Below are 72,089 nucleotides of genomic sequence, written 5' to 3'. Positions count from 1 at the left end.
AGCATGTACTTCAAACGTCACAGATCATGGTTTCCGAATAGGGTTTCGATTTTAAGCACTCTTTTACTGTTTTTTACCCTCCGTCTCTTCGACATTCTATTCTAAATCACCAAGCCTGATCATTCGCAACGAAAGTTTCAAAAAACCTCGACCGCGACTCAGTTTTTTGAGCACGTACTTCCGACGTCCCAGATTAGGGTTCGACTTCAATCACTCTTTTACTGTTTGATGCACTCCGTTTCTTCGAAATTGTAATCTAAATCCTTGTCCCTGATCATTCCCCACAAAAGTTTGTAAAAACGTCGACCGTGAGTCGGTTTTGTGAGCACGTACTTCGAACTTCACATATTAGGGTTAAGCACTCTTTTACTGTTTTTTACGCTCCGTCTCTTCGACATTCTATTCTAAATCACCAAGCCTGATCATTCGCAACCAAAGTTTCAAAAAACCTCGACCGCGACTCAGTTTTTTGAGCACGTACTTCAGACGTCCCAGATTAGGGTTCGACTTCAATCACTCTTTTACTGTTTGATGCACTCCGTTTCTTCGAAATTGTAATCTAAATCCTTGTCCCTGATCATTCCCCACAAAAGTTTGTAAAAACGTCGACGGTGAGTCGGTTTTGTGAGCACGTACTTCGAACTTCACATATTAGGGTTTCCCGAATTGGAATTCGATTTTAAGCACACTTTTACCGTTTTATGCACTCCGCTTCTACGAAATTCTATTCTAGTTCATTATGCCTGATCATTACCCATAGAAATTTCGAAAAACGTTGACCGTGTCTCGGTTTTTTAGCATGTACTTCAACTGTCACAGATTATGGTTTCCGAATAGGGGTTTCGATTTTAAGCACTCTTTTACTGTTTTTTACCCTCCGTCTCTTCGACATTCTATTCTAAATCACCAAGCCAGATCATTCGCAACGAAAGTTTCAAAAAACCTCGACCGCGACTCAGTTTTTTGAGCACGTACTTCAGACGTCCCAGATTAGGGTTCGACTTCAATCACTCTTTTACTGTTTGATGCACTCCATTTCTTCGAAATTGTAATCTAAATCCTTGTCCCTGATCATTCCCCACAAAAGTTTGTAAAAACGTCGACCGTGAGTCGGTTTTGTGAGCACGTACTTCGAACTTCACATATTAGGGTTTCCCGAATTGGAGTTCGATTTTAAGCAGACTTTTACCGTTTTATGCACTCCGCTTCTACGAAATTCTATTCTAGTTCATTATGCCTGATCATTACCCATAGAAATTTCGAAAAACGTTGACCGTGTCTCGGTTTTTTAGCATGTACTTCAAACGTCACAGATTATGGTTTCCGAATAGGGGTTTCGATTTTAAGCACTCTTTTACTGTTTTTTACGCTCCGTCTCTTCGACATTCTATTCTAAATCACCAAGCCTGATCATTCGCAACGAAAGTTTCAAAAAACCTCGACCGCGACTCAGTTTTTTGAGCACGTACTTCAGACGTCCCAGATTAGGGTTCGACTTCAATCACTCTTTTACTGTTTGATGCACTCCGTTTCTTCGAAATTGTAATCTAAATCCTTGTCCATGATCATTCCCCACAAAAGTTTGTAAAAACGTCGACCGTGAGTCGGTTTTGTGAGCACGTACTTCGAACTTCACATATTAGGGTTTCCCGAATTGGAGTTCGATTTTAAGCAGACTTTTACCGTTTTATGCACTCCGCTTCTACGAAATTCTATTCTAGTTCATTATGCCTGATCATTACCCATAGAAATTTCGAAAAACGTTGACCGTGTCTCGGTTTTTTAGCATGTACTTCAAACGTCACAGATTATGGTTTCCGAATAAGGGTTTCGATTTTAAGCACTCTTTTACTGTTTTTTACGCTCCGTCTCTTCGACATTCTATTCTAAATCACCAAGCCTGATCATTCGCAACGAAAGTTTCAAAAAACCTCGACCGCGACTCAGTTTTTTGAGCACGTACTTCAGACGTCCCAGATTAGGGTTCGACTTCAATCACTCTTTTACTGTTTGATGCACTCCGTTTCTTCGAAATTGTAATCTAAATCCTTGTCCCTGATCATTCCCCACAAAAGTTTGTAAAAACGTCGACCGAGAGTCGGTTTTGTGAGCACGTACTTCGAACTTCACATATTAGGGTTTCCCGAATTGGAATTCGATTTTAAGCACACTTTTACCGTTTTATGCACTCCGCTTCTACGAAATTCTATTCTAGTTCATTATGCCTGATCATTACCCATAGAAATTTCGAAAAACGTTGACCGTGTCTCGGTTTTTTAGCATGTACTTCAACTGTCACAGATTATGGTTTCCGAATAGGGGTTTCGATTTTAAGCACTCTTTTACTGTTTTTTACCCTCCGTCTCTTCGACATTCTATTCTAAATCACCAAGCCAGATCATTCGCAACGAAAGTTTCAAAAAACCTCGACCGCGACTCAGTTTTTTGAGCACGTACTTCAGACGTCCCAGATTAGGGTTCGACTTCAATCACTCTTTTACTGTTTGATGCACTCCGTTTCTTCGAAATTGTAATCTAAATCCTTGTCCCTGATCATTCCCCACAAAAGTTTGTAAAAACGTCGACCGTGAGTCGGTTTTGTGAGCACGTACTTCGAACTTCACATATTAGGGTTTCCCGAATTGGAGTTCGATTTTAAGCAGACTTTTACCGTTTTATGCACTCCGCTTCTACGAAATTCTATTCTAGTTCATTATGCCTGATCATTACCCATAGAAATTTCGAAAAACGTTGACCGTGTCTCGGTTTTTTAGCATGTACTTCAAACGTCACAGATTATGGTTTCCGAATAAGGGTTTCTATTTTAAGCACTCTTTTACTGTTTTTTACGCTCCGTCTCTTCGACATTCTATTCTAAATCACCAAGCCAGATCATTCGCAACGAAAGTTTCAAAAAACCTCGACCGCGACTCAGTTTTTTGAGCACGTACTTCAGACGTCCCAGATTAGGGTTCGACTTCAATCACTCTTTTACTGTTTGATGCACTCCGTTTCTTCGAAATTGTAATCTAAATCCTTGTCCCTGATCATTCCCCACAAAAGTTTGTAAAAACGTCGACCGTGAGTCGGTTTTGTGAGCACGTACTTCGAACTTCACATATTAGGGTTTCCCGAATTGGAGTTCGATTTTAAGCAGACTTTTACCGTTTTATGCACTCCGCTTCTACGAAATTCTATTCTAGTTCATTATGCCTGATCATTACCCATAGAAATTTCGAAAAACGTTGACCGTGTCTCGGTTTTTTAGCATGTACTTCAAACGTCACAGATTATGGTTTCCGAATAAGGGTTTCGATTTTAAGCACTCTTTTACTGCTTTTTACGCTCCGTCTCTTCGACATTCTATTCTAAATCACCAAGCCTGATCATTCGCAACCAAAGTTTCAAAAAACCTCGACCGCGACTCAGTTTTTTGAGCACGTACTTCAGACGTCCCAGATTAGGGTTCGACTTCAATCACTCTTTTACTGTTTGATGCACTCCGTTTCTTCGAAATTGTAATCTAAATCCTTGTCCCTGATCATTCCCCACAAAAGTTTGTAAAAACGTCGACGGTGAGTCGGTTTTGTGAGCACGTACTTCGAACTTCACATATTAGGGTTTCCCGAATTGGAATTCGATTTTAAGCACACTTTTACCGTTTTATGCACTCCGCTTCTACGAAATTCTATTCTAGTTCATTATGCCTGATCATTACCCATAGAAATTTCGAAAAACGTTGACCGTGTCTCGGTTTTTTAGCATGTACTTCAACTGTCACAGATTATGGTTTCCGAATAGGGGTTTCGATTTTAAGCACTCTTTTACTGTTTTTTACCCTCCGTCTCTTCGACATTCTATTCTAAATCACCAAGCCAGATCATTCGCAACGAAAGTTTCAAAAAACCTCGACCGCGACTCAGTTTTTTGAGCACGTACTTCAGACGTCCCAGATTAGGGTTCGACTTCAATCACTCTTTTACTGTTTGATGCACTCCGTTTCTTCGAAATTGTAATCTAAATCCTTGTCCCTGATCATTCCCCACAAAAGTTTGTAAAAACGTCGACCGTGAGTCGGTTTTGTGAGCACGTACTTCGAACTTCACATATTAGGGTTTCCCGAATTGGAGTTCGATTTTAAGCACACTTTTACCGTTTTATGCACTCCGCTTCTACGAAATTCTATTCTAGTTCATTATGCCTGATCATTACCCATAGAAATTTCGAAAAACGTTGACCGTGTCTCGGTTTTTTAGCATGTACTTCAAACGTCACAGATTATGGTTTCCGAATAAGGGTTTCTATTTTAAGCACTCTTTTACTGTTTTTTACGCTCCGTCTCTTCGACATTCTATTCTAAATCACCAAGCCAGATCATTCGCAACGAAAGTTTCAAAAAACCTCGACCGCGACTCAGTTTTTTGAGCACGTACTTCAGACGTCCCAGATTAGGGTTCGACTTCAATCACTCTTTTACTGTTTGATGCACTCCGTTTCTTCGAAATTGTAATCTAAATCCTTGTCCCTGATCATTCCCCACAAAAGTTTGTAAAAACGTCGACCGTGAGTCGGTTTTGTGAGCACGTACTTCGAACTTCACATATTAGGGTTTCCCGAATTGGAGTTCGATTTTAAGCAGACTTTTACCGTTTTATGCACTCCGCTTCTACGAAATTCTATTCTAGTTCATTATGCCTGATCATTACCCATAGAAATTTCGAAAAACGTTGACCGTGTCTCGGTTTTTTAGCATGTACTTCAAACGTCACAGATTATGGTTTCCGAATAGGGATTTCGATTTTAAGCACTCTTTTACTGTTTTTTACCCTCCGTCTCTTCGACATTCTATTCTAAATCACCAAGCCTGATCATTCGCAACGAAAGTTTCAAAAAACCTCGACCGCGACTCAGTTTTTTGAGCACGTACTTCAGACGTCCCAGATTAGGGTTCGACTTCAATCACTCTTTTACTGTTTGATGCACTCCGTTTCTTCGAAATTGTAATCTAAATCCTTGTCCCTGATCATTCCCCACAAAAGTTTGTAAAAACGTCGACCGTGAGTCGGTTTTGTGAGCACGTACTTCGAACTTCACATATTAGGGTTTCCCGAATTGGAGTTCGATTTTAAGCACACTTTTACCGTTTTATGCACTCCGCTTCTACGAAATTCTATTCTAGTTCATTATGCCTGATCATTACCCATAGAAATTTCGAAAAACGTTGACCGTGTCTCGGTTTTTTAGCATGTACTTCAAACGTCACAGATTATGGTTTCCGAATAGGGGTTTCGATTTTAAGCACTCTTTTACTGTTTTTTACCCTCCGTCTCTTCGACATTCTATTCTAAATCACCAAGCCTGATCATTCGCAACGAAAGTTTCAAAAAACCTCGACCGCGACTCAGTTGTTTGAGCACGTACTTCAGACGTCCCAGATTAGGGTTCGACTTCAATCACTCTTTTACTGTTTGATGCACTCCGTTTCTTCGAAATTGTAATCTAAATCCTTGTCCCTGATCATTCCCCACAAAAGTTTGTAAAAACGTCGACCGTGAGTCGGTTTTGTGAGCACGTACTTCGAACTTCACATATTAGGGTTTCCCGAATTGGAGTTCGATTTTAAGCAGACTTTTACCGTTTTATGCACTCCGCTTCTACGAAATTCTATTCTAGTTCATTATGCCTGATCATTACCCATAGAAATTTCGAAAAACGTTGACCGTGTCTCAGTTTTTTAGCATGTACTTCAAACGTCACAGATTATGGTTTCCGAATAAGGGTTTCGATTTTAAGCACTCTTTTACTGTTTTTTACGCTCCGTCTCTTCGACATTCTATTCTAAATCACCAAGCCTGATCATTCGCAACGAAAGTTTCAAAAAACCTCGACCGCGACTCAGTTTTTTGAGCACGTACTTCAGACGTCCCAGATTAGGGTTCGACTTCAATCACTCTTTTACTGTTTAATGCACTCCGTTTCTTCGAAATTGTAATCTAAATCCTTGTCCCTGATCATTCCCCACAAAAGTTTGTAAAAACGTCGACCGTGAGTCGGTTTTGTGAGCACGTACTTCGAACTTCACATATTAGGGTTTCCCGAATTGGAGTTCGATTTTAAGCAGACTTTTACCGTTTTATGCACTCCGCTTCTACGAAATTCTATTCTAGTTCATTATGCCTGATCATTACCCATAGAAATTTCGAAAAACGTTGACCGTGTCTCGGTTTTTTAGCATGTACTTCAAACGTCACAGATTATGGTTTCCGAATAGGGGTTTCGATTTTAAACACTCTTTTACTGTTTTTTACGCTCCGTCTCTTCGACATTCTATTCTAAATCACCAAGCCTGATCATTCGCAACGAAAGTTTCAAAAAACCTCGACCGCGACTCAGTTTTTTGAGCACGTACTTCAGACGTCCCAGATTAGGGTTCGACTTCAATCACTCTTTTACTGTTTGATGCACTCCGTTTCTTCGAAATTGTAATCTAAATCCTTGTCCCTGATCATTCCCCACAAAAGTTTGTAAAAACGTCGACCGTGAGTCGGTTTTGTGAGCACGTACTTCGAACTTCACATATTAGGGTTTCCCGAATTGGAGTTCGATTTTAAGCACACTTTTATCGTTTTATGCACTCCGCTTCTACGAAATTCTATTCTAGTTCATTATGCCTGATCATTACCCATAGAAATTTCGAAAAACGTTGACCGTGTCTCGGTTTTTTAGCATGTACTTCAAACGTCACAGATTATGGTTTCCGAATAGGGGTTTCGATTTTAAGCACTCTTTTACTGTTTTTTACCCTCCGTCTCTTCGACATTCTATTCTAAATCACCAAGCCTGATCATTCGCAACGAAAGTTTCAAAAAACCTCGACCGCGACTCAGTTTTTTGAGCACGTACTTCAGACGTCCCAGATTAGGGTTCGACTTCAATCACTCTTTTACTGTTTGATGCACTCCGTTTCTTCGAAATTGTAATCTAAATCCTTGTCCCTGATCATTCCCCACAAAAGTTTGTAAAAACGTCGACCGTGAGTCGGTTTTGTGAGCACGTACTTCGAACTTCACATATTAGGGTTTCCCGAATTGGAGTTCGATTTTAAGCAGACTTTTACCGTTTTATGCACTCCGCTTCTACGAAATTCTATTCTAGTTCATTATGCCTGATCATTACCCATAGAAATTTCGAAAAACGTTGACCGTGTCTCGGTTTTTTAGCATGTACTTCAAACGTCACAGATTATGGTTTCCGAATAGGGGTTTCGATTTTAAACACTCTTTTACTGTTTTTTACGCTCCGTCTCTTCGACATTCTATTCTAAATCACCAAGCCTGATCATTCGCAACGAAAGTTTCAAAAAACCTCGACCGCGACTCAGTTTTTTGAGCACGTACTTCAGACGTCCCAGATTAGGGTTCGACTTCAATCACTCTTTTACTGTTTGATGCACTCCGTTTCTTCGAAATTGTAATCTAAATCCTTGTCCCTGATCATTCCCCACAAAAGTTTGTAAAAACGTCGACCGTGAGTCGGTTTTGTGAGCACGTACTTCGAACTTCACATATTAGGGTTTCCCGAATTGGAGTTCGATTTTAAGCAGACTTTTACCGTTTTATGCACTCCGCTTCTACGAAATTCTATTCTAGTTCATTATGCCTGATCATTACCCATAGAAATTTCGAAAAACGTTGACCGTGTCTCGGTTTTTTAGCATGTACTTCAAACGTCACAGATTATGGTTTCCGAATAGGGATTTCGATTTTAAGCACTCTTTTACTGTTTTTTACCCTCCGTCTCTTCGACATTCTATTCTAAATCACCAAGCCTGATCATTCGCAACGAAAGTTTCAAAAAACCTCGACCGCGACTCAGTTTTTTGAGCACGTACTTCAGACGTCCCAGATTAGGGTTCGACTTCAATCACTCTTTTACTGTTTGATGCACTCCGTTTCTTCGAAATTGTAATCTAAATCCTTGTCCCTGATCATTCCCCACAAAAGTTTGTAAAAACGTCGACCGTGAGTCGGTTTTGTGAGCACGTACTTCGAACTTCACATATTAGGGTTTCCCGAATTGGAGTTCGATTTTAAGCAGACTTTTACCGTTTTATGCACTCCGCTTCTACGAAATTCTATTCTAGTTCATTATGCCTGATCATTACCCATAGAAATTTCGAAAAACGTTGACCGTGTCTCGGTTTTTTAGCATGTACTTCAAACGTCACAGATTATGGTTTCCGAATAGGGGTTTCGATTTTAAGCACTCTTTTACTGTTTTTTACCCTCCGTCTCTTCGACATTCTATTCTAAATCACCAAGCCTGATCATTCGCAACGAAAGTTTCAAAAAACCTCGACCGCGACTCAGTTTTTTGAGCACGTACTTCAGACGTCCCAGATTAGGGTTCGACTTCAATCACTCTTTTACTGTTTGATGCACTCCGTTTCTTCGAAATTGTAATCTAAATCCTTGTCCCTGATCATTCCCCACAAAAGTTTGTAAAAACGTCGACCGTGAGTCGGTTTTGTGAGCACGTACTTCGAACTTCACATATTAGGGTTTCCCGAATTGGAGTTCGATTTTAAGCAGACTTTTACCGTTTTATGCACTCCGCTTCTACGAAATTCTATTCTAGTTCATTATGCCTGATCATTACCCATAGAAATTTCGAAAAACGTTGACCGTGTCTCAGTTTTTTAGCATGTACTTCAAACGTCACAGATTATGGTTTCCGAATAAGGGTTTCGATTTTAAGCACTCTTTTACTGTTTTTTACGCTCCGTCTCTTCGACATTCTATTCTAAATCACCAAGCCTGATCATTCGCAACGAAAGTTTCAAAAAACCTCGACCGCGACTCAGTTTTTTGAGCACGTACTTCAGACGTCCCAGATTAGGGTTCGACTTCAATCACTCTTTTACTGTTTAATGCACTCCGTTTCTTCGAAATTGTAATCTAAATCCTTGTCCCTGATCATTCCCCACAAAAGTTTGTAAAAACGTCGACCGTGAGTCGGTTTTGTGAGCACGTACTTCGAACTTCACATATTAGGGTTTCCCGAATTGGAGTTCGATTTTAAGCAGACTTTTACCGTTTTATGCACTCCGCTTGTACGAAATTCTATTCTAGTTCATTATGCCTGATCATTACCCATAGAAATTTCGAAAAACGTTGACCGTGTCTCGGTTTTTTAGCATGTACTTCAAACGTCACAGATTATGGTTTCCGAATAGGGGTTTCGATTTTAAACACTCTTTTACTGTTTTTTACGCTCCGTCTCTTCGACATTCTATTCTAAATCACCAAGCCTGATCATTCGCAACGAAAGTTTCAAAAAACCTCGACCGCGACTCAGTTTTTTGAGCACGTACTTCAGACGTCCCAGATTAGGGTTCGACTTCAATCACTCTTTTACTGTTTGATGCACTCCGTTTCTTCGAAATTGTAATCTAAATCCTTGTCCCTGATCATTCCCCACAAAAGTTTGTAAAAACGTCGACCGTGAGTCGGTTTTGTGAGCACGTACTTCGAACTTCACATATTAGGGTTTCCCGAATTGGAGTTCGATTTTAAGCAGACTTTTACCGTTTTATGCACTCCGCTTCTACGAAATTCTATTCTAGTTCATTATGCCTGATCATTACCCATAGAAATTTCGAAAAACGTTGACCGTGTCTCGGTTTTTTAGCATGTACTTCAAACGTCACAGATTATGGTTTCCGAATAGGGGTTTCGATTTTAAGCACTCTTTTACTGTTTTTTACCCTCCGTCTCTTCGACATTCTATTCTAAATCACCAAGCCTGATCATTCGCAACGAAAGTTTCAAAAAACCTCGACCGCGACTCAGTTTTTTGAGCACGTACTTCAGACGTCCCAGATTAGGGTTCGACTTCAATCACTCTTTTACTGTTTGATGCACTCCGTTTCTTCGAAATTGTAATCTAAATCCTTGTCCCTGATCATTCCCCACAAAAGTTTGTAAAAACGTCGACCGTGAGTCGGTTTTGTGAGCACGTACTTCGAACTTCACATATTAGGGTTTCCCGAATTGGAGTTCGATTTTAAGCAGACTTTTACCGTTTTATGCACTCCGCTTCTACGAAATTCTATTCTAGTTCATTATGCCTGATCATTACCCATAGAAATTTCGAAAAACGTTGACCGTGTCTCGGTTTTTTAGCATGTACTTCAAACGTCACAGATTATGGTTTCCGAATAAGGGTTTCGATTTTAAGCACTCTTTTACTGTTTTTTACGCTCCGTCTCTTCGACATTCTATTCTAAATCACCAAGCCTGATCATTCGCAACGAAAGTTTCAAAAAACCTCGACCGCGACTCAGTTTTTTGAGCACGTACTTCAGACGTCCCAAATTAGGGTTCGACTTCAATCACTCTTTTACTGTTTGATGCACTCCGTTTCTTCGAAATTGTAATCTAAATCCTTGTCCCTGATCATTCCCCACAAAAGTTTGTAAAAACGTCGACCGTGAGTCGGTTTTGTGAGCACGTACTTCGAACTTCACATATTAGGGTTTCCCGAATTGGAGTTCGATTTTAAGCAGACTTTTACCGTTTTATGCACTCCGCTTCTACGAAATTCTATTCTAGTTCATTATGCCTGATCATTACCCATAGAAATTTCGAAAAACGTTGACCGTGTCTCGGTTTTTTAGCATGTACTTCAAACGTCACAGATTATGGTTTCCGAATAAGGGTTTCGATTTTAAGCACTCTTTTACTGTTTTTTACGCTCCGTCTCTTCGACATTCTATTCTAAATCACCAAGCCTGATCATTCGCAACGAAAGTTTCAAAAAACCTCGACCGCGACTCAGTTTTTTGAGCACGTACTTCAGACGTCCCAGATTAGGGTTCGACTTCAATCACTCTTTTACTGTTTGATGCACTCCGTTTCTTCGAAATTGTAATCTAAATCCTTGTCCCTGATCATTCCCCACAAAAGTTTGTAAAAACGTCGACCGTGAGTCGGTTTTGTGAGCACGTACTTCGAACTTCACATATTAGGGTTTCCCGAATTGGAGTTCGATTTTAAGCACACTTTTACCGTTTTATGCACTCCGCTTCTACGAAATTCTATTCTAGTTCATTATGCCTGATCATTACCCATAGAAATTTCGAAAAACGTTGACCGTGTCTCGGTTTTTTAGCATGTACTTCAAACGTCACAGATTATGGTTTCCGAATAAGGGTTTCGATTTTAAGCACTCTTTTACTGTTTTTTACGCTCCGTCTCTTCGACATTCTATTCTAAATCACCAAGCCTGATCATTCGCAACGAAAGTTTCAAAAAACCTCGACCGCGACTCAGTTTTTTGAGCACGTACTTCAGACGTCCCAGATTAGGGCTTGACTTCAATCACTCTTTTACTGTTTGATGCACTCCGTTTCTTCGAAATTGTAATCTAAATCCTTGTCCCTGATCATTCCCCACAAAAGTTTGTAAAAACGTCGACCGTGAGTCGGTTTTGTGAGCACGTACTTCGAACTTCACATATTAGGGTTTCCCGAATTGGAGTTCGATTTTAAGCACACTTTTACCGTTTTATGCACTCCGTTTCTACGAAATTCTATTCTAGTTCATTATGCCTACCCATAGAAATTTCGAGAAACGTTGACCGTGTCTCGGTTTTTTAGCATGTACTTCAAACGTCACAGATTATGGTTTCCGAATAAGGGTTTCGATTTTATGCACTCTTTTACTGTTTTTTACGCTCCGTCTCTTCGACATTCTATTCTAAATCACCAAGCCTGATCATTCGCAACGAAAGTTTCAAAAAACCTCGACCGCGACTCAGTTTTTTGAGCACGTACTTCAGACGTCCCAGATTAGGGTTCGACTTCAATCACTCTTTTACTGTTTGATGCACTCCGTTTCTTCGAAATTGTAATCTAAATCCTTGTCCCTGATCATTCCCCACAAAAGTTTGTAAAAAGGTCGACCGTGAGTCGGTTTTGTGAGCACGTACTTCGAACTTCACATATTAGGGTTTCCCGAATTGGAGTTCGATTTTAAGCAGACTTTTACCGTTTTATGCACTCCGCTTCTACGAAATTCTATTCTAGTTCATTATGCCTGATCATTACCCATAGAAATTTCGAAAAACGTTGACCGTGTCTCGGTTTTTTAGCATGTACTTCAAACGTCACAGATTATGGTTTCCGAATAAGGGTTTCGATTTTAAGCACTCTTTTACTGTTTTTTACGCTCCGTCTCTTCGACATTCTATTCTAAATCACCAAGCCTGATCATTCGCAACGAAAGTTTCAAAAAACCTCGACCGCGACTCAGTTTTTTGAGCACGTACTTCAGACGTCCCAAATTAGGGTTCGACTTCAATCACTCTTTTACTGTTTGATGCACTCTGTTTCTTCGAAATTGTAATCTAAATCCTTGTCCCTGATCATTCCCCACAAAAGTTTGTAAAAACGTCGACCGTGAGTCGGTTTTGTGAGCACGTACTTCGAACTTCACATATTAGGGTTTCCCGAATTGGAGTTCGATTTTAAGCAGACTTTTACCGTTTTATGCACTCCGCTTCTACGAAATTCTATTCTAGTTCATTATGCCTGATCATTACCCATAGAAATTTCGAAAAACGTTGACCGTGTCTCAGTTTTTTAGCATGTACTTCAAACGTCACAGATTATGGTTTCCGAATAAGGGTTTCGATTTTAAGCACTCTTTTACTGTTTTTTACGCTCCGTCTCTTCGACATTCTATTCTAAATCACCAAGCCTGATCATTCGCAACGAAAGTTTCAAAAAACCTCGACCGCGACTCAGTTTTTTGAGCACGTACTTCAGACATCCCAGATTAGGGTTCGACTTCAATCACTCTTTTACTGTTTGATGCACTCCGTTTCTTCGAAATTGTAATCTAAATCCTTGTCCCTGATCATTCCCCACAAAAGTTTGTAAAAAGGTCGACCGTGAGTCGGTTTTGTGAGCACGTACTTCGAACTTCACATATTAGGGTTTCCCGAATTGGAGTTCGATTTTAAGCACACTTTTACCGTTTTATGCACTCCGCTTCTACGAAATTCTATTCTAGTTCATTATGCCTGATCATTACCCATAGAAATTTCGAAAAACGTTGACCGTGTCTCGGTTTTTTAGCATGTACTTCAAACGTCACAGATTATGGTTTCCGAATAGGGGTTTCGATTTTAAGCACTCTTTTACTGTTTTTTACCCTCCGTCTCTTCGACATTCTATTCTAAATCACCAAGCCTGATCATTCGCAACGAAAGTTTCAAAAAACCTCGACCGCGACTCAGTTTTTTGAGCACGTACTTCAGACGTCCCAGATTAGGGCTTGACTTCAATCACTCTTTTACTGTTTGATGCACTCCGTTTCTTCGAAATTGTAATCTAAATCCTTGTCCCTGATCATTCCCCACAAAAGTTTGTAAAAACGTCGACCGTGAGTCGGTTTTGTGAGCACGTACTTCGAACTTCACATATTAGGGTTTCCCGAATTGGAGTTCGATTTTAAGCACACTTTTACCGTTTTATGCACTCCGCTTCTACGAAATTCTATTCTAGTTCATTATGCCTGATCATTACCCATAGAAATTTCGAAAAACGTTGACCGTGTCTCGGTTTTTTAGCATGTACTTCAAACGTCACAGATTATGGTTTACGAATAAGGGTTTCGATTTTAAGCACTCTTTTACTGTTTTTTATACTCCGTCTCTTCGACATTCTATTCTAAATCACCAAGCCTGATCATTCGCAACGAAAGTTTCAAAAAACCTCGACCGCGACTCAGTTTTTTGAGCACGTACTTCAGACGTCCCAGATTAGGGTTCGACTTCAATCACTCTTTTACTGTTTGATGCACTCCGTTTCTTCGAAATTGTAATCTAAATCCTTGTCCCTGATCATTCCCCACAAAAGTTTGTAAAAACGTCGACCGTGAGTCAGTTTTGTGAGCACGTACTTCGAACTTCACATATTAGGGTTTCCCGAATTGGAGTTCGATTTTAAGCAGACTTTTACCGTTTGATGCACTCCGCTTCTACGAAATTCTATTCTAGTTCATTATGCCTGATCATTACCCATAGAAATTTCGAAAAACGTTGACCGTGTCTCGGTTTTTTAGCATGTACTTCAAACGTCACAGATTATGGTTTCCGAATAAGGGTTTCGATTTTAAGCACTCTTTTACTGTTTTTTACGCTCCGTCTCTTCGACATTCTATTCTAAATCACCAAGCCTGATCATTCGCAACGAAAGTTTCAAAAAACCTCGACCGCGACTCAGTTTTTTGAGCACGTACTTCAGACGTCCCAGATTAGGGTTCGACTTCAATCACTCTTTTACTGTTTGATGCACTCCGTTTCTTCGAAATTGTAATCTAAATCCTTGTCCCTGATCATTCCCCACAAAAGTTTGTAAAAAGGTCGACCGTGAGTCGGTTTTGTGAGCACGTACTTCGAACTTCACATATTAGGGTTTCCCGAATTGGAGTTCGATTTTAAGCACACTTTTACCGTTTTATGCACTCCGCTTCTACGAAATTCTATTCTAGTTCATTATGCCTGATCATTACCCATAGAAATTTCGAAAAACGTTGACCGTGTCTCGGTTTTTTAGCATGTACTTCAAACGTCACAGATTATGGTTTCCGAATAAGGGTTTCGATTTTAAGCACTCTTTTACTGTTTTTTACGCTCCGTCTCTTCGACATTCTATTCTAAATCACCAAGCCTGATCATTCGCAACGAAAGTTTCAAAAAACCTCGACCGCGACTCAGTTTTTTGAGCACGTACTTCAGACGTCCCAAATTAGGGTTCGACTTCAATCACTCTTTTACTGTTTGATGCACTCCGTTTCTTCGAAATTGTAATCTAAATCCTTGTCCCTGATCATTCCCCACAAAAGTTTGTAAAAACGTCGACCGTGAGTCGGTTTTGTGAGCACGTACTTCGAACTTCACATATTAGGGTTTCCCGAATTGGAGTTCGATTTTAAGCAGACTTTTACCGTTTTATGCACTCCGCTTCTACGAAATTCTATTCTAGTTCATTATGCCTGATCATTACCCATAGAAATTTCGAAAAACGTTGACCGTGTCTCAGTTTTTTAGCATGTACTTCAAACGTCACAGATTATGGTTTCCGAATAAGGGTTTCGATTTTAAGCACTCTTTTACTGTTTTTTACGCTCCGTCTCTTCGACATTCTATTCTAAATCACCAAGCCTGATCATTCGCAACGAAAGTTTCAAAAAACCTCGACCGCGACTCAGTTTTTTGAGCACGTACTTCAGACATCCCAGATTAGGGTTCGACTTCAATCACTCTTTTACTGTTTGATGCACTCCGTTTCTTCGAAATTGTAATCTAAATCCTTGTCCCTGATCATTCCCCACAAAAGTTTGTAAAAAGGTCGACCGTGAGTCGGTTTTGTGAGCACGTACTTCGAACTTCACATATTAGGGTTTCCCGAATTGGAGTTCGATTTTAAGCACACTTTTACCGTTTTATGCACTCCGCTTCTACGAAATTCTATTCTAGTTCATTATGCCTGATCATTACCCATAGAAATTTCGAAAAACGTTGACCGTGTCTCGGTTTTTTAGCATGTACTTCAAACGTCACAGATTATGGTTTCCGAATAGGGGTTTCGATTTTAAGCACTCTTTTACTGTTTTTTACCCTCCGTCTCTTCGACATTCTATTCTAAATCACCAAGCCTGATCATTCGCAACGAAAGTTTCAAAAAACCTCGACCGCGACTCAGTTTTTTGAGCACGTACTTCAGACGTCCCAGATTAGGGCTTGACTTCAATCACTCTTTTACTGTTTGATGCACTCCGTTTCTTCGAAATTGTAATCTAAATCCTTGTCCCTGATCATTCCCCACAAAAGTTTGTAAAAACGTCGACCGTGAGTCGGTTTTGTGAGCACGTACTTCGAACTTCACATATTAGGGTTTCCCGAATTGGAGTTCGATTTTAAGCACACTTTTACCGTTTTATGCACTCCGCTTCTACGAAATTGTATTCTAGTTCATTATGCCTGATCATTACCCATAGAAATTTCGAAAAACGTTGACCGTGTCTCGGTTTTTTAGCATGTACTTCAAACGTCACAGATTATGGTTTACGAATAAGGGTTTCGATTTTAAGCACTCTTTTACTGTTTTTTACACTCCGTCTCTTCGACATTCTATTCTAAATCACCAAGCCTGATCATTCGCAACGAAAGTTTCAAAAAACCTCGACCGCGACTCAGTTTTTTGAGCACGTACTTCAGACGTCCCAGATTAGGGTTCGACTTCAATCACTCTTTTACTGTTTGATGCACTCCGTTTCTTCGAAATTGTAATCTAAATCCTTGTCCCTGATCATTCCCCACAAAAGTTTGTAAAAACGTCGACCGTGAGTCGGTTTTGTGAGCACGTACTTCGAACTTCACATATTAGGGTTTCCCGAATTGGAGTTCGATTTTAAGCAGACTTTTACCGTTTTATGCACTCCGCTTCTACGAAATTCTATTCTAGTTCATTATGCCTGATCATTACCCATAGAAATTTCGAAAAACGTTGACCGTGTCTCGGTTTTTTAGCATGTACTTCAAACGTCACAGATTATGGTTTCCGAATAAGGGTTTCGATTTTAAGCACTCTTTTACTGTTTTTTACGCTCCGTCTCTTCGACATTCTATTCTAAATCACCAAGCCTGATCATTCGCAACGAAAGTTTCAAAAAACCTCGACCGCGACTCAGTTTTTTGAGCACGTACTTCAGACGTCCCAGATTAGGGTTCGACTTCAATCACTCTTTTACTGTTTGATGCACTCCGTTTCTTCGAAATTGTAATCTAAATCCTTGTCCCTGATCATTCCCCACAAAAGTTTGTAAAAACGTCGACCGTGAGTCGGTTTTGTGAGCACGTACTTCGAACTTCACATATTAGGGTTTCCCGAATTGGAGTTCGATTTTAAGCACACTTTTACCGTTTTATGCACTCCGCTTCTACGAAATTCTATTCTAGTTCATTATGCCTGATCATTACCCATAGAAATTTCGAAAAACGTTGACCGTGTCTCGGTTTTTTAGCATGTACTTCAAACGTCACAGATTATGGTTTCCGAATAGGGGTTTCGATTTTAAGCACTCTTTTACTGTTTTTTACCCTCCGTCTCTTCGACATTCTATTCTAAATCACCAAGCCTGATCATTCGCAACGAAAGTTTCAAAAAACCTCGACCGCGACTCAGTTTTTTGAGCACGTACTTCAGACGTCCCAAATTAGGGTTCGACTTCAATCACTCTTTTACTGTTTGATGCACTCCGTTTCTTCGAAATTGTAATCTAAATCCTTGTCCCTGATCATTCCCCACAAAAGTTTGTAAAAACGTCGACCGTGAGTCGGTTTTGTGAGCACGTACTTCGAACTTCACATATTAGGGTTTCCCGAATTGGAGTTCGATTTTAAGCAGACTTTTACCGTTTTATGCACTCCGCTTCTACGAAATTCTATTCTAGTTCATTATGCCTGATCATTAACCATAGAAATTTCGAAAAACGTTGACCGTGTCTCAGTTTTTTAGCATGTACTTCAAACGTCACAGATTATGGTTTCCGAATAAGGGTTTCGATTTTAAGCACTCTTTTACTGTTTTTTACGCTCCGTCTCTTCGACATTCTATTCTAAATCACCAAGCCTGATCATTCGCAACGAAAGTTTCAAAAAACCTCGACCGCGACTCAGTTTTTTGAGCACGTACTTCAGACGTCCCAAATTAGGGTTCGACTTCAATCACTCTTTTACTGTTTGATGCACTCCGTTTCTTCGAAATTGTAATCTAAATCCTTGTCCCTGATCATTCCCCACAAAAGTTTGTAAAAACGTCGACCGTGAGTCGGTTTTGTGAGCACGTACTTCGAACTTCACATATTAGGGTTTCCCGAATTGGAGTTCGATTTTAAGCACACTTTTACCGTTTTATGCACTCCGCTTCTACGAAATTCTATTCTAGTTCATTATGCCTGATCATTACCCATAGAAATTTCGAAAAACGTTGACCGTGTCTCGGTTTTTTAGCATGTACTTCAAACGTCACAGATTATGGTTTTCGAATAAGGGTTTCGATTTTAAGCACTCTTTTACTGTTTTTTACACTCCGTCTCTTCGACATTCTATTCTAAATCACCAAGCCTGATCATTCGCAACGAAAGTTTCAAAAAACCTCGACCGCGACTCAGTTTTTTGAGCACGTACTTCAGACGTCCCAGATTAGGGTTCGACTTCAATCACTCTTTTACTGTTTGATGCACTCCGTTTCTTCGAAATTGTAATCTAAATCCTTGTCCCTGATCATTCCCCACAAAAGTTTGTAAAAACGTCGACCGTGAGTCGGTTTTGTGAGCACGTACTTCGAACTTCACATATTAGGGTTTCCCGAATTGGAGTTCGATTTTAAGCACACTTTTACCGTTTTATGCACTCCGCTTCTACGAAATTCTATTCTAGTTCATTATGCCTGATCATTACCCATAGAAATTTCGAAAAACGTTGACCGTGTCTCGGTTTTTTAGCATGTACTTCAAACGTCACAGATTATGGTTTCCGAATAGGGGTTTCGATTTTAAGCACTCTTTTACTGTTTTTTACCCTCCGTCTCTTCGACATTCTATTCTAAATCACCAAGCCTGATCATTCGCAACGAAAGTTTCAAAAAACCTCGACCGCGACTCAGTTTTTTGAGCACGTACTTCAGACGTCCCAGATTAGGGTTCGACTTCAATCACTCTTTTACTGTTTGATGCACTCCGTTTCTTCGAAATTGTAATCTAAATCCTTGTCCCTGATCATTCCATACAAAAGTTTGTAAAAACGTCGACCGTGAGTCGGTTTTGTGAGCACGTACTTCGAACTTCACATATTAGGGTTTCCCGAATTGGAGTTCGATTTTAAGCAGACTTTTACCGTTTTATGCACTCCGCTTCTATGAAATTCTATTCTAGTTCATTATGCCTGATCATTACCCATAGAAATTTCGAAAAACGTTGACCGTGTCTCGGTTTTTTAGCATGTACTTCAAACGTCACAGATTATGGTTTCCGAATAAGGGTTTCGATTTTAAGCACTCTTTTACTGTTTTTTACGCTCCGTCTCTTCGACATTCTATTCTAAATCACCAAGCCTGATCATTCGCAACGAAAGTTTCAAAAAACCTCGACCGCGACTCAGTTTTTTGAGCACGTACTTCAGACGTCCCAGATTAGGGTTCGACTTCAATCACTCTTTTACTGTTTGATGCACTCCGTTTCTTCGAAATTGTAATCTAAATCCTTGTCCCTGATCATTCCCCACAAAAGTTTGTAAAAACGTCGACCGTGAGTCGGTTTTGTGAGCACGTACTTCGAACTTCACATATTAGGGTTTCCCGAATTGGAGTTCGATTTTAAGCAGACTTTTACCGTTTTATGCACTCCGCTTCTACGAAATTCTATTCTAGTTCATTATGCCTGATCATTACCCATAGAAATTTCGAAAAACGTTGACCGTGTCTCGGTTTTTTAGCATGTACTTCAAACGTCACAGATTATGGTTTCCGAATAAGGGTTTCGATTTTAAGCACTCTTTTACTGTTTTTTACGCTCCGTCTCTTCGACATTCTATTCTAAATCACCAAGCCTGATCATTCGCAACGAAAGTTTCAAAAAACCTCGACCGCGACTCAGTTTTTTGAGCACGTACTTCAGACGTCCCAGATTAGGGTTCGACTTCAATCACTCTTTTACTGTTTGATGCACTCCGTTTCTTCGAAATTGTAATCTAAATCCTTGTCCCTGATCATTCCCCACAAAAGTTTGTAAAAACGTCGACCAAGAGTCGGTTTTGTGAGCACGTACTTCGAACTTCACATATTAGGGTTTCCCGAATTGGAGTTCGATTTTAAGCAGACTTTTACCGTTTTATGCACTCCGCTTCTACGAAATTCTATTCTAGTTCATTATGCCTGATCATTACCCATAGAAATTTCGAAAAACGTTGACCGTGTCTCGGTTTTTTAGCATGTACTTCAAACGTCACAGATTATGGTTTCCGAATAGGGGTTTCGATTTTAAGCACTCTTTTACTGTTTTTTACCCTCCGTCTCTTCGACATTCTATTCTAAATCACCAAGCCTGATCATTCGCAACGAAAGTTTCAAAAAACCTCGACCGCGACTCAGTTTTTTGAGCACGTACTTCAGACGTCCCAGATTAGGGTTCGACTTCAATCACTCTTTTACTGTTTGATGCACTCCGTTTCTTCGAAATTGTAATCTAAATCCTTGTCCCTGATCATTCCCCACAAAAGTTTGTAAAAACGTCGACCGTGAGTCGGTTTTGTGAGCACGTACTTCGAACTTCACATATTAGGGTTTCCCGAATTGGAGTTCGATTTTAAGCAGACTTTTACCGTTTTATGCACTCCGCTTCTACGAAATTCTATTCTAGTTCATTATGCCTGATCATTACCCATAGAAATTTCGAAAAACGTTGACCGTGTCTCGGTTTTTTAGCATGTACTTCAAACGTCACAGATTATGGTTTCCGAATAAGGGTTTCGATTTTAAGCACTCTTTTACTGTTTTTTACGCTCCGTCTCTTCGACATTCTATTCTAAATCACCAAGCCTGATCATTCGCAACGAAAGTTTCAAAAAACCTCGACCGCGACTCAGTTTTTTGAGCACGTACTTCAGACGTCCCAGATTAGGGTTCGACTTCAATCACTCTTTTACTGTTTGATGCACTCCGTTTCTTCGAAATTGTAATCTAAATCCTTGTCCCTGATCATTCCCCACAAAAGTTTGTAAAAACGTCGACCGTGAGTCGGTTTTGTGAGCACGTACTTCGAACTTCACATATTAGGGTTTCCCGAATTGGAGTTCGATTTTAAGCACACTTTTACCGTTTTATGCACTCCGCTTCTACGAAATTCTATTCTAGTTCATTATGCCTGATCATTACCCATAGAAATTTCGAAAAACGTTGACCGTGTCTCGGTTTTTTAGCATGTACTTCAAACGTCACAGATTATGGTTTCCGAATAGGGGTTTCGATTTTAAGCACTCTTTTACTGTTTTTTACCCTCCGTCTCTTCGACATTCTATTCTAAATCACCAAGCCTGATCATTCGCAACGAAAGTTTCAAAAAACCTCGACCGCGACTCAGTTTTTTGAGCACGTACTTCAGACGTCCCAAATTAGGGTTCGACTTCAATCACTCTTTTACTGTTTGATGCACTCCGTTTCTTCGAAATTGTAATCTAAATCCTTGTCCCTGATCATTCCCCACAAAAGTTTGTAAAAACGTCGACCGTGAGTCGGTTTTGTGAGCACGTACTTCGAACTTCACATATTAGGGTTTCCCGAATTGGAGTTCGATTTTAAGCAGACTTTTACCGTTTTATGCACTCCGCTTCTACGAAATTCTATTCTAGTTCATTATGCCTGATCATTAACCATAGAAATTTCGAAAAACGTTGACCGTGTCTCAGTTTTTTAGCATGTACTTCAAACGTCACAGATTATGGTTTCCGAATAAGGGTTTCGATTTTAAGCACTCTTTTACTGTTTTTTACGCTCCGTCTCTTCGACATTCTATTCTAAATCACCAAGCCTGATCATTCGCAACGAAAGTTTCAAAAAACCTCGACCGCGACTCAGTTTTTTGAGCACGTACTTCAGACGTCCCAAATTAGGGTTCGACTTCAATCACTCTTTTACTGTTTGATGCACTCCGTTTCTTCGAAATTGTAATCTAAATCCTTGTCCCTGATCATTCCCCACAAAAGTTTGTAAAAACGTCGACCGTGAGTCGGTTTTGTGAGCACGTACTTCGAACTTCACATATTAGGGTTTCCCGAATTGGAGTTCGATTTTAAGCACACTTTTACCGTTTTATGCACTCCGCTTCTACGAAATTCTATTCTAGTTCATTATGCCTGATCATTACCCATAGAAATTTCGAAAAACGTTGACCGTGTCTCGGTTTTTTAGCATGTACTTCAAACGTCACAGATTATGGTTTTCGAATAAGGGTTTCGATTTTAAGCACTCTTTTACTGTTTTTTACACTCCGTCTCTTCGACATTCTATTCTAAATCACCAAGCCTGATCATTCGCAACGAAAGTTTCAAAAAACCTCGACCGCGACTCAGTTTTTTGAGCACGTACTTCAGACGTCCCAGATTAGGGTTCGACTTCAATCACTCTTTTACTGTTTGATGCACTCCGTTTCTTCGAAATTGTAATCTAAATCCTTGTCCCTGATCATTCCCCACAAAAGTTTGTAAAAACGTCGACCGTGAGTCGGTTTTGTGAGCACGTACTTCGAACTTCACATATTAGGGTTTCCCGAATTGGAGTTCGATTTTAAGCACACTTTTACCGTTTTATGCACTCCGCTTCTACGAAATTCTATTCTAGTTCATTATGCCTGATCATTACCCATAGAAATTTCGAAAAACGTTGACCGTGTCTCGGTTTTTTAGCATGTACTTCAAACGTCACAGATTATGGTTTCCGAATAGGGGTTTCGATTTTAAGCACTCTTTTACTGTTTTTTACCCTCCGTCTCTTCGACATTCTATTCTAAATCACCAAGCCTGATCATTCGCAACGAAAGTTTCAAAAAACCTCGACCGCGACTCAGTTTTTTGAGCACGTACTTCAGACGTCCCAGATTAGGGTTCGACTTCAATCACTCTTTTACTGTTTGATGCACTCCGTTTCTTCGAAATTGTAATCTAAATCCTTGTCCCTGATCATTCCATACAAAAGTTTGTAAAAACGTCGACCGTGAGTCGGTTTTGTGAGCACGTACTTCGAACTTCACATATTAGGGTTTCCCGAATTGGAGTTCGATTTTAAGCAGACTTTTACCGTTTTATGCACTCCGCTTCTATGAAATTCTATTCTAGTTCATTATGCCTGATCATTACCCATAGAAATTTCGAAAAACGTTGACCGTGTCTCGGTTTTTTAGCATGTACTTCAAACGTCACAGATTATGGTTTCCGAATAAGGGTTTCGATTTTAAGCACTCTTTTACTGTTTTTTACGCTCCGTCTCTTCGACATTCTATTCTAAATCACCAAGCCTGATCATTCGCAACGAAAGTTTCAAAAAACCTCGACCGCGACTCAGTTTTTTGAGCACGTACTTCAGACGTCCCAGATTAGGGTTCGACTTCAATCACTCTTTTACTGTTTGATGCACTCCGTTTCTTCGAAATTGTAATCTAAATCCTTGTCCCTGATCATTCCCCACAAAAGTTTGTAAAAACGTCGACCGTGAGTCGGTTTTGTGAGCACGTACTTCGAACTTCACATATTAGGGTTTCCCGAATTGGAGTTCGATTTTAAGCAGACTTTTACCGTTTTATGCACTCCGCTTCTACGAAATTCTATTCTAGTTCATTATGCCTGATCATTACCCATAGAAATTTCGAAAAACGTTGACCGTGTCTCGGTTTTTTAGCATGTACTTCAAACGTCACAGATTATGGTTTCCGAATAAGGGTTTCGATTTTAAGCACTCTTTTACTGTTTTTTACGCTCCGTCTCTTCGACATTCTATTCTAAATCACCAAGCCTGATCATTCGCAACGAAAGTTTCAAAAAACCTCGACCGCGACTCAGTTTTTTGAGCACGTACTTCAGACGTCCCAGATTAGGGTTCGACTTCAATCACTCTTTTACTGTTTGATGCACTCCGTTTCTTCGAAATTGTAATCTAAATCCTTGTCCCTGATCATTCCCCACAAAAGTTTGTAAAAACGTCGACCGTGAGTCGGTTTTGTGAGCACGTACTTCGAACTTCACATATTAGGGTTTCCCGAATTGGAGTTCGATTTTAAGCAGACTTTTACCGTTTTATGCACTCCGCTTCTACGAAATTCTATTCTAGTTCATTATGCCTGATCATTACCCATAGAAATTTCGAAAAACGTTGACCGTGTCTCGGTTTTTTAGCATGTACTTCAAACGTCACAGATTATGGTTTCCGAATAGGGGTTTCGATTTTAAGCACTCTTTTACTGTTTTTTACCCTCCGTCTCTTCGACATTCTATTCTAAATCACCAAGCCTGATCATTCGCAACGAAAGTTTCAAAAAACCTCGACCGCGACTCAGTTTTTTGAGCACGTACTTCAGACGTCCCAGATTAGGGTTCGACTTCAATCACTCTTTTACTGTTTGATGCACTCCGTTTCTTCGAAATTGTAATCTAAATCCTTGTCCCTGATCATTCCCCACAAAAGTTTGTAAAAACGTCGACCGTGAGTCGGTTTTGTGAGCACGTACTTCGAACTTCACATATTAGGGTTTCCCGAATTGGAGTTCGATTTTAAGCAGACTTTTACCGTTTTATGCACTCCGCTTCTATGAAATTCTATTCTAGTTCATTATGCCTGATCATTACCCATAGAAATTTCGAAAAACGTTGACCGTGTCTCGGTTTTTTAGCATGTACTTCAAACGTCACAGATTATGGTTTCCGAATAAGGGTTTCGATTTTAAGCACTCTTTTACTGTTTTTTACGCTCCGTCTCTTCGACATTCTATTCTAAATCACCAAGCCTGATCATTCGCAACGAAAGTTTCAAAAAACCTCGACCGCGACTCAGTTTTTTGAGCACGTACTTCAGACGTCCCAGATTAGGGTTCGACTTCAATCACTCTTTTACTGTTTGATGCACTCCGTTTCTTCGAAATTGTAATCTAAATCCTTGTCCCTGATCATTCCCCACAAAAGTTTGTAAAAAGGTCGACCGTGAGTCGGTTTTGTGAGCACGTACTTCGAACTTCACATATTAGGGTTTCCCGAATTGGAGTTCGATTTTAAGCAGACTTTTACCGTTTTATGCACTCCGCTTCTACGAAATTCTATTCTAGTTCATTATGCCTGATCATTACCCATAGAAATTTCGAAAAACGTTGACCGTGTCTCGGTTTTTTAGCATGTACTTCAAACGTCACAGATTATGGTTTCCGAATAAGGGTTTCGATTTTAAGCACTCTTTTACTGTTTTTTACGCTCCGTCTCTTCGACATTCTATTCTAAATCACCAAGCCTGATCATTCGCAACGAAAGTTTCAAAAAACCTCGACCGCGACTCAGTTTTTTGAGCACGTACTTCAGACGTCCCAAATTAGGGTTCGACTTCAATCACTCTTTTACTGTTTGATGCACTCCGTTTCTTCGAAATTGTAATCTAAATCCTTGTCCCTGATCATTCCCCACAAAAGTTTGTAAAAACGTCGACCGTGAGTCGGTTTTGTGAGCACGTACTTCGAACTTCACATATTAGGGTTTCCCGAATTGGAGTTCGATTTTAAGCACACTTTTACCGTTTTATGCACTCCGCTTCTACGAAATTCTATTCTAGTTCATTATGCCTGATCATTACCCATAGAAATTTCGAAAAACGTTGACCGTGTCTCGGTTTTTTAGCATGTACTTCAAACGTCACAGATTATGGTTTCCGAATAGGGGTTTCGATTTTAAGCACTCTTTTACTGTTTTTTACCCTCCGTCTCTTCGACATTCTATTCTAAATCACCAAGCCTGATCATTCGCAACGAAAGTTTCAAAAAACCTCGACCGCGACTCAGTTTTTTGAGCACGTACTTCAGACGTCCCAAATTAGGGTTCGACTTCAATCACTCTTTTACTGTTTGATGCACTCCGTTTCTTCGAAATTGTAATCTAAATCCTTGTCCCTGATCATTCCCCACAAAAGTTTGTAAAAACGTCGACCGTGAGTCGGTTTTGTGAGCACGTACTTCGAACTTCACATATTAGGGTTTCCCGAATTGGAGTTCGATTTTAAGCACACTTTTACCGTTTTATGCACTCCGCTTCTACGAAATTCTATTCTAGTTCATTATGCCTGATCATTACCCATAGAAATTTCGAAAAACGTTGACCGTGTCTCGGTTTTTTAGCATGTACTTCAAACGTCACAGATTATGGTTTCCGAATAGGGGTTTCGATTTTAAGCACTCTTTTACTGTTTTTTACCCTCCGTCTCTTCGACATTCTATTCTAAATCACCAAGCCTGATCATTCGCAACGAAAGTTTCAAAAAACCTCGACCGCGACTCAGTTTTTTGAGCACGTACTTCAGACGTCCCAGATTAGGGCTTGACTTCAATCACTCTTTTACTGTTTGATGCACTCCGTTTCTTCGAAATTGTAATCTAAATCCTTGTCCCTGATCATTCCCCACAAAAGTTTGTAAAAACGTCGACCGTGAGTCGGTTTTGTGAGCACGTACTTCGAACTTCACATATTAGGGTTTCCCGAATTGGAGTTCGATTTTAAGCACACTTTTACCGTTTTATGCACTCCGCTTCTACGAAATTCTATTCTAGTTCATTATGCCTGATCATTACCCATAGAAATTTCGAAAAACGTTGACCGTGTCTCGGTTTTTTAGCATGTACTTCAAACGTCACAGATTATGGTTTCCGAATAAGGGTTTCGATTTTAAGCACTCTTTTACTGTTTTTTACACTCCGTCTCTTCGACATTCTATTCTAAATCACCAAGCCTGATCATTCGCAACGAAAGTTTCAAAAAACCTCGACCGCGACTCAGTTTTTTGAGCACGTACTTCAGACGTCCCAGATTAGGGTTCGACTTCAATCACTCTTTTACTGTTTGATGCACTCCGTTTCTTCGAAATTGTAATCTAAATCCTTGTCCCTGATCATTCCCCACAAAAGTTTGTAAAAACGTCGACCGTGAGTCGGTTTTGTGAGCACGTACTTCGAACTTCACATATTAGGGTTTCCCGAATTGGAGTTCGATTTTAAGCAGACTTTTACCGTTTTATGCACTCCGCTTCTACGAAATTCTATTCTAGTTCATTATGCCTGATCATTACCCATAGAAATTTCGAAAAACGTTGACCGTGTCTCGGTTTTTTAGCATGTACTTCAAACGTCACAGATTATGGTTTCCGAATAAGGGTTTCGATTTTAAGCACTCTTTTACTGTTTTTTACGCTCCGTCTCTTCGACATTCTATTCTAAATCACCAAGCCTGATCATTCGCAACGAAAGTTTCAAAAAACCTCGACCGCGACTCAGTTTTTTGAGCACGTACTTCAGACGTCCCAGATTAGGGTTCGACTTCAATCACTCTTTTACTGTTTGATGCACTCCGTTTCTTCGAAATTGTAATCTAAATCCTTGTCCCTGATCATTCCCCACAAAAGTTTGTAAAAAGGTCGACCGTGAGTCGGTTTTGTGAGCACGTACTTCGAACTTCACATATTAGGGTTTCCCGAATTGGAGTTCGATTTTAAGCACACTTTTACCGTTTTATGCACTCCGCTTCTACGAAATTCTATTCTAGTTCATTATGCCTGATCATTACCCATAGAAATTTCGAAAAACGTTGACCGTGTCTCGGTTTTTTAGCATGTACTTCAAACGTCACAGATTATGGTTTCCGAATAAGGGTTTCGATTTTAAGCACTCTTTTACTGTTTTTTACGCTCCGTCTCTTCGACATTCTATTCTAAATCACCAAGCCTGATCATTCGCAACGAAAGTTTCAAAAAACCTCGACCGCGACTCAGTTTTTTGAGCACGTACTTCAGACGTCCCAAATTAGGGTTCGACTTCAATCACTCTTTTACTGTTTGATGCACTCCGTTTCTTCAAAATTGTAATCTAAATCCTTGTCCCTGATCATTCCCCACAAAAGTTTGTAAAAACGTCGACCGTGAGTCGGTTTTGTGAGCACGTACTTCGAACTTCACATATTAGGGTTTCCCGAATTGGAGTTCGATTTTAAGCAGACTTTTACCGTTTTATGCACTCCGCTTCTACGAAATTCTATTCTAGTTCATTATGCCTGATCATTACCCATAGAAATTTCGAAAAACGTTGACCGTGTCTCAGTTTTTTAGCATGTACTTCAAACGTCACAGATTATGGTTTCCGAATAAGGGTTTCGATTTTAAGCACTCTTTTACTGTTTTTTACGCTCCGTCTCTTCGACATTCTATTCTAAATCACCAAGCCTGATCATTCGCAACGAAAGTTTCAAAAAACCTCGACCGCGACTCAGTTTTTTGAGCACGTACTTCAGACATCCCAGATTAGGGTTCGACTTCAATCACTCTTTTACTGTTTGATGCACTCCGTTTCTTCGAAATTGTAATCTAAATCCTTGTCCCTGATCATTCCCCACAAAAGTTTGTAAAAAGGTCGACCGTGAGTCGGTTTTGTGAGCACGTACTTCGAACTTCACATATTAGGGTTTCCCGAATTGGAGTTCGATTTTAAGCAGACTTTTACCGTTTTATGCACTCCGCTTCTACGAAATTCTATTCTAGTTCATTATGCCTGATCATTACCCATAGAAATTTCGAAAAACGTTGACCGTGTCTCAGTTTTTTAGCATGTACTTCAAACGTCACAGATTATGGTTTCCGAATAAGGGTTTCGATTTTAAGCACTCTTTTACTGTTTTTTACGCTCCGTCTCTTCGACATTCTATTCTAAATCACCAAGCCTGATCATTCGCAACGAAAGTTTCAAAAAACCTCGACCGCGACTCAGTTTTTTGAGCACGTACTTCAGACATCCCAGATTAGGGTTCGACTTCAATCACTCTTTTACTGTTTGATGCACTCCGTTTCTTCGAAATTGTAATCTAAATCCTTGTCCCTGATCATTCCCCACAAAAGTTTGTAAAAAGGTCGACCGTGAGTCGGTTTTGTGAGCACGTACTTCGAACTTCACATATTAGGGTTTCCCGAATTGGAGTTCGATTTTAAGCACACTTTTACCGTTTTATGCACTCCGCTTCTACGAAATTCTATTCTAGTTCATTATGCCTGATCATTACCCATAGAAATTTCGAAAAACGTTGACCGTGTCTCGGTTTTTTAGCATGTACTTCAAACGTCACAGATTATGGTTTCCGAATAGGGGTTTCGATTTTAAGCACTCTTTTACTGTTTTTTACCCTCCGTCTCTTCGCCATTCTATTCTAAATCACCAAGCCTGATCATTCGCAACGAAAGTTTCAAAAAACCTCGACCGCGACTCAGTTTTTTGAGCACGTACTTCAGACGTCCCAGATTAGGGCTTGACTTCAATCACTCTTTTACTGTTTGATGCACTCCGTTTCTTCGAAATTGTAATCTAAATCCTTGTCCCTGATCATTCCCCACAAAAGTTTGTAAAAACGTCGACCGTGAGTCGGTTTTGTGAGCACGTACTTCGAACTTCACATATTAGGGTTTCCCGAATTGGAGTTCGATTTTAAGCAGACTTTTACCGTTTTATGCACTCCGCTTCTACGAAATTCTATTCTAGTTCATTATGCCTGATCATTACCCATAGAAATTTCGAAAAACGTTGACCGTGTCTCAGTTTTTTAGCATGTACTTCAAACGTCACAGATTATGGTTTCCGAATAAGGGTTTCGATTTTAAGCACTCTTTTACTGTTTTTTACGCTCCGTCTCTTCGACATTCTATTCTAAATCACCAAGCCTGATCATTCGCAACGAAAGTTTCAAAAAACCTCGACCGCGACTCAGTTTTTTGAGCACGTACTTCAGACGTCCCAGATTAGGGTTCGACTTCAATCACTCTTTTACTGTTTGATGCACTCCGTTTCTTCGAAATTGTAATCTAAATCCTTGTCCCTGATCATTCCCCACAAAAGTTTGTAAAAAGGTCGACCGTGAGTCGGTTTTGTGAGCACGTACTTCGAACTTCACATATTAGGGTTTCCCGAATTGGAGTTCGATTTTAAGCACACTTTTACCGTTTTATGCACTCCGCTTCTACGAAATTCTATTCTAGTTCATTATGCCTGATCATTACCCATAGAAATTTCGAAAAACGTTGACCGTGTCTCGGTTTTTTAGCATGTACTTCAAACGTCACAGATTATGGTTTCCGAATAAGGGTTTCGATTTTAAGCACTCTTTTACTGTTTTTTACGCTCCGTCTCTTCGACATTCTATTCTAAATCACCAAGCCTGATCATTCGCAACGAAAGTTTCAAAAAACCTCGACCGCGACTCAGTTTTTTGAGCACGTACTTCAGACGTCCCAAATTAGGGTTCGACTTCAATCACTCTTTTACTGTTTGATGCACTCCGTTTCTTCGAAATTGTAATCTAAATCCTTGTCCCTGATCATTCCCCACAAAAGTTTGTAAAAACGTCGACCGTGAGTCGGTTTTGTGAGCACGTACTTCGAACTTCACATATTAGGGTTTCCCGAATTGGAGTTCGATTTTAAGCAGACTTTTACCGTTTTATGCACTCCGCTTCTACGAAATTCTATTCTAGTTCATTATGCCTGATCATTACCCATAGAAATTTCGAAAAACGTTGACCGTGTCTCAGTTTTTTAGCATGTACTTCAAACGTCACAGATTATGGTTTCCGAATAAGGGTTTCGATTTTAAGCACTCTTTTACTGTTTTTTACGCTCCGTCTCTTCGACATTCTATTCTAAATCACCAAGCCTGATCATTCGCAACGAAAGTTTCAAAAAACCTCGACCGCGACTCAGTTTTTTGAGCACGTACTTCAGACATCCCAGATTAGGGTTCGACTTCAATCACTCTTTTACTGTTTGATGCACTCCGTTTCTTCGAAATTGTAATCTAAATCCTTGTCCCTTATCATTCCCCACAAAAGTTTGTAAAAAGGTCGACCGTGAGTCGGTTTTGTGAGCACGTACTTCGAACTTCACATATTAGGGTTTCCCGAATTGGAGTTCGATTTTAAGCAGACTTTTACCGTTTTATGCACTCCGCTTCTACGAAATTCTATTCTAGTTCATTATGCCTGATCATTACCCATAGAAATTTCGAAAAACGTTGACCGTGTCTCGGTTTTTTAGCATGTACTTCAAACGTCACAGATTATGGTTTCCGAATAAGGGTTTCGATTTTAAGCACTCTTTTACTGTTTTTTACGCTCCGTCTCTTCGACATTCTATTCTAAATCACCAAGCCTGATCATTCGCAACGAAAGTTTCAAAAAACCTCGACCGCGACTCAGTTTTTTGAGCACGTACTTCAGACGTCCCAGATTAGGGTTCGACTTCAATCACTCTTTTACTGTTTGATGCACTCCGTTTCTTCGAAATTGTAATCTAAATCCTTGTCCCTGATCATTCCCCACAAAAGTTTGTAAAAAGGTCGACCGTGAGTCGGTTTTGTGAGCACGTACTTCGAACTTCACATATTAGGGTTTCCCGAATTGGAGTTCGATTTTAAGCACACTTTTACCGTTTTATGCACTCCGCTTCTACGAAATTCTATTCTAGTTCATTATGCCTGATCATTACCCATAGAAATTTCGAAAAACGTTGACCGTGTCTCGGTTTTTTAGCATGTACTTCAAACGTCACAGATTATGGTTTCCGAATAAGGGTTTCGATTTTAAGCACTCTTTTACTGTTTTTTACGCTCCGTCTCTTCGACATTCTATTCTAAATCACCAAGCCTGATCATTCGCAACGAAAGTTTCAAAAAACCTCGACCGCGACTCAGTTTTTTGAGCACGTACTTCAGACGTCCCAAATTAGGGTTCGACTTCAATCACTCTTTTACTGTTTGATGCACTCCGTTTCTTCGAAATTGTAATCTAAATCCTTGTCCCTGATCATTCCCCACAAAAGTTTGTAAAAACGTCGACCGTGAGTCGGTTTTGTGAGCACGTACTTCGAACTTCACATATTAGGGTTTCCCGAATTGGAGTTCGATTTTAAGCAGACTTTTACCGTTTTATGCACTCCGCTTCTACGAAATTCTATTCTAGTTCATTATGCCTGATCATTACCCATAGAAATTTCGAAAAACGTTGACCGTGTCTCAGTTTTTTAGCATGTACTTCAAACGTCACAGATTATGGTTTCCGAATAAGGGTTTCGATTTTAAGCACTCTTTTACTGTTTTTTACGCTCCGTCTCTTCGACATTCTATTCTAAATCACCAAGCCTGATCATTCGCAACGAAAGTTTCAAAAAACCTCGACCGCGACTCAGTTTTTTGAGCACGTACTTCAGACATCCCAGATTAGGGTTCGACTTCAATCACTCTTTTACTGTTTGATGCACTCCGTTTCTTCGAAATTGTAATCTAAATCCTTGTCCCTGATCATTCCCCACAAAAGTTTGTAAAAAGGTCGACCGTGAGTCGGTTTTGTGAGCACGTACTTCGAACTTCACATATTAGGGTTTCCCGAATTGGAGTTCGATTTTAAGCACACTTTTACCGTTTTATGCACTCCGCTTCTACGAAATTCTATTCTAGTTCATTATGCCTGATCATTACCCATAGAAATTTCGAAAAACGTTGACCGTGTCTCGGTTTTTTAGCATGTACTTCAAACGTCACAGATTATGGTTTCCGAATAGGGGTTTCGATTTTAAGCACTCTTTTACTGTTTTTTACCCTCCGTCTCTTCGCCATTCTATTCTAAATCACCAAGCCTGATCATTCGCAACGAAAGTTTCAAAAAACCTCGACCGCGACTCAGTTTTTTGAGCACGTACTTCAGACGTCCCAGATTAGGGCTTGACTTCAATCACTCTTTTACTGTTTGATGCACTCCGTTTCTTCGAAATTGTAATCTAAATCCTTGTCCCTGATCATTCCCCACAAAAGTTTGTAAAAACGTCGACCGTGAGTCGGTTTTGTGAGCACGTACTTCGAACTTCACATATTAGGGTTTCCCGAATTGGAGTTCGATTTTAAGCAGACTTTTACCGTTTTATGCACTCCGCTTCTACGAAATTCTATTCTAGTTCATTATGCCTGATCATTACCCATAGAAATTTCGAAAAACGTTGACCGTGTCTCGGTTTTTTAGCATGTACTTCAAACGTCACAGATTATGGTTTCCGAATAAGGGTTTCGATTTTAAGCACTCTTTTACTGTTTTTTACACTCCGTCTCTTCGACATTCTATTCTAAATCACCAAGCCTGATCATTCGCAACGAAAGTTTCAAAAAACCTCGACCGCGACTCAGTTTTTTGAGCACGTACTTCAGACGTCCCAGATTAGGGTTCGACTTCAATCACTCTTTTACTGTTTGATGCACTCCGTTTCTTCGAAATTGTAATCTAAATCCTTGTCCCTGATCATTCCCCACAAAAGTTTGTAAAAACGTCGACCGTGAGTCGGTTTTGTGAGCACGTACTTCGAACTTCACATATTAGGGTTTCCCGAATTGGAGTTCGATTTTAAGCAGACTTTTACCGTTTTATGCACTCCGCTTCTACGAAATTCTATTCTAGTTCATTATGCCTGATCATTACCCATAGAAATTTCGAAAAACGTTGACCGTGTCTCGGTTTTTTAGCATGTACTTCAAACGTCACAGATTATGGTTTCCGAATAAGGGTTTCGATTTTAAGCACTCTTTTACTGTTTTTTACGCTCCGTCTCTTCGACATTCTATTCTAAATCACCAAGCCTGATCATTCGCAACGAAAGTTTCAAAAAACCTCGACCGCGACTCAGTTTTTTGAGCACGTACTTCAGACGTCCCAGATTAGGGTTCGACTTCAATCACTCTTTTACTGTTTGATGCACTCCGTTTCTTCGAAATTGTAATCTAAATCCTTGTCCCTGATCATTCCCCACAAAAGTTTGTAAAAAGGTCGACCGTGAGTCGGTTTTGTGAGCACGTACTTCGAACTTCACATATTAGGGTTTCCCGAATTGGAGTTCGATTTTAAGCACACTTTTACCGTTTTATGCACTCCGCTTCTACGAAATTCTATTCTAGTTCATTATGCCTGATCATTACCCATAGAAATTTCGAAAAACGTTGACCGTGTGATAAGATAAGGAAATCAACTACAAGGGGAATAAGATTCGGATTACCTTGTTGATCGAATATCTCAAGACAAGAACACTTGATTGAGATTCGAATCACTCCACAAGCAAGATCGATCATGTCTAGCTTGAATGACTCTTGTTGATCAAATATCTCAAACACTTGTTTGAGATTCGAATCACTCCACAAGCAAGATTGATCATGTCGAGCTTGAATGATTCTACATGCAATCTAAACTACATAGAATTGCAAAGAAACTTAGCCATTGGCTAAAGAAAAGCACAAATGCTTCTTTTAATATATTTTCCAAGTCTACCTTACAAATACAACATACATGGCTTTATATAGCCTCGAAATGAAACTATTAAAGGCATTCCAAAAGTTGTAACATTCACACTTTATGGCCATAATTAGCCATTATGTAAATGTAACCGAAATGAAATAAAAAGTCTTAAAATACAATAACTCTAAATTACTCCAAATTATAACCCACCCAAAATTTACAACAATCAAACTTTATTCTTCTTCAATGTAGCATGAATTGAAACATATTTTGATAATTTTGACCACCTTTTATTCACATCATCATTGAAGTATATTGTATGATTGATGTCTCTCAGTTCATATCATTCTCCACTTCTTCAAGAGGATTCGTCCTCGAATCTATTTGTGAAACTTTGCTGCAAAAAATAAGTTATGGAAATACGAAGGACCTCACAACACTCTCCTCACGAGTATACACTCAAGGAAATTTTAGGACACTCCTTTTACACTCAGTTACACAAATGAAGCTCTCATTCTCACCTCTCAAAATTTTAAATAGAGCAAAGATTGAATTTTGAACTCTGGGTCGATTAAAAACTAAAAAGATGAAAATAAATAAAAATCAAATTGAAAAAAAAAATGCAAAAGAAACATATATCCGATCTTGAGCCTGAAGCTCTGATACCAAATGATAAGATAAGGAAATCAACTACAAGGGGAATAAGATTCGGATTACCTTGTTGATCGAATATCTCAAGACAAGAACACTTGATTGAGATTCGAATCACTCCACAAGCAAGATCGATCATGTCTAGCTTGAATGACTCTTGTTGATCAAATATCTCAAACACTTGTTTGAGATTCGAATCACTCCACAAGCAAGATTGATCATGTCGAGCTTGAATGATTCTACATGCAATCTAAACTACATAGAATTGCAAAGAAACTTAGCCATTGGCTAAAGAAAAGCACAAATGCTTCTTTTAATATATTTTCCAAGTCTACCTTACAAATACAACATACATGGCTTTATATAGCCTCGAAATGAAACTATTAAAGGCATTCCAAAAGTTGTAACATTCACACTTTATGGCCATAATTAGCCATTATGTAAATGTAACCGAAATGAAATAAAAAGTCTTAAAATACAATAACTCTAAATTACTCCAAATTATAACCCACCCAAAATTTACAACAATCAAACTTTATTCTTCTTCAATGTAGCATGAATTGAAACATATTTTGATAATTTTGACCACCTTTTATTCACATCATCATTGAAGTATATTGTATGATTGATGTCTCTCAGTTCATATCATACGTGCTCAAAAAACTGAGTCGCAGTCGAGGTTTTTTGAAACTTTCGTTGCGAATGATCAGGCTTGGTGATTTAGAATAGAATGTCGAAGAGACGGAGCGTAAAAAACAGTAAAAGAGTGCATAAAATCGAAACCCTTATTCGGAAACCATAATCTGTGACGTTTGAAGTACATGCTAAAAAACCGAGACACGGTCAACGTTTCTCGAAATTTCTATGGGTAGGCATAATGAACTAGAATAGAATTTCGTAGAAACGGAGTGCATAAAACGGTAAAAGTGTGCTTAAAATCGAACTCTAATTCGGGAAACCCTAATATGTGAAGTTTGAAGTACATGCTCAGAAAACCGACTCACGGTCGACGTTTTTACAAACTTTTGTGGGGAATGATCTGGGACAAGGATTTAGATTACGTAAAATTTCGAAGAAACGGAGTGCATCAAACAGTAAAAGAGTGATTGAAGTCGAACCCTAATCTGGGACGTCTGAAGTACGTGCTCAAAAAACTGAGTCGCGGTCGAGGTTTTTTGAAACTTTCGTTGCGAATGATCAGGCTTGGTGATTTAGAATAGAATGTCGAAGAGACGGAGCGTAAAAAACAGTAAAAGAGTGCATAAAATCGAAACCCTTATTCGGAAACCATAATCTGTGACGTTTGAAGTACATGCTAAAAAACCGAGACACGGTCAACGTTTCTCGAAATTTCTATGGGTAGGCATAATGAACTAGAATAGAATTTCGTAGAAACGGAGTGCATAAAACGGTAAAAGTGTGCTTAAAATCGAACTCTAATTCGGGAAACCCTAATATGTGAACTTTGAAGTACGTGCTCACAAAACCGACTCACGGTCGACGTTTTTACAAACTTTTGTGGGGAATGATCAGGGACAAGGATTTAGATTACAGTTTCGAAGAAACGGAGTGCATCAAACAGTAAAAGAGTGATTAAAGTCGAACCCTAATCTGGGACGTCTGAAGTACGTGCTCCAAAAACTGAGTCGCAGTCGAGGTTTTTTCAAACTATCGTTGCGAATGATCAGGCTTGGTGATTTAGAATAGAATGTCGAAGAGACGGAGCGTAAAAAATAGTAAAAGAGTGCTTAAAATCGAAACCCTTATTCGGAAACCATAATCTGTGACGTTTGAAGTACATGCTAAAAAACCGAGACACGGTCAACGTTTCTCGAAATTTCTATGGGTAGGCATAATGAACTAGAATAGAATTTCGTAGAAACGGAGTGCATAAATCGGTAAAAGTGTGCTTAAAATCGAACTCTAATTCGGGAAACCCTAATATGTGAAGTTTGAAGTACGTGCTCACAAAACCGACTCACGGTCGACGTTTTTACAAACTTTTGTGGGGAATGATCAGGGACAAGGATTTAGATTACACTTTCGAAGAAACGGAGTGCATCGAACAGTAAAAGAGTGATTAAAGTCGAACCCTAATCTGGGACGTCTGAAGTACGTGCTAAAAAAACTGAGTCGCAGTCGAGGTTTTTTCAAACTATCGTTGCGAATGATCAGGCTTGGTGATTTAGAATAGAATGTCGAAGAGACAGAGCGTAAAAAACAGTAAAAGAGTGCTTAAAATCGAAACCCTTATTCGGAAACCATAATCTGTGACGTTTGAAGTACATGCTAAAAAACCGAGACACGGTCAACGTTTTTCAAAATTCCTATGGGTAATGATCAGGCATAATGAACTAGAATAGAATTTCGTAGAAGCGGAGTGCATAAAACGGTAAAAGTGTTCTTAAAATCGAACTCTAATTCGGGAAACCCTAATATGTGAAGTTTGAAGTACGTGCTCACAAAACCGACTCACTGTCGACGTTTTTACAAACTTTTGTGGGGAATGATCAGGGACAAGGATTTAGATTACAATTTCGAAGAAACGGAGTGCATCAAACAGTAAAAAAGTGATTAAAAGCGAACCCTAATCTTGGACGTCTGAAGTACGTGCTCAAAAAACTGAGTCGCGGTCGAGGTTTTTTGAAACTTTCGTTGCGAATGATCAGGCTTGGTGATTTAGAATAGTATGTCGAAGAGACGGAGCGTACAAAACAGTAAAAGAGTGCTTAAAATTGAAACCCTTATTCGGAAACCATAATCTGTGACGTTTGAAGTACATGCTAAAAAACCGAGACACGGTCAACGTTTCTCGAAATTTCTATGGGTAATGATCAGTCATAATGAACTAGAATAGAATTTCGTAGAAACGGAGTGCATAAAACGGTAAAAGTGTGCTTAAAATCGAACTCTAATTCGGGAAACCCTAATATGTGAAGTTTGAAGTACATGCTCACAAAACCGACTCACGGTCGACGTTTTTACAAACTTTTGTGGGGAATGATCAGGGACAAGGATTTAGATTACAATTTCGAAGAAACGGAGTGCATCAAACAGTAAAAGAGTGATTAAAGTCTAACCCTAATCTGGGACGTCTGTAGTACGTGCTCAAAAAACTGAGTCGCGGTCGAGGTTTTTTGAAACTTTCGTTGCGAATGATCAGGCTTGGTGATTTAGAATAGAATGTCGAAGAGACGGAGCGTAAAAAACAGTAAAAGAGTGCTTAAAATCGAAACCTTTATTCGGAAACCATAATCTGTGACGTTTAAAGTACATGCTAAAAAACCGAGACGCGGTCAACGTTTCTCGAAATTTCTATGGGTAATGATCAGTCATAATGAACTAGAATAGAATTTCGTAGAAACGGAGTGCATAAAACGGTAAAAGTGTGCTTAAAATCGAACTCTAATTCGGGAAACCCTAATATGTGAACTTTGAAGTACGTGCTCACAAAACCGACTCACGGTCGACGTTTTTACAAACTTTTGTGGGGAATGATCAGGGACAAGGATTTAGATTACGTAAAATTTCGAAGAAACGGAGTGCATCAAACAGTAAAAGAGTGATTAAAGTCGAACCCTAATCTGGGACGTCTGAAGTACGTGCTCAAAAAACTGAGTCGCGGTCGAGGTTTTTTGAAACTTTCGTTGCGAATGATCAGGCTTGGTGATTTAGAATAGAATGTCGAAGAGACGGAGCGTAAAAAACAGTAAAAGAGTGCTGAAAATCGAAACCCTTATTCGGAAACCATGATCTGTGACGTTTGTAGTACATGCTAAAAAACCGAGACACGGTCAACGTTTCTCGAAATTTCTATGGGTAGGCATAATGAACAAGAATAGAATTTCGTAGAAACGGAGTGCATAAAACGGTAAAAGTGTGCTTAAAATCGAACTCTAATTCGGGAAACCCTAATATGTGAAGTTTGAAGTACGTGCTCACAAAACCGACTCACGGTCGACGTTTTTACAAACTTTTGTGGGGAATGATCAGGGACAAGGATTTAGATTACGTAAAATTTCGAAGAAACGGAGTGCATCAAACAGTAAAAGAGTGATTAAAGTCGAACCCTAATCTGGGACGTCTGAAGTACGTGCTCAAAAAACTGAGTTGCGATCGAGGTTTTTTGAAACTTTCGTTGCGAATGATCAGGCTTGGTGATTTAGAATAGAATGTCGAAGAGACGGGGCGTAAAAAACAGTAAAAAAGTGCTAAAAATCGAAACCCTTATTCAGAAACCATAATCTGTGACGTTTGAAGTACATGCTAAAAAACCGAGACACGGTCAACGTTTCTCGAAATTTCTATGGGTAATGATCAGGCATAATGAACTAGAATAGAATTTCGTAGAAACGGAGTGCATAAAACGGTAAAAGTGTGCTTAAAATCGAACTCTAATTCGGGAAACCCTAATATGTGAAGTTTGAAGTACGTGCTCACAAAACCGACTCACGGTCGACGTTTTTACAAACTTTTGTGGGGAATGATCAGGGACAAGGATTTAGATTACGTAAAATTTTGAAGAAACGGAGTGCATCAAACAGTAAAAGAGTGATTAAAGTCGAACCCTAATCTGGGACGTCTGAAGTACGTGCTCAAAAAACTGAGTCGCAGTCGAGGTTTTTTGAAACTTTCGTTGCGAATGATCAGGCTTGGTGATTTAGAATAGAATGTCGAAGAGACGGAGCGTAAAAAACAGTAAAAGAGTGCATAAAATCGAAACCCTTATTCGGAAACCATAATCTGTGACGTTTGAAGTACATGCTAAAAAACCGAGACACGGTCAACGTTTCTCGAAATTTCTATGGGTAGGCATAATGAACTAGAATAGAATTTCGTAGAAACGGAGTGCATAAAACGGTAAAAGTGTGCTTAAAATCGAACTCTAATTCGGGAAACCCTAATATGTGAAGTTTGAAGTACATGCTCAGAAAACCGACTCACGGTCGACGTTTTTACAAACTTTTGTGGGGAATGATCTGGGACAAGGATTTAGATTACGTAAAATTTCGAAGAAACGGAGTGCATCAAACAGTAAAAGAGTGATTGAAGTCGAACCCTAATCTGGGACGTCTGAAGTACGTGCTCAAAAAACTGAGTCGCGGTCGAGGTTTTTTGAAACTTTCGTTGCGAATGATCAGGCTTGGTGATTTAGAATAGAATGTCGAAGAGACGGAGCGTAAAAAACAGTAAAAGAGTGCATAAAATCGAAACCCTTATTCGGAAACCATAATCTGTGACGTTTGAAGTACATGCTAAAAAACCGAGACACGGTCAACGTTTCTCGAAATTTCTATGGGTAGGCATAATGAACTAGAATAGAATTTCGTAGAAACGGAGTGCATAAAACGGTAAAAGTGTGCTTAAAATCGAACTCTAATTCGGGAAACCCTAATATGTGAACTTTGAAGTACGTGCTCACAAAACCGACTCACGGTCGACGTTTTTACAAACTTTTGTGGGGAATGATCAGGGACAAGGATTTAGATTACAGTTTCGAAGAAACGGAGTGCATCAAACAGTAAAAGAGTGATTAAAGTCGAACCCTAATCTGGGACGTCTGAAGTACGTGCTCCAAAAACTGAGTCGCAGTCGAGGTTTTTTCAAACTATCGTTGCGAATGATCAGGCTTGGTGATTTAGAATAGAATGTCGAAGAGACGGAGCGTAAAAAATAGTAAAAGAGTGCTTAAAATCGAAACCCTTATTCGGAAACCATAATCTGTGACGTTTGAAGTACATGCTAAAAAACCGAGACACGGTCAACGTTTCTCAAAATTTCTATGGGTAGGCATAATGAACTAGAATAGAATTTCGTAGAAACGGAGTGCATAAATCGGTAAAAGTGTGCTTAAAATCGAACTCTAATTCGGGAAACCCTAATATGTGAAGTTTGAAGTACGTGCTCACAAAACCGACTCACGGTCGACGTTTTTACAAACTTTTGTGGGGAATGATCAGGGACAAGGATTTAGATTACACTTTCGAAGAAACGGAGTGCATCGAACAGTAAAAGAGTGATTAAAGTCGAACCCTAATCTGGGACGTCTGAAGTACGTGCTAAAAAAACTGAGTCGCAGTCGAGGTTTTTTCAAACTATCGTTGCGAATGATCAGGCTTGGTGATTTAGAATAGAATGTCGAAGAGACAGAGCGTAAAAAACAGTAAAAGAGTGCTTAAAATCGAAACCCTTATTCGGAAACCATAATCTGTGACGTTTGAAGTACATGCTAAAAAACCGAGACACGGTCAACGTTTTTCAAAATTCCTATGGGTAATGATCAGGCATAATGAACTAGAATAGAATTTCGTAGAAGCGGAGTGCATAAAACGGTAAAAGTGTTCTTAAAATCGAACTCTAATTCGGGAAACCCTAATATGTGAAGTTTGAAGTACGTGCTCACAAAACCGACTCACGGTCGACGTTTTTACAAACTTTTGTGGGGAATGATCAGGGACAAGGATTTAGATTACAATTTCGAAGAAACGGAGTGCATCAAACAGTAAAAAAGTGATTAAAAGCGAACCCTAATCTTGGACGTCTGAAGTACGTGCTCAAAAAACTGAGTCGCGGTCGAGGTTTTTTGAAACTTTCGTTGCGAATGATCAGGCTTGGTGATTTAGAATAGTATGTCGAAGAGACGGAGCGTACAAAACAGTAAAAGAGTGCTTAAAATTGAAACCCTTATTCGGAAACCATAATCTGTGACGTTTGAAGTACATGCTAAAAAACCGAGACACGGTCAACGTTTCTCGAAATTTCTATGGGTAATGATCAGTCATAATGAACTAGAATAGAATTTCGTAGAAACGGAGTGCATAAAACGGTAAAAGTGTGCTTAAAATCGAACTCTAATTCGGGAAACCCTAATATGTGAAGTTTGAAGTACATGCTCACAAAACCGACTCACGGTCGACGTTTTTACAAACTTTTGTGGGGAATGATCAGGGACAAGGATTTAGATTAGAATTTCGAAGAAACGGAGTGCATCAAACAGTAAAAGAGTGATTAAAGTCTAACCCTAATCTGGGACGTCTGTAGTACGTGCTCAAAAAACTGAGTCGCGGTCGAGGTTTTTTGAAACTTTCGTTGCGAATGATCAGGCTTGGTGATTTAGAATAGAATGTCGAAGAGACGGAGCGTAAAAAACAGTAAAAGAGTGCTTAAAATCGAAACCTTTATTCGGAAACCATAATCTGTGACGTTTGAAGTACATGCTAAAAAACCGAGACGCGGTCAACGTTTCTCGAAATTTCTATGGGTAATGATCAGTCATAATGAACTAGAATAGAATTTCGTAGAAACGGAGTGCATAAAACGGTAAAAGTGTGCTTAAAATCGAACTCTAATTCGGGAAACCCTAATATGTGAACTTTGAAGTACGTGCTCACAAAACCGACTCACGGTCGACGTTTTTACAAACTTTTGTGGGGAATGATCAGGGACAAGGATTTAGATTACGTAAAATTTCGAAGAAACGGAGTGCATCAAACAGTAAAAGAGTGATTAAAGTCGAACCCTAATCTGGGACGTCTGAAGTACGTGCTCAAAAAACTGAGTCGCGGTCGAGGTTTTTTGAAACTTTCGTTGCGAATGATCAGGCTTGGTGATTTAGAATAGAATGTCGAAGAGACGGAGCGTAAAAAGCAGTAAAATAGTGCTAAAAATCGAAACCCTTATTCGGAAACCATAATCTGTGACGTTTGAAGTACATGCTAAAAAACCGAGACACGGTCAACGTTTCTCGAAATTTCTATGGGTAATGATCAGGCATAATGAACTAGAATAGAATTTCGTAGAAACGGAGAGCATAAAACGGTAAAAGTGTGCTTAAAATCGAACTCTAATTCGGGAAACCCTAATATGTGAAGTTTGAAGTACATGCTCACAAAACCGACTCACGGTCGACGTTTTTACAAACTTTTGTGGGGAATGATCAGGGACAAGGATTTAGATTACGTAAAATTTCGAAGAAACGGAGTGCATCAAACAGTAAAAGAGTGATTAAAGTCGAACCCTAATCTGGGACGTCTGAAGTACGTGCTCAAAAAACTGAGTCGCAGTCGAGGTTTTTTCAAACTATCGTTGCGAATGATCAGGCTTGGTGATTTAGAATAGAATGTCGAAGAGACGGAGCGTAAAAAATAGTAAAAGAGTGCTTAAAATCGAAACCCTTATTCGGAAACCATAATCTGTGACGTTTGAAGTACATGCTAAAAAACCGAGACACGGTCAACGTTTCTCGAAATTTATATGGGTAATGATCAGGCATAATGAACTAGAATAGAATTTCGTAGAAACGGAGTGCATAAAACGGTAAAAGTGTGCTTAAAATCGAACTCTAATTCGGGAAACCCTAATATGTGAAGTTTGAAGTACATGCTCACAAAACCGACTCACGGTCGACGTTTTTACAAACTTTTGTGGGGAATGATCAGGGACAAGGATTTAGATTACGTAAAATTTCGAAGAAACGGAGTGCATCAAACAGTAAAAGAGTGATTAAAGTCGAACCCTAATCTGGGACGTCTGAAGTACGTGCTCAAAAAACTGAGTCGCAGTCGAGGTTTTTTCAAACTATCGTTGCGAATGATCAGGCTTGGTGATTTAGAATAGAATGTTGAAGAGACGGAGCGTAAAAAATAGTAAAAGAGTGCTTAAAATCGAAACCCTTATTCGGAAACCATAATCTGTGACGTTTGAAGTACATGCTAAAAAACCGAGACACGGTCAATGTTTCTCGAAATTTCTATGGGTAATGATCAGGCATAATGAACTATAATAGAATTTCGTAGAAACGGAGTGCATAAAACGGTAAAAGTGTGCTTAAAATCGAACTCTAATTCGGGAAACCCTAATATGTGAAGTTTGAAGTACGTGCTCACAAAACCGACTCACGGTCGACGTTTTTACAAACTTTTGTGGGGAATGATCAGGGACAAGGATTTAGATTACGTAAAATTTCGAAGAAACGGAGTGCATCAAACAGTAAAAGAGTGATTAAAGTCGAACCCTAATCTGGGACGTCTGAAGTACGTGCTCAAAAAACTGAGTCGCGGTCGAGGTTTTTTGAAACTTTCGTTGCGAATGATCAGGCTTGGTGATTTAGAATAGAATGTCGAAGAGACGGAGCGTAAAAAACAGTAAAAGAGTGCTTAAAATCCAAACCCTTATTCGGAAACCATAATCTGTGACGTTTGAAGTACATGCTAAAAAACCGAGACACGGTCAACGTTTCTCGAAATTTCTATGGGTAATGATCAGGCATAATGAACTAGAATAGAATTTCGTAGAAACGGAGTGCATAAAACGGTAAAAGTGTGCTTAAAATCGAACTCTAATTCGGGAAACCCTAATATGTGAAGTTTGAAGTACGTGCTCACAAAACCGACTCACGGTCGACGTTTTTACAAACTTTTGTGGGGAATGATCAGGGACAAGGATTTAGATTACGTAAAATTTCGAAGAAACGGAGTGCATCAAACAGTAAAAGAGTGATTAAAGTCGAACCCTAATCTGGGACGTCTGAAGTACGTGCTCAAAAAACTGAGTCGCGGTCGAGGTTTTTTGAAACTTTCGTTGCGAATGATCAGGCTTGGTGATTTAGAATAGAATGTCGAAGAGACGGAGCGTAAAAAACAGTGAAAGAGTGCTTAAAATCGAAACCCTTATTCGGAAACCATAATCTGTGACGTTTGAAGTACATGCTAAAAAACCGAGACACGGTCAACGTTTCTCGAAATTTCTATGGGTAATGATCAGGCATAATGAACTAGAATAGAATTTCGTAGAAACGGAGTGCATAAAACGGTAAAAGTGTGCTTAAAATCGAACTCTAATTCGGGAAACCCTAATATGTGAAGTTTGAAGTACGTGCTCACAAAACCGACTCACGGTCGACGTTTTTACAAACTTTTGTGGGGAATGATTAGGGACAAGGATTTAGATTACGTAAAATTTCGAAGAAACGGAGTGCATCAAACAGTAAAAGAGTGATTAAAGTCGAACTCTAATCTGGGACGTCTGAAGTACGTGCTCAAAAAACTGAGTCGCGGTCGAGGTTTTTTGAAACTTTCGTTGCGAATGATCAGGCTTGGTGATTTAGAATAGAATGTCGAAGAGACGGAGCGTAAAAAACAGTAAAAGAGTGCTGAAAATCGAAACCCTTATTCGGAAACCATGATCTGTGACGTTTGTAGTACATGCTAAAAAACCGAGACACGGTCAACGTTTCTCGAAATTTCTATGGGTAGGCATAATGAACAAGAATAGAATTTCGTAGAAACGGAGTGCATAAAACGGTAAAAGTGTGCTTAAAATCGAACTCTAATTCGGGAAACCCTAATATGTGAAGTTTGAAGTACGTGCTCACAAAACCGACTCACGGTCGACGTTTTTACAAACTTTTGTGGGGAATGATCAGGGACAAGGATTTAGATTACGTAAAATTAAGAAGAAACGGAGTGCATCAAACAGTAAAAGAGTGATTAAAGTCGAACCCTAATCTGGGACGTCTGAAGTACGTGCTCAAAAAACTGAGTCGCGGTCGAGGTTGTTTTAAACTTTCGTTGCGAATGATCAGGCTTGGTGATTTAGAATAGAATGTCGAAGAGACGGAGCGTAAAAAACAGTAAAAGAGTGCTTAAAATCGAAACCCTTATTCGGAAACCATAATCTGTGACGTTTGAAGTACATGCTAAAAAACCGAGACACGGTCAACGTTTCTCGAAATTTCTATGGGTAGGCATAATGAACTAGAATAGAATTTCATAGAAACGGAGTGCATAAATCGGTAAAAGTGTGCTTAAAATCGAACTCTAATTCGGGAAACCCTAATACGTGAAGTTTGAAGTACGTGCTCACAAAACCGACTCACGGTCGACGTTTTTACAAACTTTTGTGGGGAATGATCAGGGAAAAGGATTTAGATTACGTAAAATTTCGAAGAAACGGAGTGCATCAAACAGTAAAAGAGTGATTAAAGTCGAACCCTAATCTGGGACGTCTGAACTACGTGCTCAAAAAACTGAGTCGCGGTCGAGGTTTTTTGAAACTTTCGTTGCGAATGATCAGGCTTGGTGATTTAGAATAGAATGTCGAAGAGACGGAGCGTAAAAAACAGTAAAAGAGTGCTTAAAATCGAAACCCTTATTCGGAAACCATAATCTGTGACGTTTGAAGTACATGCTAAAAAACCGAGACACGGTCAACGTTTCTCGAAATTTCTATGGGTAGGCATAATGAACTAGAATAGAATTTCGTAGAAACGGAGTGCATAAAACGGTAAAAGTGTGCTTAAAATCGAACTCTAATTCGGGAAACCCTAATATGTGAAGTTTGAAGTACGTGCTCACAAAACCGACTCACGGTCGACGTTTTTACAAACTTTTGTGGGGAATGATCAGGGACAAGGATTTAGATTACGTAAAATTAAGAAGAAACGGAGTGCATCAAACAGTAAAAGAGTGATTAAAGTCGAACCCTAATCTGGGACGTCTGAAGTACGTGCTCAAAAAACTGAGTCGCGGTCGAGATTGTTTTAAACTTTCGTTGCGAATGATCAGGCTTGGTGATTTAGAATAGAATGTCGAAGAGACGGAGCGTAAAAAACAGTAAAAGAGTGCTTAAAATCGAAACCCTTATTCGGAAACCATAATCTGTGACGTTTGAAGTACATGCTAAAAAACCGAGACACGGTCAACGTTTCTCGAAATTTCTATGGGTAGGCATAATGAACTAGAATAGAATTTCGTAGAAACGGAGTGCATAAAACGGTAAAAGTGTGCTTAAAATCGAACTCTAATTCGGGAAACCCTAATATGTGAAGTTTGAAGTACGTGCTCACAAAACCGACTCACGGTCGACGTTTTTACAAACTTTTGTGGGGAATGATCAGGGACAAGGATTTAGATTACAATTTCGAAGAAACGGAGTGCATCAAACAGTAAAAGAGTGATTAAAGTCGAACCCTAATCTGGGACGTCTGAAGTACGTGCTCAAAAAACTGAGTCGCGGTCGAGGTTGTTTTAAACTTTCGTTGCGAATGATCAGGCTTGGTGATTTAGAATAGAATGTCGAAGAGACGGAGCGTAAAAAACAGTAAAAGAGTGCTTAAAATCGAAACCCTTATTCGGAAACCATAATCTGTGACGTTTGAAGTACATGCTAAAAAACCGAGACACGGTCAACGTTTCTCGAAATTTCTATGGGTAGGCATAATGAACTAGAATAGAATTTCGTAGAAACGGAGTGCATAAAACGGTAAAAGTGTGCTTAAAATCGTACTCTAATTCGGGAAACCCTAATATGTGAAGTTTGAAGTACGTGCTCACAAAACCGACTCACGGTCGACGTTTTTACAAACTTTTGTGGGGAATGATCAGGGACAAGGATTTAGATTACAATTTCGAAGAAACGGAGTGCATCAAACAGTAAAAGAGTGATTAAAGTCGAACCCTAATCTGGGACGTCTGAAGTACGTGCTCCAAAAACTGAGTCGCGGTCGAGGTTGTTTGAAACTTTCGTTGCGAATGATCAGGCTTGGTGATTTAGAATAGAATGTCGAAGAGACGGAGCGTAAAAAACAGTAAAAGAGTGCTTAAAATCGAAACCCTTATTCGGAAACCATAATCTGTGACGTTTGAAGTACATGCTAAAAAACCGAGACACGGTCAACGTTTCTCGAAATTTCTATGGGTAGGCATAATGAACTAGAATAGAATTTCGTAGAAACGGAGCGCATAAAACGGTAAAAGTGTGCTTAAAATCGAACTCTAATTCGGGAAACCCTAATATGTGAAGTTTGAAGTACGTGCTCACAAAACCGACTCACGGTCGACGTTTTTACAAACTTTTGTGGGGAATGATCAGGGACAAGGATTTAGATTACAATTTCGAAGAAACGGAGTGCATCAAACAGTAAAAGAGTGATTAAAGTCGAACCCTAATCTGGGACGTCTGAAGTACGTGCTCAAAAAACTGAGTCGCGGTCGAGGTTGTTTTAAACTTTCGTTGCGAATGATCAGGCTTGGTGATTTAGAATAGAATGTCGAAGAGACGGAGCGTAAAAAACAGTAAAAGAGTGCTTAAAATCGAAACCCTTATTCGGAAACCATAATCTGTGACGTTTGAAGTACATGCTAAAAAACCGAGACACGGTCAACGTTTCTCGAAATTTCTATGGGTAGGCATAATGAACTAGAATAGAATTTCGTAGAAACGGAGTGCATAAAACGGTAAAAGTGTGCTTAAAATCGTACTCTAATTCGGGAAACCCTAATATGTGAAGTTTGAAGTACGTGCTCACAAAACCGACTCACGGTCGACGTTTTTACAAACTTTTGTGGGGAATGATCAGGGACAAGGATTTAGATTACAATTTCGAAGAAACGGAGTGCATCAAACAGTAAAAGAGTGATTAAAGTCGAACCCTAATCTGGGACGTCTGAAGTACGTGCTCCAAAAACTGAGTCGCGGTCGAGGTTGTTTGAAACTTTCGTTGCGAATGATCAGGCTTGGTGATTTAGAATAGAATGTCGAAGAGACGGAGCGTAAAAAACAGTAAAAGAGTGCTTAAAATCGAAACCCTTATTCGGAAACCATAATCTGTGACGTTTGAAGTACATGCTAAAAAACCGAGACACGGTCAACGTTTCTCGAAATTTCTATGGGTAGGCATAATGAACTAGAATAGAATTTCGTAGAAACGGAGCGCATAAAACGGTAAAAGTGTGCTTAAAATCGAACTCTAATTCGGGAAACCCTAATATGTGAAGTTTGAAGTACGTGCTCACAAAACCGACTCACGGTCGACGTTTTTACAAACTTTTGTGGGGAATGATCAGGGACAAGGATTTAGATTACAATTTCGAAGAAACGGAGTGCATCAAACAGTAAAAGAGTGATTAAAGTCGAACCCTAATCTGGGACGTCTGAAGTACGTGCTTAAAAAACTGAGTCGCGGTCGAGGTTGTTTTAAACTTTCGTTGCGAATGATCAGGCTTGGTGATTTAGAATAGAATGTCGAAGAGACGGAGCGTAAAAAACAGTAAAAGAGTGCTTAAAATCGAAACCCTTATTCGGAAACCATAGTCTGTGACGTTTGAAGTACATGCTAAAAAACCGAGACACGGTCAACGTTTCTCGAAATTTCTATGGGTAGGCATAATGAACTAGAATAGAATTTCGTAGAAACGGAGCGCATAAAACGGTAAAAGTGTGCTTAAAATCGAACTCTAATTCGGGAAACCCTAATATGTGAAGTTTGAAGTACGTGCTCACAAAACCGACTCACGGTCGACGTTTTTACAAACTTTTGTGGGGAATGATCAGGGACAAGGATTTAGATTACGATTTCGAAGAAACGGAGTGCATCAAACAGTAAAAGAGTGATTAAAGTCGAACCCTAATCTGGGAAGTCTGAAGTACGTGCTCCAAAAACTGAGTCGCGGTCGAGGTTGTTTGAAACTTTCGTTGCGAATGATCAGGCTTGGTGATTTAGAATAGAATGTCGAAGAGACGGAGCGTAAAAAACAGTAAAAGAGTGCTTAAAATCGAAACCCTTATTCGGAAACCATAATCTGTGACGTTTGAAGTACATGCTAAAAAACCGACACACGGTCAACGTTTCTCGAAATTTCTATGGGTAGGCATAATGAACTAGAATAGAATTTCGTAGAAACGGAGCGCATAAAACGGTAAAAGTGTGCTTAAAATCGAACTCTAATTCGGGAAACCCTAATATGTGAAGTTTGAAGTACGTGCTCACAAAACCGACTCACGGTCGACGTTTTTACAAACTTTTGTGGGGAATGATCAGGGACAAGGATTTAGATTACGTAAAATTTCGAAGAAACGGAGTGCATCAAACAGTAAAAGAGTGATTAAAGTCGAACCCTAATCTGGGACGTCTGAAGTACGTGCTCAAAAAACTGAGTCGCGGTCGAGGTTTTTTGAAACTTTCGTTGCGAATGATCAGGCTTGGTGATTTAGAATAGAATGTCGAAGAGACGGAGCGTAAAATACAGTAAAAGAGTGCTTAAAATCGAAACCCTTATTCGGAAACCATAATCTGTGACGTTTGAAGTACATGCTAAAAAACCGAGACACGGTCAACGTTTTTCGAAATTTCTATGGGTAGGCATAATGAACTAGAATAGAATTTCGTAGAAACGGAGTGCATAAAACGGTAAAAGTGTGCTTAAAATCGAACTCTAATTTGGGAAACCCTAATATGTGAAGTTTGAAGTACGTGCTCACAAAACCGACTCACGGTCGACGTTTTTACAAACTTTTGTGGGGAATGATCAGGGACAAGGATTTAGATTACGTAAAATTTCGAAGAAACGGAGTGCATCAAACAGTAAAAGAGTGATTAAAGTCGAACCCTAATCTGGGACGTCTGAAGTATGTGCTAAAAAAAATGAGTCGCGGTCGAGATTTTTTGAAACTTTCGTTGCGAATGATCAGGCTTGGTGATTTAGAATAGAATGTCGAAGAGACGGAGCGTAAAAAACAGTAAAAGAGTGCTTAAAATCGAAACCCTTATTCGGAAACCATAATCTGTGACGTTTGAAGTACATGCTAAAAAACCGAGACACGGTCAACGTTTCTCGAAATTTCTATGGGTAGGCATAATGAACTAGAATAGAATTTCGTAGAAACGGAGCGCATAAAACGGTAAAAGTGTGCTTAAAATCGAACTCTAATTCGGGAAACCCTAATATGTGAAGTTTGAAGTACGTGCTCACAAAACCGACTCACGGTCGACGTTTTTACAAACTTTTGTGGGGAATGATCAGGGACAAGGATTTAGATTACGTAAAATTTCGAAGAAACGGAGTGCATCAAACAGTAAAAGAGTGATTAAAGTCGAACCCTAATCTGGGACGTCTGAAGTACGTGCTCAAAAAACTGAGTCGCGGTCGAGGTTTTTTGAAACTTTCGTTGCGAATGATCAGGCTTGGTGATTTAGAATAGAATGTCGAAGAGACGGAGCGTAAAAAACAGTAAAAGAGTGCTTAAAATCGAAACCCTTATTCGGAAACCATAATCTGTGACGTTTGAAGTACATGCTAAAAAACCGAGACACGGTCAACGTTTTTCGAAATTTCTATGGGTAGGCATAATGAACTAGAATAGAATTTCGTAGAAACGGAGTGCATAAAACGGTAAAAGTGTGCTTAAAATCGAACTCTAATTTGGGAAACCCTAATATGTGAAGTTTGAAGTACGTGCTCACAAAACCGACTCACGGTCGACGTTTTTACAAACTTTTGTGGGGAATGATCAGGGACAAGGATTTAGATTACGTAAAATTTCGAAGAAACGGAGTGCATCAAACAGTAAAAGAGTGATTAAAGTCGAACCCTAATCTGGGACGTCTGAAGTATGTGCTAAAAAAAATGAGTCGCGGTCGAGATTTTTTGAAACTTTCGTTGCGAATGATCAGGCTTGGTGATTTAGAATAGAATGTCGAAGAGACGGAGCGTAAAAAACAGTAAAAGAGTGCTTAAAATCGAAACCCTTATTCGGAAACCATAATCTGTGACGTTTGAAGTACATGCTAAAAAACCGAGACACGGTCAACGTTTCTCGAAATTTCTATGGGTAGGCATAATGAACTAGAATAGAATTTCGTAGAAACGGAGTGCATAAAACGGTAAAAGTGTGCTTAAAATCGAACTCTAATTCGGGAAACCCTAATATGTGAAGTTTGAAGTACGTGCTCACAAAACCGACTCACGGTCGACGTTTTTACAAACTTTTGTGGGGAATGATCAGGGACAAGGATTTAGATTACGTAAAATTAAGAAGAAACGGAGTGCATCAAACAGTAAAAGAGTGATTAAAGTCGAACCCTAATCTGGGACGTCAGAAGTACGTGCTCAAAAAACTGAGTCGCGGTCGAGGTTTTTTAAAACTTTCGTTGCGAATGATCAGGCTTGGTGATTTAGAATAGAATGTCGAAGAGACGGAGCGTAAAAAACAGTAAAAGAGTGCTTAAAATCGAAACCCTTATTCGGAAACCATATTCTGTGACGTTTGAAGTACATGCTAAAAAACCGAGACACGGTCAACGTTTCTCGAAATTTCTATGGGTAGGCATAATGAACTAGAATAGAATTTCGTAGAAACGGAGTTCATAAAACGGTAAAAGTGTGCTTAAAATCAAACTCTAATTCTGGAAACCCTAATATGTGAAGTTTGAAGTACGTGCTCACAAAACCGACTCACGGTCGACGTTTTTACAAACTTTTGTGGGGAATGATCAGGGACAAGGATTTAGATTATAATTTTTAAGAAACGGAGTGCATCAAACAGTAAAACAGTGATTAAAGTCGAACCCTAATCTAGGACGTCTGAAGTACGTGCTCAAAAAACTGAGTCGCGGTCGAGGTTTTTTGAAACTTTCGTTGCGAATGATCAGGCTTGGTGATTTAGAATAGAATGTCGACGAGACGGAGCATAAAAAACAGTAAAAGAGTGCTTAAAATCGAAACCCTTATTCGGAAACCATAATCTGTGACGTTTGAAGTACATGCTAAAAAACCGAGACACGGTCAACGTTTCTCGAAATTTCTATGGGTAATGATCAGGCATAATGAACTAGAATAGAATTTCGTAGAAACGGAGTGCATAAAACGGTAAAAGTGTGCTTAAAATCGAACTCTAATTCGAGAAACCCTAATATGTGAAGTTTGAAGTACGTGCTCACAAAACCGACTCACGGTCGACGTTTTTACAAACTTTTGTGGGGAATGATCAGGGACAAGGATTTAGATTACGTAAAATTTCGAAGAAACGGAGTGCATCAAACAGTAAAAGAGTGATTAAAGTCGAACCCTAATCTGGGACGTCTGAAGTACGTGCTCAAAAAACTGAGTCGCGGTCGAGGTTTTTTGAAACTTTCGTTGCGAATGATCAGGCTTGGTGATTTAGAATAGAATGTCGAAGAGACGGAGCGTAAAAAACAGTAAAAGAGTGCTTAAAATCGAAACCCTTATTCGGAAACCATAATCTGTGACGTTTGAAGTACATGCTAAAAAACCGAGACACGGTCAACGTTTCTCGAAATTTCTATGGGTAGGCATAATGAACTAGAATAGAATTTCGTAGAAACGGAGTGCATAAAACGGTAAAAGTGTGCTTAAAATCGAACTCTAATTTGGGAAACCCTAATATGTGAAGTTTGAAGTACGTGCTCACAAAACCGACTCACGGTCGACGTTTTTACAAACTTTTGTGGGGAATGATCAGGGACAAGGATTTAGATTACGTAAAATTTCGAAGAAACGGAGTGCATCAAACAGTAAAAGAGTGATTAAAGTCGAACCCTAATCTGGGACGTCTGAAGTATGTGCTAAAAAAAATGAGTCGCGGTCGAGATTTTTTGAAACTTTCGTTGCGAATGATCAGGCTTGGTGATTTAGAATAGAATGTCGAAGAGACGGAGCGTAAAAAACAGTAAAAGAGTGCTTAAAATCGAAACCCTTATTCGGAAACCATAATCTGTGACGTTTGAAGTACATGCTAAAAAACCGAGACACGGTCAACGTTTCTCAAAATTTCTATGGGTAGGCATAATGAACTAGAATAGAATTTCGTAGAAACGGAGTGCATAAAACGGTAAAAGTGTGCTTAAAATCGAACTCTAATTTGGGAAACCCTAATATGTGAAGTTTGAAGTACTTGCTCACAAAACCGACTCACGGTCGACGTTTTTACAAACTTTTGTGGGGAATGATCAGGGACAAGGATTTAGATTATAATTTTGAAGAAACGGAGTGCATCAAACAGTAAAAGAGTGATTAAAGTCGAACCCTAATCTGGGACGTCTGAAGTACGTGCTCAAAAAACTGAGTCGTGGTCGAGGTTTTTTGAAACTTTCGTTGCGAATGATCAGGCTTGGTGATTTAGAATAGAATGTCGAAGAGACGGAGCGTAAAAAACAGTAAAAGAGTGCTTAAAATCGAAACCCTTATTCGGAAACCATAATCTGTGACGTTTGAAGTACATGCTAAAAAACCGAGACACGGTCAACGTTTCTCGAAATTTCTATGGGTAGGCATAATGAACTAGAATAGAATTTCGTAGAAACGGAGTGCATAAAACGGTAAAAGTGTGCTTAAAATCGAACTCTAATTCGGGAAACCCTAATATGTGAAGTTTGAAGTACGTGCTCACAAAACCGACTCACGGTCGACGTTTTTACAAACTTTTGTGGGGAATGATCAGGGACAAGGATTTAGATTACGTAAAATTTCGAAGAAACGGAGTGCATCAAACAGTAAAAGAGTGATTAAAATCGAACCCTAATCTGGGACGTCTGAAGTACGTGCTCAAAAAACTGAGTCGCGGTCGAGGTTTTTCGAAACTTTCGTTGCGAATGACCAGGCTTGGTGATTTAGAATAGAATGTCGAAGAGACGGAGCGTAAAAAACAGTAAAAGAGTGCTTAAAATCGAAACCCTTATTCGGAAACCATAATCTGTGACGTTTGTAGTACATGCTAAAAAACCGAGACACGGTCAACGTTTCTCGAAATTTCTATGGGTAGGCATAATGAACTAGAATAGAATTTCGTAGAAACGGAGTGCATAAAACGGTAAAAGTGTGCTTAAAATCGAACTCTAATTCGGGAAACCCTAATATGTGAAGTTTGAAGTACGTGCTCACAAAACCGACTCACGGTCGACGTTTTTACAAACTTTTGTGGGGAATGATCAGGGACAAGGATTTAGATTACGTAAAATTTCGAAGAAACGGAGTGCATCAAACAGTAAAAGAGTGATTAAAATCGAACCTAATCTGGGACGTCTGAAGTACGTGCTCAAAAAACTGAGTCGCGGTCGATGTTGTTTTAAACTTTCGTTGCGAATGATCAGGCTTGGTGATTTAGAATAGAATGTCGAAGAGACGGAGCGTAAAAAACAGTAAAAGAGTGCTTAAAATCGAAACCCTTATTCGGAAACCATAATCTGTGACGTTTGAAGTACATGCTAAAAAACCGAGACACGGTCAACGTTTCTCGAAATTTCTATGGGTAGGCATAATGAACTAGAATAGAATTTCGTAGAAACGGAGCGCATAAAACGGTAAAAGTGTGCTTAAAATCGAACTCTAATTCGGGAAACCCTAATATGTGAAGTTTGAAGTACGTGCTCACAAAACCGACTCACGGTCGACGTTTTTACAAACTTTTGTGGGGAATGATCAGGGACAAGGATTTAGATTACGTAAAATTAAGAAGAAACGGAGTGCATCAAACAGTAAAAGAGTGATTAAAGTCGAACCCTAATCTGGGACGTCTGAAGTACGTGCTCAAAAAACTGAGTCGCGGTCGAGGTTTTTTAAAACTTTCGTTGCGAATGATCAGGCTTGGTGATTTAGAATAGAATGTCGAAGAGACGGAGCGTAAAAAACAGTAAAAGAGTGCTTAAAATCGAAACCCTTATTCGGAAACCATATTCTGTGACGTTTGAAGTACATGCTAAAAAACCGAGACACGGTCAACGTTTCTCGAAATTTCTATGGGTAGGCATAATGAACTAGAATAGAATTTCGTAGAAACGGAGTGCATAAAACGGTAAAAGTGTGCTTAAAATCAAACTCTAATTCTGGAAACCCTAATATGTGAAGTTTGAAGTACGTGCTCACAAAACCGACTCACGGTCGACGTTTTTACAAACTTTTGTGGGGAATGATCAGGGACAAGGATTTAGATTATAATTTTTAAGAAACGGAGTGCATGAAACAGTAAAACAGTGATTAAAGTCGAACCCTAATCTGGGACGTCTGAAGTACGTGCTCAAAAAACTGAGTCGCGGTCGAGGTTTTTTGAAACTTTCGTTGCGAATGATCAGGCTTGGTGATTTAGAATAGAATGTCGACGAGACGGAGCAAAAAAAACAGTAAAAGAGTGCTTAAAATCGAAACCCTTATTCGGAAACCATAATCTGTGACGTTTGAAGTACATGCTAAAAAACCGAGACACGGTCAACGTTTCTCGAAATTTCTATGGGTAATGATCAGGCATAATGAACTAGAATAGAATTTCGTAGAAACGGAGTGCATAAAACGGTAAAAGTGTGCTTAAAATCGAACTCTAATTCGGGAAACCCTAATATGTGAAGTTTGAAGTACGTGCTCACAAAACCGACTCACGGTCGACGTTTTTACAAACTTTTGTAGGGAATGATCAGGGACAAGGATTTAGATTTCAATTTTGAAGAAACGGAGTGCATCAAACAGTAAAAGAGTGATTAAAGTCGAACCCTAATCTGGGACGTCTGAAGTACGTGCTCAAGAAACTGAGTCGCGGTCGAGGTTTTTTGAAACTTTCGTTGCGAATGATCAGGCTTGGTGATTTAGAATAGAATGTCGAAGAGACGGAGCGTAAAAAACAGTAAAAGAGTGCTTAAAATCGAAACCCTTATTCGGAAACCATAATCTGTGACGTTTGAAGTACATGCTAAAAAACCGAGACACGGTCAACGTTTCTCGAAATTTCTATGGGTAGGCATAATTTACTAGAATAGAATTTCGTAGAAACGGAGTGCATAAAACGGTAAAAGTGTGCTTAAAATCGAACTCTAATTCGGGAAACCGTAATATGTGAAGTTTGAAGTACTTGCTCACAAAACCGACTCACGGTCGACGTTTTTACAAACTTTTGTGGGGAATGATCAGGGACAAGGATTTAGATTACAATTTCGAAGATACGGAGTGCATCAAACAGTAAAAGAGTGATTAAAGTCGAACCCTAATCTGGGACGTCTGAAGTACGTGCTCAAAAAACTGAGTCGCGGTCGAGGTTTTTTGAAACTTTCGTTGCGAATGATCAGGCTTGGTGATTTAGAATAGAATGTCGAAGAGACGGAGCGTAAAAAACAGTAAAACAGTGCTTAAAATCGAAACCCTTGTTCGGAAACCATAATCTGTGACGTTTGAAGTATATGCTAAAAAACCGAGACACGGTCAACGTTTCTCAAAATTTCTATGGGTAATGATCAGGCATAATGAACTAGAATAAAATTTCGTAGAAACGGAGTGCATAAAACGATAAAAGTGTGCTTAAAATCGAACTCTAATTCGGGAAACCCTAATATGTGAAGTTTGAAGTACGTGCTCACAAAACCGACTCACGTTCGATATTTTTACAAACTTTTGTGGGGAATGATCAGGGACAAGGATTTAGATTACAATTTTGAAGAAACGGAGTGCATCAAACAGTAAAAGAGTGATTAAAGTCGAACCCTAATCTGGGACGTCTGAAGTACGTGCTCAAAAAACTGAGTCGCGGTCGAGGTTTTTTGAAACTTTCGTTGCGAATGATCAGGCTTGGTGATTTAGAATAGAATGTCGAAGAGACGGAGCGTAAAAAACAGTAAAAGAGTGCTTAAAATCGAAACCCTTATTCGGAAACCATAATCTGTGACGTTTGAAGTACATGCTAAAAAACCGAGACACGGTCAACGTTTCTCGAAATTTCTATGGGTAGGCATAATGAACTAGAATAGAATTTCGTAGAAACGGAGTGCATAAAACGGTAAAAGTGTGCTTAAAATCGAACTCTAATTCGGGAAACCCTAATATGTGAAGTTTGAAGTACGTGCTCACAAAACCGACTCACGGTCGACGTTTTTACAAACTTTTGTGGGGAATGATCAGGGACAAGGATTTAGATTACGTAAAATTTCGAAGAAACGGAGTGCATCAAACAGTAAAAGAGTGATTAAAATCGAACCCTAATCTGGGACGTCTGAAGTACGTGCTCAAAAACCTGAGTCGCGGTCGAGGTTTTTCGAAACTTTCGTTGCGAATGACCAGGCTTGGTGATTTAGAATAGAATGTCGAAGAGACGGAGCGTAAAAAACAGTAAAAGAGTGCTTAAAATCGAAACCCTTATTCGGAAACCATAATCTGTGACGTTTGTAGTACATGCTAAAAAACCGAGACACGGTCAACGTTTCTCGAAATTTCTATGGGTAGGCATAATGAACTAGAATAGAATTTCGTAGAAACGGAGTGCATAAAACGGTAAAAGTGTGCTTAAAATCGAACTCTAATTCGGGAAACCCTAATATGTGAAGTTTGAAGTACGTGCTCACAAAACCGACTCACGGTCGACGTTTTTACAAACTTTTGTGGGGAATGATCAGGGACAAGGATTTAGATTACGTAAAATTTCGAAGAAACGGAGTGCATCAAACAGTAAAAGAGTGATTAAAGTCGAACCCTAATCTGGGACGTCTGAAGTACGTGCTCAAAAAACTGAGTCGCGGTCGAGGTTTTTTGAAACTTTCGTTGCGAATGATCAGGCTTGGTGATTTAGAATAGAATGTCGAAGAGACGGAGCATAAAAAACAGTAAAAGAGTGCTTAAAATCGAAACCCTTATTCGGAAACCATAATCTGTGACGTTTGAAGTACATGCTAAAAAACCGAGACACGGTCAACGTTTCTTAAAATTTCTATGGGTAATGATCAGGCATAATGAACTAGAATAGAATTTCGTAGAAACGGAGTGCATAAAACGGTAAAAGTGTGCTTAAAATCGAACTCTAATTCGAGAAACCCTAATATGTGAAGTTTGAAGTACGTGCTCACAAAACCGACTCACGGTCGACGTTTTTACAAACTTTTGTGGGGAATGATCAGGGACAAGGATTTAGATTACGTAAAATTTCGAAGAAACGGAGTGCATCAAACAGTAAAAGAGTGATTAAAGTCGAACCCTAATCTGGGACGTCTGAAGTACGTGCTCAAAAAACTGAGTCGCGGTCGAGGTTTTTTGAAACTTTCGTTGCGAATGATCAGGCTTGGTGATTTAGAATAGAATGTCGAAGAGACGGAGCGTAAAAAACAGTAAAAGAGTGCTTAAAATCGAAACCCTTATTCGGAAACCATAATCTGTGACGTTTGAAGTACATGCTAAAAAACCGAGACACGGTCAACGTTTCTCGAAATTTCTATGGGTAGGCATAATGAACTAGAATAGAATTTCGTAGAAACGGAGTGCATAAAACGGTAAAAGTGTGCTTAAAATCGAACTCTAATTTGGGAAACCCTAATATGTGAAGTTTGAAGTACGTGCTCACAAAACCGACTCACGGTCGACGTTTTTACAAACTTTTGTGGGGAATGATCAGGGACAAGGATTTAGATTACGTAAAATTTCGAAGAAACGGAGTGCATCAAACAGTAAAAGAGTGATTAAAGTCGAACCCTAATCTGGGACGACTGAAGTATGTGCTAAAAAAAATGAGTCGCGGTCGAGATTTTTTGAAACTTTCGTTGCGAATGATCAGGCTTGGTGATTTAGAATAGAATGTCGAAGAGACGGAGCGTAAAAAACAGTAAAAGAGTGCTTAAAATCGAAACCCTTATTCGGAAACCATAATCTGTGACGTTTGAAGTACATGCTAAAAAACCGAGACACGGTCAACGTTTCTCGAAATTTCTATGGGTAGGCATAATGAACTAGAATAGAATTTTGTAGAAACGGAGTGCATAAAACGGTAAAAGTGTGCTTAAAATCGAACTCTAATTTGGGAAACCCTAATATGTGAAGTTTGAAGTACTTGCTCACAAAACCGACTCACGGTCGACGTTTTTACAAACTTTTGTGGGGAATGATCAGGGACAAGGATTTAGATTATAATTTTGAAGAAACGGAGTGCATCAAACAGTAAAAGAGTGATTAAAGTCGAACCCTAATCTGGGACGTCTGAAGTACGTGCTCAAAAAACTGAGTCGTGGTCGAGGTTTTTTGAAACTTTCGTTGCGAATGATCAGGCTTGGTGATTTAGAATAGAATGTCGAAGAGACGGAGCGTAAAAAACAGTAAAAGAGTGCTTAAAATCGAAACCCTTATTCGGAAACCATAATCTGTGACGTTTGAAGTACATGCTAAAAAACCGAGACACGGTCAACGTTTCTCGAAATTTCTATGGGTAGGCATAATGAACTAGAATAGAATTTCGTAGAAACGGAGTGCATAAAACGGTAAAAGTGTGCTTAAAATCGAACTCTAATTCGGGAAACCCTAATATGTGAAGTTTGAAGTACGTGCTCACAAAACCGACTCACGGTCGACGTTTTTACAAACTTTTGTGGGGAATGATCAGGGACAAGGATTTAGATTACGTAAAATTTCGAAGAAACGGAGTGCATCAAACAGTAAAAGAGTGATTAAAATCGAACCCTAATCTGGGACGTCTGAAGTACGTGCTCAAAAAACTGAGTCGCGGTCGAGGTTTTTCGAAACTTTCGTTGCGAATGACCAGGCTTGGTGATTTAGAATAGAATGTCGAAGAGACGGAGCGTAAAAAACAGTAAAAGAGTGCTTAAAATTGAAACCCTTATTCGGAAACCATAATCTGTGACGTTTGTAGTACATGCTAAAAAACCGAGACACGGTCAACGTTTCTCGAAATTTCTATGGGTAGGCATAATGAACTAGAATAGAATTTCGTAGAAACGGAGTGCATAAAACGGTAAAAGTGTGCTTAAAATCGAACTCTAATTCGGGAAACCCTAATATGTGAAGTTTGAAGTACGTGCTCACAAAACCGACTCACGGTCGACGTTTTTACAAACTTTTGTGGGGAATGATCAGGGACAAGGATTTAGATTACGTAAAATTTCGAAGAAACGGAGTGCATCAAACAGTAAAAGAGTGATTAAAATCGAACCCTAATCTGGGACGTCTGAAGTACGTGCTCAAAAAACTGAGTCGCGGTCGAGGTTGTTTTAAACTTTCGTTGCGAATGATCAGGCTTGGTGATTTAGAATAGAATGTCGAAGAGACGGAGCGTAAAAAACAGTAAAAGAGTGCTTAAAATCGAAACCCTTATTCGGAAACCATAATCTGTGATGTTTGAAGTACATGCTAAAAAACCGAGACACGGTCAACGTTTCTCGAAATTTCTATGGGTAGGCATAATGAACTAGAATAGAATTTCGTAGAAACGGAGTGCATAAAACGGTAAAAGTGTGCTTAAAATCGAACTCTAATTCGGGAAACCCTAATATGTGAAGTTTGAAGTACGTGCTCACAAAACCGACTCACGGTCGACGTTTTTACAAACTTTTGTGGGGAATGATCAGGGACAAGGATTTAGATTACGTAAAATTAAGAAGAAACGGAGTGCATCAAACAGTAAAAGAGTGATTAAAGTCGAACCCTAATCTGGGACGTCTGAAGTACGTGCTCAAAAAACTGAGTCGCGGTCGAGGTTTTTTAAAACTTTCGTTGCGAATGATCAGGCTTGGTGATTTAGAATAGAATGTCGAAGAGACGGAGCGTAAAAAACAGTAAAAGAGTGCTTAAAATCGAAACCCTTATTCGGAAACCATATTCTGTGACGTTTGAAGTACATGCTAAAAAACCGAGACACGGTCAACGTTTCTCGAAATTTCTATGGGTAGGCATAATGAACTAGAATAGAATTTCGTAGAAACGGAGTGCATAAAACGGTAAAAGTGTGCTTAAAATCAAACTCTAATTCTGGAAACCCTAATATGTGAAGTTTGAAGTACGTGCTCACAAAACCGACTCACGGTCGACGTTTTTACAAACTTTTGTGGGGAATGATCAGGGACAAGGATTTAGATTATAATTTTTAAGAAACGGAGTGCATGAAACAGTAAAACAGTGATTAAAGTCGAACCCTAATCTGGGACGTCTGAAGTACGTGCTCAAAAAACTGAGTCGCGGTCGAGGTTTTTTGAAACTTTCGTTGCGAATGATCAGGCTTGGTGATTTAGAATAGAATGTCGACGAGACGGAGCAAAAAAAACAGTAAAAGAGTGCTTAAAATCGAAACCCTTATTCGGAAACCATAATCTGTGACGTTTGAAGTACATGCTAAAAAACCGAGACACGGTCAACGTTTCTCGAAATTTCTATGGGTAATGATCAGGCATAATGAACTAGAATAGAATTTCGTAGAAACGGAGTGCATAAAACGGTAAAAGTGTGCTTAAAATCGAACTCTAATTCGGGAAACCCTAATATGTGAAGTTTGAAGTACGTGCTCACAAAACCGACTCACGGTCGACGTTTTTACAAACTTTTGTGGGGAATGATCAGGGACAAGGATTTAGATTACGTAAAATTTCGAAGAAACGGAGTGCATCAAACAGTAAAAGAGTGATTAAAGTCGAACCCTAATCTGGGACGTCTGAAGTACGTGCTCAAAAAACTGAGTCGCGGTCGAGGTTTTTTAAAACTTTCGTTGCGAATGACCAGGCTTGGTGATTTAGAATAGAATGTCGAAGAGACGGAGCGTAAAAAACAGTAAAAGAGTGCTTAAAATCGAAACCCTTATTCGGAAACCATAATCTGTGACGTTTGAAGTACATGCTAAAAAACCGAGACACGGTCAACGTTTCTCGAAATTTCTATGGGTAGGCATAATGAACTAGAATAGAATTTCGTAGAAACGGAGTGCATAAAACGGTAAAAGTGTGCTTAAAATCGAACTCTAATTCGGGAAACCCTAATATGTGAAGTTTGAAGTACGTGCTCACAAAACCGACTCACGGTCGACGTTTTTACAAACTTTTGTGGGGAATGATCAGGGACAAGGATTTAGATTACGTAAAATTTCGAAGAAACGGAGTGCATCAAACAGTAAAAGAGTGATTAAAGTCGAACCCTAATCTGGGACGTCTGAAGTATGTGCTAAAAAAAATGAGTCGCGGTCGAGATTTTTTGAAACTTTCGTGGCGAATGATCAGGCTTGGTGATTTAGAATAGAATGTCGAAGAGACGGAGCGTAAAAAACAGTAAAAGAGTGCTTAAAATCGAAACCCTTATTCGGAAACCATAATCTGTGACGTTTGAAGTACATGCTAAAAAACCGAGACACGGTCAACGTTTCTCGAAATTTCTATGGGTAGGCATAATGAACTAGAATAGAATTTCGTAGAAACGGAGTGCATAAAACGGTAAAAGTGTGCTTAAAATCGAACTCTAATTCGGGAAACCCTAATATGTGAAGTTTGAAGTACGTGCTCACAAAACCGACTCACGGTCGACGTTTTTACAAACTTTTGTGGGGAATGATCAGGGACAAGGATTTAGATTACGTAAAATTTCGAAGAAACGGAGTGCATCAAACAGTAAAAGAGTGATTAAAGTCGAACCCTAATCTGGGACGTCTGAAGTACGTGCTCAAAAAACTGAGTCGCGGTCGAGGTTTTTTAAAACTTTCGTTGCGAATGACCAGGCTTGGTGATTTAGAATAGAATGTCGAAGAGACGGAGCGTAAAAAACAGTAAAAGAGTGCTTAAAATCGAAACCCTTATTCGGAAACCATAATCTGTGACGTTTGAAGTACATGCTAAAAAACCGAGACACGGTCAACGTTTCTCGAAATTTCTATGGGTAGGCATAATGAACTAGAATAGAATTTCGTAGAAACGGAGTGCATAAAACGGTAAAAGTGTGCTTAAAATCGAACTCTAATTCGGGAAACCCTAATATGTGAAGTTTGAAGTACGTGCTCACAAAACCGACTCACGGTCGACGTTTTTACAAACTTTTGTGGGGAATGATCAGGGACAAGGATTTAGATTACGTAAAATTTCGAAGAAACGGAGTGCATCAAACAGTAAAAGAGTGATTAAAGTCGAACCCTAATCTGGGACGTCTGAAGTATGTGCTAAAAAAAATGAGTCGCGGTCGAGATTTTTTGAAACTTTCGTGGCGAATGATCAGGCTTGGTGATTTAGAATAGAATGTCGAAGAGACGGAGCGTAAAAAACAGTAAAAGAGTGCTTAAAATCGAAACCCTTATTCGGAAACCATAATCTGTGACGTTTGAAGTACATGCTAAAAAACCGAGACACGGTCAACGTTTCTCGAAATTTCTATGGGTAGGCATAATGAACTAGAATAGAATTTCGTAGAAACGGAGTGCATAAAACGGTAAAAGTGTGCTTAAAATCGAACTCTAATTCGGGAAACCCTAATATGTGAAGTTTGAAGTACGTGCTCACAAAACCGACTCACGGTCGACGTTTTTACAAACTTTTGTGGGGAATGATCAGGGACAAGGATTTAGATTACGTAAAATTTCGAAGAAACGGAGTGCATCAAACAGTAAGAGAGTGATTAAAATCGAACCCTAATCTTGGACGTCTGAAGTACGTGCTAAAAAAACTGAGTCGCGGTCGAGATTTTTTGAAACTTTCGTTGCGAATGACCAGGCTTGGTGATTTAGAATAGAATGTCGAAGAGACGGAGCATAAAAAACAGTAAAAGAGTGCTTAAAATCGAAACCCTTATTCGGAAACCATAATCTGTGACGTTTGAAGTACATGCTAAAAAACCAAGACGCGGTCAACGTTTCTCGAAATTTCTATGGGTAATGATCAGGCATAATGAACTAGAATAGAATTTCGTAGAAACGGAGTGCATAAAACGGTAAAATTGTGCTTAAAATCGAACTCTAATTCGGGAAACCGTAATATGTGAAGTTTGAAGTACTTGCTCACAAAACCGACTCACGGTCGACGTTTTTACAAACTTTTGTGGGGAATGATCAGGGACAAGGATTTAGATTACAATTTCGAAGAAACGGAGTGCATCAAACAGTAAAAGAGTGATTAAAATCGAACCCTAATCTGGGACGTCTGAAGTATGTGCTAAAAAAAATGAGTCGCGGTCGAGATTTTTTGAAACTTTCGTGGCGAATGATCAGGCTTGGTGATTTAGAATAGAATGTCGAAGAGACGGAGCGTAAAAAACAGTAAAAGAGTGCTTAAAATCGAAACCCTTATTCGGAAACCATAATCTGTGACGTTTGAAGTACATGCTAAAAAACCGAGACACGGTCAACGTTTCTCGAAATTTCTATGGGTAGGCATAATGAACTAGAATAGAATTTCGTAGAAACGGAGTGCATAAAACGGTAAAAGTGTGCTTAAAATCGAACTCTAATTCGGGAAACCCTAATATGTGAAGTTTGAAGTACGTGCTCACAAAACCGACTCACGGTCGACGTTTTTACAAACTTTTGTGGGGAATGATCAGGGACAAGGATTTAGATTACGTAAAATTTCGAAGAAACGGAGTGCATCAAACAGTAAAAGAGTGATTAAAATCGAACCCTAATCTGGGACGTCTGAAGTACGTGCTCAAAAAACTGAGTCGCGGTCGAGGTTTTTTGAAACTTTCGTTGCGAATGACCAGGCTTGGTGATTTAGAATAGAATGTCGAAGAGACGGAGCATAAAAAACAGTAAAAGAGTGCTTAAAATCGAAACCCTTATTCGGAAACCATAATCTGTGACGTTTGAAGTACATGCTAAAAAACCGAGACACGGTCAACGTTTCTCGAAATTTCTATGGGTAGGCATAATGAACTAGAATAGAATTTCGTAGAAACGGAGTGCATAAAACGGTAAAAGTGTGCTTAAAATCGAACTCTAATTCGGGAAACCCTAATATGTGAAGTTTGAAGTACGTGCTCACAAAACCGACTCACGGTCGACGTTTTTACAAACTTTTGTGGGGAATGATCAGGGACAAGGATTTAGATTACGTAAAATTTCGAAGAAACGGAGTGCATCAAACAGTAAAAGAGTGATTAAAATCGAACCCTAATCTAGGACGTCTGAAGTACGTGCTCAAAAAACTGAGTCGCGGTCGAGGTTTTTTGAAACTTTCGTTGCGAATGATCAGGCTTGGTGATTTAGAATAGAATGTCGAAGAGACGGAGCATAAAAAACAGTCAAAGAGTGCTTAAAATCGAAACCCTTATTCGGAAACCATAATCTGTGACGTTTGAAGTACATGCTAAAAAACCGAGACACGGTCAACGTTTCTCGAAATTTCTATGGGTAATGATCAGGCATAATGAACTAGAATAGAATTTCGTAGAAACGGAGTGCATAAAACGGTAAAAGTGTGCTTAAAATCGAACTCTAATTCGGGAAAACCTAATATGTTAAGTTTGAAGTACGTGCTCACAAAACCGACTCACGGTCGACGTTTTTACAAACTTTTGTGGGGAATGATCAGGGACAAGGATTTAGATTACGTAAAATTTCGAAGAAACGGAGTGCATCAAACAGTAAAAGAGTGATTAAAGTCAAACCCTAATCTGGGACGTCTAAAGTACGTGCTCAAAAAAATGAGTCGCGGTCGAGATTTTTTGAAACTTTCGTTGCGAATGATCAGGCTTGGTGATTTAGAATAGAATGTCGAAGAGACGGAGCGTAAAAAACAGTAAAAGAGTGCTTAAAATCGAAACCCTTATTCGGAAACCATAATCTGTGACGTTTGAAGTACATGTTAAAAAACCGAGACACGGTCAACGTTTCTCGAAATTTCTATGGGTAGGCATAATGAACTAGAATAGAATTTCGTAGAAACGGAGTGCATAAAACGGTAAAAGTGTGCTTAAAATCGAACTCTAATTCGGGAAACCCTAATATGTGAAGTTTGAAGTACGTGCTCACAAAACCGACTCACGGTCGACGTTTTTACAAACTTTTGTGGGGAATGATCAGGGACAAGGATTTAGATTACGTAAAATTTCGAAGAAACGGAGTGCATCAAACAGTAAAAGAGTGATTAAAATCGAACCCTAATCTAGGACGTCTGAAGTACGTGCTCAAAAAACTGAGTCGCGGTCGAGGTTTTTTGAAACTTTCGTTGCGAATGATCAGGCTTGGTGATTTAGAATAGAATGTCGAAGAGACGGAGCATAAAAAACAGTCAAAGAGTGCTTAAAATCGAAACCCTTATTCGGAAACCATAATCTGTGACGTTTGAAGTACATGCTAAAAAACCGAGACACGGTCAACGTTTCTCGAAATTTCTATGGGTAATGATCAGGCATAATGAACTAGAATAGAATTTCGTAGAAACGGAGTGCATAAAACGGTAAAAGTGTGCTTAAAATCGAACTCTAATTCGGGAAAACCTAATATGTTAAGTTTGAAGTACGTGCTCACAAAACCGACTCACGGTCGACGTTTTTACAAACTTTTGTGGGGAATGATCAGGGACAAGGATTTAGATTACGTAAAATTTCGAAGAAACGGAGTGCATCAAACAGTAAAAGAGTGATTAAAGTCAAACCCTAATCTGGGACGTCTAAAGTACGTGCTCAAAAAAATGAGTCGCGGTCGAGATTTTTTGAAACTTTCGTTGCGAATGATCAGGCTTGGTGATTTAGAATAGAATGTCGAAGAGACGGAGCGTAAAAAACAGTAAAAGAGTGCTTAAAATCGAAACCCTTATTCGGAAACCATAATCTGTGACGTTTGAAGTACATGTTAAAAAACCGAGACACGGTCAACGTTTCTCGAAATTTCTATGGGTAGGCATAATGAACTAGAATAGAATTTCGTAGAAACGGAGTGCATAAAACGGTAAAAGTGTGCTTAAAATCGAACTCTAATTCGGGAAACCCTAATATGTGAAGTTTGAAGTACGTGCTCACAAAACCGACTCACGGTCGACGTTTTTACAAACTTTTGTGGGGAATGATCAGGGACAAGGATTTAGATTACGTAAAATTTCGAAGAAACGGAGTGCATCAAACAGTAAAAGAGTGATTAAAATCGAACCCTAATCTGGGACGTCTGAAGTACGTGCTCAAAAAACTGAGTCGCGGTCGAGGTTTTTTGAAACTTTCGTTGCGAATGATCAGGCTTGGTGATTTAGAATAAAATGTCGAAGAGACGGAGCGTAAAAAACAGTAAAACAGTGCTTAAAATCGAAACCCTTGTTCGGAAACCATAATCTGTGACGTTTGAAGTACATGCTAAAAAACCGAGACACGGTCAACGTTTCTCAAAATTTCTATGGGTAATGATCAGGCATAATGAACTAGAATAGAATTTCGTAGAAACGGAGTGCATAAAACGATAAAAGTGTGCTTAAAATCGAACTCTAATTCGGGAAACCCTAATATGTGAAGTTTGAAGTACGTGCTCACAAAACCGACTCACGGTCGACGTTTTTACAAACTTTTGTGGGGAATGATCAGGGACAAGGATTTAGATTACAATTTTGAAGAAACGGAGTGCATCAAACAGTAAAAGAGTGATTAAAGTCGAACCCTAATCTGGGACGTCTGAAGTACGTGCTCAAAAAACTGAGTCGCGGTCGAGGTTTTTTGAAACTTTCGTTGCGAATGATCAGGCTTGGTGATTTAGAATAGAATGTCGAAGAGACGGAGCGTAAAAAACAGTAAAAGAGTGCTTAAAATCGAAACCCTTATTCGGAAACCATAATCTGTGACGTTTGAAGTACATGCTAAAAAACCGAGACACGGTCAACGTTTCTCGAAATTTCTATGGGTAATGATCAGGCATAATGAACTAGAATAGAATTTCGTAGAAACGGAGTGCATAAAACGGTAAAAGTGTGCTTAAAATCGATCTCTAATTCGGGAAAACCTAATATGTGAAGTTTGAAGTACGTGCTCACAAAACCGACTCACGGTCGACGTTTTTACAAACTTTTGTGGGGAATGATCAGGGACAAGGATTTAGATTACGTAAAATTTCGAAGAAACGGAGTGCATCAAACAGTAAAAGAGTGATTAAAGTCGAACCCTAATCTGGGACGTCTAAAGTACGTGCTCAAAAAAATGAGTCGCGGTCGAGATTTTTTGAAACTTTCGTTGCGAATGATCAGGCTTGGTGATTTAGAATAGAATGTCGAAGAGACGGAGCGTAAAAAACAGTAAAAGAGTGCTTAAAATCGAAACCCTTATTCGGAAACCATAATCTGTGACGTTTGAAGTACATGCTAAAAAACCGAGACACGGTCAACGTTTCTCGAAATTTCTATGGGTAGGCATAATGAACTAGAATAGAATTTCGTAGAAACGGAGTGCATAAAACGGTAAAAGTGTGCTTAAAATCGAACTCTAATTCGGGAAACCCTAATATGTGATGTTTGAAGTACGTGCTCACAAAACCGACTCACGGTCGACGTTTTTACAAACTTTTGTGGGGAATGATCAGGGACAAGGATTTAGATTACGTAAAATTTCGAAGAAACGGAGTGCATCAAACAGTAAGAGAGTGATTAAAATCGAACCCTAATCTTGGACGTCTGAAGTACGTGCTAAAAAAACTGAGTCGCGGTCGAGATTTTTTGAAACTTTCGTTGCGAATGACCAGGCTTGGTGATTTAGAATAGAATGTCGAAGAGACGGAGCATAAAAAACAGTAAAAGAGTGCTTAAAATCGAAACCCTTATTCGGAAACCATAATCTGTGACGTTTGAAGTACATGCTAAAAAACCGAGACAGGGTCAACGTTTCTCGAAATTTCTATGGGTAGGCATAATGAACTAGAATAGAATTTCGTAGAAACGGAGTGCATAAAACGGTAAAAGTGTGCTTAAAATCGAACTCTAATTCGGGAAACCCTAATATGTGAAGTTTGAAGTACGTGCTCACAAAACCGACTCATAGTCGACGTTTTTACAAACTTTTGTGGGGAATGATCAGGGACAAGGATTTAGATTACGTAAAATTTCGAAGAAACGGAGTGCATCAAACAGTAAAAGAGTGATTAAAATCGAACCCTAATCTGGGACGTCTGAAGTTCGTGCTCAAAAAACTGAGTCGCGGTCGAGGTTTTTTGAAACTTTCGTTGCGAATGATCAGGCTTGGTGATTTAGAATAGAATGTCGAAGAGACGGAGCATAAAAAACAGTAAAAGAGTGCTTAAAATCGAAACCCTTATTCGGAAACCATAATCTGTGACGTTTGAAGTACATGCTAAAAAACCGAGACACGGTCAACGTTTCTCGAAATTTCTATGGGTAATGATCAGGCATAATGAACTAGAATAGAATTTCGTAGAAACGGAGTGCATAAAACGGTAAAAGTGTGCTTAAAATCGATCTCTAATTCGGGAAAACCTAATATGTGAAGTTTGAAGTACGTGCTCACAAAACCGACTCACGGTCGACGTTTTTACAAACTTTTGTGGGGAATGATCAGGGACAAGGATTTAGATTACGTAAAATTTCGAAGAAACGGAGTGCATCAAACAGTAAAAGAGTGATTAAAGTCGAACCCTAATCTGGGACGTCTAAAGTACGTGCTCAAAAAAATGAGTCGCGGTCGAGATTTTTTGAAACTTTCGTTGCGAATGATCAGGCTTGGTGATTTAGAATAGAATGTCGAAGAGACGGAGCGTAAAAAACAGTAAAAGAGTGCTTAAAATCGAAACCCTTATTCGGAAACCATAATCTGTGACGTTTGAAGTACATGCTAAAAAACCGAGACACGGTCAACGTTTCTCGAAATTTCTATGGGTAGGCATAATGAACTAGAATAGAATTTCGTAGAAACGGAGTGCATAAAACGGTAAAAGTGTGCTTAAAATCGAACTCTAATTCGGGAAACCCTAATATGTGAAGTTTGAAGTACGTGCTCACAAAACCGACTCACGGTCGACGTTTTTACAAACTTTTGTGGGGAATGATCAGGGACAAGGATTTAGATTACGTAAAATTTCGAAGAAACGGAGTGCATCAAACAGTAAGAGAGTGATTAAAATCGAACCCTAATCTTGGACGTCTGAAGTACGTGCTAAAAAAACTGAGTCGCGGTCGAGATTTTTTGAAACTTTCGTTGCGAATGACCAGGCTTGGTGATTTAGAATAGAATGTCGAAGAGACGGAGCATAAAAAACAGTAAAAGAGTGCTTAAAATCGAAACCCTTATTCGGAAACCATAATCTGTGACGTTTGAAGTACATGCTAAAAAACCGAGACAGGGTCAACGTTTCTCGAAATTTCTATGGGTAGGCATAATGAACTAGAATAGAATTTCGTAGAAACGGAGTGCATAAAACGGTAAAAGTGTGCTTAAAATCGAACTCTAATTCGGGAAACCCTAATATGTGAAGTTTGAAGTACGTGCTCACAAAACCGACTCATAGTCGACGTTTTTACAAACTTTTGTGGGGAATGATCAGGGACAAGGATTTAGATTACGTAAAATTTCGAAGAAACGGAGTGCATCAAACAGTAAAAGAGTGATTAAAATCGAACCCTAATCTGGGACGTCTGAAGTTCGTGCTCAAAAAACTGAGTCGCGGTCGAGGTTTTTTGAAACTTTCGTTGCGAATGATCAGGCTTGGTGATTTAGAATAGAATGTCGAAGAGACGGAGCATAAAAAACAGTAAAAGAGTGCTTAAAATCGAAACCCTTATTCGGAAACCATAATCTGTGACGTTTGAAGTACATGCTAAAAAACCGAGACACGGTCAACGTTTCTCGAAATTTCTATGGGTAATGATCAGGCATAATGAACTAGAATAGAATTTCGTAGAAACGGAGTGCATAAAACGGTAAAAGTGTGCTTAAAATCGATCTCTAATTCGGGAAAACCTAATATGTGAAGTTTGAAGTACGTGCTCACAAAACCGACTCACGGTCGACGTTTTTACAAACTTTTGTGGGGAATGATCAGGGACAAGGATTTAGATTACGTAAAATTTCGAAGAAACGGAGTGCATCAAACAGTAAAAGAGTGATTAAAGTCGAACCCTAATCTGGGACGTCTAAAGTACGTGCTCAAAAAAATGAGTCGCGGTCGAGATTTTTTGAAACTTTCGTTGCGAATGATCAGGCTTGGTGATTTAGAATAGAATGTCGAAGAGACGGAGCGTAAAAAACAGTAAAAGAGTGCTTAAAATCGAAACCCTTATTCGGAAACCATAATCTGTGACGTTTGAAGTACATGCTAAAAAACCGAGACACGGTCAACGTTTCTCGAAATTTCTATGGGTAGGCATAATGAACTAGAATAGAATTTCGTAGAAACGGAGTGCATAAAACGGTAAAAGTGTGCTTAAAATCGAACTCTAATTCGGGAAACCCTAATATGTGAAGTTTGAAGTACGTGCTCACAAAACCGACTCACGGTCGACGTTTTTACAAACTTTTGTGGGGAATGATCAGGGACAAGGATTTAGATTACGTAAAATTTCGAAGAAACGGAGTGCATCAAACAGTAAGAGAGTGATTAAAATCGAACCCTAATCTTGGACGTCTGAAGTACGTGCTAAAAAAACTGAGTCGCGGTCGAGATTTTTTGAAACTTTCGTTGCGAATGACCAGGCTTGGTGATTTAGAATAGAATGTCGAAGAGACGGAGCATAAAAAACAGTAAAAGAGTGCTTAAAATCGAAACCCTTATTCGGAAACCATAATCTGTGACGTTTGAAGTACATGCTAAAAAACCGAGACAGGGTCAACGTTTCTCGAAATTTCTATGGGTAGGCA

Source organism: Cucurbita pepo, chromosome 19, assembly GCF_057944985.1.
Source record: "Cucurbita pepo subsp. pepo isolate OVF chromosome 19, ASM5794498v1, whole genome shotgun sequence".
NCBI lineage: Eukaryota > Viridiplantae > Streptophyta > Magnoliopsida > Cucurbitales > Cucurbitaceae > Cucurbita > Cucurbita pepo.
Note: the sequence above shows the minus strand (reverse complement) of the source record.